We start from the raw sequence: 71,328 nt of genomic DNA on the forward strand, positions 1-71,328 counted from the left end.
GTCCTTTGTCCTCGATGAGTAACAACGGCAAACAGACATTTTGAGCTCAAGGAGGGGACAAGTGTGCGGCGTTGTTTGCAGACCACGTCGTCCCAAATGCGGCGGCAAAACCCGATGAGACAGGCACAGATTACGACCCGGTAATTGTCCAAAAGACGCTGCAGAGGGGTGCAACTAAAATCAGGGGGGTTGATTGTGTGACATAAAAAAAGCAGCATACCGCAATGTATAATTCTGCCCTCTGGCTTCTGCCAGTGTCTGGTACCCTGTTTATGAATATTTCCCAAGAACAATGGAGGCCCCTGCATTCACTCCCACTGTTACTGTGAAGTTTTTTTTTTTTTTTTAACAAAAGCATTTTTAATGTTCTTCGGCGCACTCAGAGCCTGATGCAGTGAGAATGTAGTTTAGTCGCACGGAAAAGATCAAAGAAAAAAAAACTTTTCCCCTGTTTATCACCAATAATGATTAAAACCAGTCAACTGACTCTGTGAAATAATAAGGCTTTGAAGGTTGGTAACAAAATATTCATATCGAGGGTGGCGTAACACACTCTGATCAGTCAAGTGTGTCGATCTGACATCAGGGTGCTGGATTTAGCCCAAGCTAAACCCCATGTAAGGACGTATTTTACCATTTCCTCCAAGCTTATTTCTGAACTAATGGACATGTGTGAACGAACGGCGCCAAACCTGTTTATTTCCCTCGCGTCGTCCGCGGGCGGGCAGGTTCTGACCCTCACGCTTATTAGGGCAGGGGGCAGATTTTAGCCTTTATAGCCTCAGCCGCCACACACAGCGTGCACTGGGTTAAGGTGAAATGACCTATCCCTCCTCCCCTTCCCTGAGGGCATACAGCACAGTGGCAGGGCTTGGATCTTAAATATGCAGCCTCGCTCAGCCTCAAAGGTAAGGGGAGAGAGAGTGGGGGGGGGGAGAAAAAAGAAGTCTGGTATCGAGTTGCAGGAAAATCTCGAAAATTAGTGAGACCAAAGTTTCAGCTCTTCCATGTTGGGGGCTGCGAACAATGGCGGCTTTCTGCCGGAGTGCAACTTCAAAGGTCTGCTGAATGACTGCTCTGAGTTATACTTTGTTGTAGATCACTGAGGAAATTCACAGATGTTGTTCTCATACGAGACACTATTATAGCAGTTCAAGTACCCAGTAGCCTCCAGCATCTCTCTCTCTCTCTCTCTTTCTCTCTGAGCAGAGACTAGTGCAAGACAGATGTGGAAACCTGTGCTCTTTCTCCCTCTCCCACAGTCCAGGGAATAGAATTTTTAAAGAAGTGGATGCCTTTCTCATTGGGTCTCTCCTCCTTAAAGCTGCCACTTCTCAATGCCGAATTAGTTAGAACCAATTAAGCCCAGCTCTGACCCATCAAAAATATAAAACCTTTGCAAAGCAGCTGATGTTTTTGCATGTAAATCATTCCCCTAAAATGAAACGAACAAACGATGTCTGTAGTCGGTTATCAGCAGCAGAATAATAGATGTAATCCCTGCCTTAAACCTGAGTTTTAATTGGTTTTTACTTTACAGTGTAGCATTTTCTTGAATTATTCTTGAATTATTGCTTTCTTCAGCAATATTTGAGTTTAGCCTTCATGCTTAATGGAATGACATAACATGTGACTAAAATGGAATCAGTGCACACTTATAAAGCGTAGGCATTGTAGGATCCCAGCCTGAACCACTGAGGTTTCAATGTATGTCTGATTTTTCTTTAAAATTGGCTGAGGTTGGCATTGTGTTGTCCACCCAAAAAAGTTCAGGGAGTAAAAAAATGAGACTCTGTATAGTATATTATCCTCTTTGAGATGCGTGAATTTTTTGTACTGCTAATATACACTGTTCAGGCCAGTTTTCTGAAACCCATCAAAAACTTTGAATATGACGTTTGACTGTCAAACTCAAGTGCTAGCTACAGCTACCAGCAGATATTTGTGAACACAATTTGGCATTGGTAACATGACGTTTATATGCTTGACTGGTTGGCATGGTAATATGTGTACTAAAAGTATTACAGCCATTAGCAATAGGTCTCCTTTTATTGATTCATAGTAAGGGCTTTGATGTTTTACATGCTGTACTTACCTGAACTTTTCACTTTTTTCACTTTTTTACAGAATGCCTTTTTTCAGCCCACATGGCCCAACCAAGAAAGAGGACACTCGCGCACACTTGCTTCCAACAGAGGAAGAACACTGATTTATTTTTTGAACAATTGTTTGATTCTGATCTGAATGAGAAGCTATTCTTTGACATGGGTTACACTGATGGTCTGGTTAGTCGTTATTTTTGTTTATAATAAAGAAGTGTAAGAAGTGTGGCATACTGTGACTTCATCTGTACAAAGTTGTAAAAAGATATTGTCCATAATTAATTCTGTGTAACAGTCCAAAAACAGAAATGTGTGTTTAAAGTGATGTGCTCCAAATAAATTAGGAAAGGGGTTTCCCACTGTAGTAAAAGAATATTATGTTACTTGGGTTTCCTTTTTGATAAGTCTAATGGAATGAAATGATTGCATCTACTTTCTGCTCCTGTATTTGTCATATTCTGTATGTTTTTACAGTCTGAGAAACTTCAACAAATTAGATGGAAAATGCAATGTGTTTGAATACTTCTACAGATGCTGTGTTCGAATAGTTGTGTTGTAAATGAGCCTTGAACATAAGTAAGCTTATTAGACTATGTTGATGATTTTTGGATTATAACTATTCAGCACTGGGTTTTACTCATTTTAACTATTCTTGCAATATTTGTATCAATGTTTGTTTTGTATCACACTCACAGAGTGAGTAAAACAAAGTTTGTTCATGGCTTGAATTGCTTGTGATGTTTACATGTTCTGTTAATCACACATTTTGTCATAACCAATGACTGAAGACTGACACATGCACCACTATAAATTAGCAAATGGAGTTTGCCTCATTTTACAGGTGTTTTGCAACAGGCCATTTTCCAGAAAATAAATAAACAGGCTGTGCTTTTCAAACATATCCCAGTCACAGACAGGGAATTCACTGGAAAAAGTCATGGAGTTCTTGATATGATTAGTTTGATGTTAATAGGCTGCCTGGATCTACCACACAGGTATTAACAAATCAGATCAAGATTCAGTGGTAAGTTCAGAAAAAGACTAATTGTGAGTGTAATTTTCTTTGAACATATTAAGTTTTTGTCAGGTGATTAAAACTGGATTTCTTGTGTAATTACTGAAAGGTCATGACATGGTACATAACCATTTAATATTATAAATTTGTCGGTGTGTTTCCCATTGATAGAAAGCGATAGCTACCCGACAAACTAGCTACTAAATTAGAGATTCCTTTGTTGGGAATGAATGCTATATAGGCAATATTAAGAATTTTCACATTCACTGAAATCGTTTCAGTCGATACTTACAAAGACGCATTTGTCTGCTGCCTACCCTGAAATCACCAGACAAATACTACAGAAGCTCCACATTCTTTACCACATTGGACATAGCACGTAATTGCACAGATCAAAGGTATTTTTTCTTTGTGTATGCCACTCCAAATGGGTTACTCCATGATTATGTTACCATAGAAATCTTCACATGAATATGTTGCAAATATATGGTCAAATATATAATCTATAATACATTTTATTATTTGCAATCTGTCTGGAGGCTGAAATGAAAAGAGGGTGTTTCTGAAATGAAAACAGAAAAAAAAATAATTTGTGAAGTTCAGTGCTACTGCCCCCATTCTTTCGGATCGCTTAGAGCCGGGGTTGCCGCGTGGCCCAGCAGGAATCCCCCTTCTCCCCATGACTCTGTGTGGAGCCGTGGGAGAGAACTTGGCACGCTAATCCCTTCAAAGGAACCGATCTAATTCAAAATCTACAGCTCCAAAGTCTTCAGAGGACAGCGATTGTTTCAACAGGAAAGCCAGATAAAGATCTCTATGTTGGTATTTAAGACTTCAGTCGCAATACAATTGAACTTAACTATAGTGAGACTTAAGTTACCCTTTCTTCAACTTTCATGTTTTCGTGCATTTTTCAGAAACACTGTTTTAGGGCGTAAATACCACTTTTGAACCAAATCTATTACATCTCATTTAGTTGGAGTTTGCATTCGGTCATTTTCGTCAGTAAAGTTTCAAAACAAACACCTCGGAAGCGCAGACGCGTGAATTTATGCGATTTGTCTTTCAATCTTAGCGTATTGCTGCCGTGTCTAAGTGCGTCGGGTCGTTGAGATTCGGTTGTCCAGCGAGAGGAGGGCAAGAGCGGCTTAAGGCGGAGCAGCGGGCGGAGGATTTGGAAATTGTTTCCACTTTCTTAAATATAGGAACTCCTCCCTCTCCAGGCTTTCGCGCTGGCACCACTCTTTAGGAAATATAACAGAGTCGTCAAACTATCGGGCAATTCCACACCTACTTCAGCGAAGTGTGATCTGTGATCGGTGCTAATACAGATAACGTATATCAGTCAAGAAAACGAGTCTTGATTGATGAAGTTGTTTTCTGTGCGTTGCGTTACCTTTAAGGTACAGGAGAATGATCTTTGATCTATGACAACTAAATAATTAGATCAAAAACATAAACCAGGAAAAAGAATCCAAACCGGACATAAAGTGGTTAATAAAAATTGGAAGGAGATTAAAAAAGCTTGCTCTTAAAGCTATATGATTTTCATTTTAAGACCTGATTTACAGCTGAATGGCTCTAATGGTGACTACAGAGCGGGGAAGTAAACAGTCTTTGGATCAAAGGCATCATTAAAGATTTAGCTCCCAACTCGGGCTCCCAACACTTAAGCGCGAGGAAAATGGAATGTCCATTTGCATACCCACTATGTCATATCATCAATCTAAGAAAGTGTGGACCCAATAAAAGAGTTGCATACGTGTTCTGTTTTCAGTATGATTATCATTTACACTGGGTTTTTAAATTACCATTCTGGCTCCATTCAAAAAAAGAGAATGTCGATCCTGCCCATTGCAAAAGGGCGAAGTTTGTGTTGACTCACTTTATTTTATCCCATCAACGAGCTACTCCCCATTGCTTGAAGTTATCAAGCAGCACCGTACTAGAAGATCTCGAGAGATAACAATGTCACATTGTCACATAAGGCTCTGCTACAAATCCTTAATTACAAAAAGGGGGATCAGATGACTAAAGCATCCAATGCCGGGGTCTCCAGGCGGCATGGGGGTCTTTGATCAAGAAAATCCAATTATTTGTGTATATACATTTCCCACATAGTGATTACTTCATTAATTGTCCCGCCTTTATCTCCTCCCTTCCCATCCCCCCTAATAATCAGTTCTTTTATCCAGACCAACAAACACACCATAGGAGCTTTGTGGATTCAAAGGATTTGCTTTCCCTTCTCAAAGAGCCGCTATTCTTTGATGATTGGGCAGCGGCAAACTTCAAAGTAATAAATCTTATTTCTGACTGGCTGGCGGCCCACCAAAGTCCTTATCAAATTCTAAGAAGTGATCCCTCACTCTTCAGATAGTCCAAGGATATCTCGGGGAGAAGGAGCGCAGAAGGGAGAGACTTTTTCTACATGAAGACACTTTTCGGTCCTTGTACGTTTCTCTGAATTTGTTTTAGTGATTTTAAAAAAAGAAAAAGTTGGCCATGGCAGCAGTGGCTGTACTGCGGAATGATACACTCCAGGCATTTCTCCAGGTTTGTACATTGCTTTTCCGAAGATTATTAGCTGGTTTTCTGTGATAAGTTCCCATCGAAATCGGAAACGTGAGTGCTTAGGTTCATTTTGAATTTAGCATTTTTTAAGGTGTTCTGTCAGTCTCTTGTGAGAATGTGTGCTCTCGCTCTGAGTAGCGAGATATAAACTGATACAGTGAAACTGAACAAACTAATACATACTGTAGATTTATAAATAAACTGGTAGTTTTATATGCTCTTAAAACGGACGTCATTCTACGATGCAGTTCTTTCGCAGCTCTGTGTAGGGAAGGACAATTACCAACTTTTATCCGAGCGCTCTAAAGCTCTGGCGTATGTTAAATTATGTCGCTAACTTTTATTATTTCGTCGTAGTTTTGTAGGGTTGCGTATTGAGGCATAAATTCCACAATGCCCTATTCATATGTAGAACGAGTAATCGCATATAGAGTAAAAATACGACATTTTCATTCCGCAGGATCGTACGCCAAACTCCTCACCGGAGACCAAGCATTCTCCTCTGGCGCTTCTGGCGGCCACCTGTAACCGGATTGGGCATCATCACGGATCAAGTCCATCTGATTTCCTACAGGTCCCATACGACGCGACCCTCGGCTCTCCTTCAAGAATTTTCCACCCTTGGAGTAACGAAGGAAACCCGCAAAGCGCCCTCGCGACCAATTCCACGTTGGGACTGTCCCCGAAATCTCAGCTGTCTGCACACATTCAGTCCTCCTTTGGTTCTCACCACGAGCTTCCCCTCACCCCGCCGGCGGACCCTACCTATCCGTACGACTTCTCGCCAGTGAAGATGTTACCTTGTTCCATGCAATCATTACAGTCTAGCTGCCCTCCCACGTACGTCCCTGCTGTTACATACGCAGCGCCGGCACCGATTGCACCTGCGATGCCAAGTTTCGTTCCCGGACACTCTGGCCTTATACATCAGCAGCCGAGACAGTTATCCCCGAATCCCGGGGAGGACATTCCGTGGTGGAGTCTTCAACAAGGAAACCCTGTCAGTCACCCTTCGTCACTCGCCCCCCATCGCTTCCCTTTGCAGAGGAGCTTGGTACTTGGGCATTCGGAATTTGCGCAATATCAAACTCAGATAGCCGCCCTCCTTCACACGAAATCCCCCCTCGCCACTGCCCGGAGGTGCCGGAGGTGCAGGTGCCCGAACTGCCAGTCCTCCAGCTCCAACGACGAGCCGGGGAAGAAGAAGCAGCACGTCTGCCACATTCCCGGGTGCGGGAAAGTTTACGGGAAAACTTCGCACCTCAAAGCGCACCTCCGGTGGCACTCAGGGGAGCGACCGTTTGTGTGTAACTGGCTGTTCTGTGGGAAAAGCTTCACCAGGTCCGACGAACTCCAGAGACACCTCAGGACACATACGGGAGAGAAGCGCTTTGTTTGTCCCGAGTGCTGCAAGAGATTCATGAGGAGTGATCACCTGGCCAAACATGTCAAAACACACCAGAACAAAAAGAGCAAACCGCACGAAAAGACTGTAGATCACGTGAAGAGAGAGGACATGAGACACGTTTAGTAAAAAGTAACCCTCAGTGTAATTATTCATATTCAAACGGACTTGTTAGTGCAATATAGTGTCCCTTCAACATAACACTGACGTACAAGTTGGAATATAATAAATATTATTTTTGGTAAACATTGTTTGATATTTCCCAACGATTGATTTAAATTTATCATTCAGATGGCTGTGCGTTATAGAAGGTTTTGCTTTTGTAAAGTGTAAATATAATTTCAGATGTCCATCTTCGTTCACGTGCTGGGAGCTTTCAGAACTTTCATGGCCCATCAGCTGGTGTTCCCTGTATATATGACGTCCAGTAAAACAAGTTATTGAACTTGTGTTTCAATCATTGTCTTCGGTGGAAGATTGAACTTTTTTGTAAATATTATTTAATAGCTTTTGTTGAATGAAAGTGTCCGAAATGTTTTCGCTCCGTGCGGGGTGTCTTAGCATGCTCTTGAAAAGAAATGCTTATGTTGAAATGATCCAAATACTGTGTGGAAAAAATAAAGAATTTATCCTTTTCTTCGTGAGGAACGGACTTATTGAGTTGCCTGTTGCAAAATGTTCTTTGAGAATAACTTCAAAGAATATGACATTAAAACGTAGGCTACTTTTGTGACATTTAATCTGTCGATGTGACGAAGCGACAGAGCTGTAATAGTAGCCTAGTCCAGTGACTAAATTCAGACCCAATTCAACAATTATCTTCAAACGATAGCAGGTCTTAACATCTCAAAACTGAAGTTAGGATGCATGTTTTGTTACTAAACTGGTTTTCCAGAATTCCCACTGAACTCACCAGTAGCCCACTAACGTTGTATTGAGAGAGGGATTGTAAAGAATAACAGGAAAAAGTTATGCTTTTCTGCAAATTATAATCGCATCGTGTGTATCTGCATGCAAGGACAATGCAAAGGTTTGCAATTTTGGAGATGCCATCAAAGATTCATTTTTCTCAATTAACCAATTAATTATATCACAACAGACTACACAGATAACACAAATATAGATATTTGACTACACTTACCAATTTCCAAGAGTTGAGTATTCCAAGAATGGTATTTGGCAAACCTACTTATACCTCCGTAAATCAGAACATAATTTATATTGCTATGGAATCATGGTGGAATATTTACCTGGCGGTTGGAGATCACGTCACGGCCGTTTTCACCTGTTGTTACAATATTTATATTTGTATTGTTTATTTTTTGTCATTGTCAAAATATAGAGTTGGCTCAATCGTACTCTTGTCAGATAAAACTGACTCACCGTCTTCGCGATTAATTGAAATTGAACAATCCAGGACCCTAACAAGTAATATACGTATAATACGATAGACTGGTTCGCATAGTGATACGGTACAGTTTTTAGTAAGATTTTAGTAGAATTAAAAAGATCAATAAATGTTCATAATAACTGTTGCGTTACTGTCAACAACCTGTATTAATTTCAATGCATTTAATCCATTCAAATACCAAACCAGATGGACAATGCAAGTCACAAAATATACAGAATGTACCCTTCGAGTGGTCATACTGCCACCTCTACCCCTCCTCTCACTACTAATACTTCTTATTTGTTCTCACTGTCAGCAACCAGGACACACACACATCAATGCACCGTCTTGATATAAAGGACTTATCCTAATAGGCCTCTAGAGGTATATAGATGTCAAATGTAATATATAATACCAATAATACACATACACGTTCATGTTTGTCGCCCAGTTTTTGAGTTCAGTTTCTAAAATCTGGCTGGCCTGTGTGCTAACAGTCTCTGGATTGTTGAAGACATTAAGAATATAATTAATCCTCTTGAAGGTCAGCCTAAGTGAGGTTACCAGGGAAAAAATATGACATTTCCAGGATTAACAGCCGGTTTCCTATGGGAATCCATCGTGTTCAAGGAAAAGAGGAAGCACAGCGAAGATATCACAAATATCATGAAACTAGAAATGGTATGGCCAGCACATTTGTACCTATTGATTAAGTCCAATGTGCCAGCCGTGTCGTGCAGACGAGGTGCGAAGGACTCAGAGGGTCACGGTTCGGGTGGCACAGTAGTTATTCAGACATTAACTACTATAGTGGAAATTCAGTCACCTAAAGAGTTACGGATTGTGAGAATACACACACACACACACACACGTGTATAAACGCTTCTGCCAAAAGGATTGTCCATAACTTTCAAAAGGGAATTTAAAACGCAGCATTTTGCCGTAATTATTAAACGTTAGTGTTATTCTGAGGTGAAACAACCCTCTTGGGAAAAATAAACGAAAACGCTGTAAGGAAACTTCCTATTAGTTATAAACTACAATAAGTTATCGCTTTGAGGGAGAATTGGATCAGATTCTGATACATTTTATAGCCGCCTCTGCTAAATTAATAAAAAGTGAAATTCAATTAATCTATATGACACACACAACTTCAATTGTTTATAAATGCTGCCTGTAAAAAATAACACAATTAATGCTTCAACAGTCCAGTAGGCTAGTTGACACCCGTGTTTAAATACTCGTTTCCCTCGCAACAGCGCCCCCCATTGTGAATTGATAACTGATAGTTCCATTATGAAAACGATGCATGCAGTATACCTTTAGCTCAGCGCAGAATCATAAAACTAACACAGTACAGGACCCCAGATTAAAAGGGACGTGTGAGTCTGAATTAACTCTTTGTAATAAACAGTCTCTGGCTAATATGATAACAACAAAGGCTTAACATGGCCAATCCTTCATTGCTATTTTTAATATTTTATTTTAATTTATACAGATCAGTCATTTCCATTTAAAGACTTGTGGTCTGGGTGTAGTATTACATCTGGATTAAGTGGGAACTGAGGCTATCCGTTAAGGATATCTTTTCTCAATCTTTCATGACTTACATAAGAATTAGGCTATTAAACCTTTCTATTCAGACCTCAGATCTTGGGAGCCCTGCATGTAAGCTTGAATTAAGCGGCCAAGTGAAACTACTGAGAATTGCATTAGGCCTATATATTTGAAAATTAATTTCATTTATCGTATTCAATTTAAATTAAGAGTTCATAAATTATTTCCAATTTATTTTTTCATTGTTTGTTTGCACGGAGCATCCAATATTTTTCATTCTACAAAATTATATAGCCTATTACTAAACTTAACTACTTTCCAAGGTAATGTGAAATGACTGATTCATTACAAAACTCTCTTTTGGATCGCAAACAGACTATTGCATAGGTAATGTTCGATTACTTATATGTTACGTGTTTGCACTAATCTGCATTATCTGATGATCGGGCGTTTCACCTTAAAGCGGTCAGGCAACCAGATAAACCCAAGGAGTATGAAAAATGTGAAATGTGAGGCGGGCACATTTAGTAAAAAATTTTGTTCTCTCCGGCGTCCTTTTATAACTGCACAGTGTGGTACACCGTTGCTATGGTGATGAAACTTCGCTACGGTGGCTTGCACGTTAGCTTGCTAGCGAAGGAGCGAGCCAGTTTATGATAATGTCCCTCATAAATAAACGGAAATTAACTTTACCCATTTATTAGGATATTTTTGTTTGTTTTCCGTGGTGTAGCTAAAGTTAACTAGCCAAACATTATTTAACGTTAGACAGCTTCGAAACGAGGTTGTTGAAGTAGCCTATCTTACAGGCAGTTGGCTAGTGTGCGCCGAACTATCTTACTTTTAATTTAATTTAGGAGCAAGTAACTGTCAGCTACTGGCTTCACCCAGCTCTAGAAAACGTTAGTTAGGGTGCCTGAAATTTTAAAACTTTGCTCTTAGCCAAATAACGTATATACTGGTTAGCCATCTGAGCTACTCCCAGTTAACTCGACAGTTGGTAACGTTGGCTATAGCTGATAACTAGCCGTTACCGAAGCATCCGAATATGAACAGGTGCGTTGCCAGCGGGCATTTAATATACGTTAGCCAATAAAGTGACAACAAACAAACGAAAATTAAGACAGCAGTTGATACACGCAAAATGATGAAGCTGACTGTTTGTTCTTGTGTTCAGATTGCAGTGCGTCGTGAAGTCCCTCAAATATCCTTCAAAGGTATGTTTACTGTTTCTTGTATTTTGATGTGTGTATTCCAGTTAGCAGACACATAGGCGCACGCTTATATTGCTAACGTTAGGTAACGTTACGAAAGAATAGTTAAGAAAATTAGCTGGCTCTACCCAGCCCCGGCTGTGAAACGGCAGCCCTAGACATCCAAGTGATAGTTCATTTTAAGTAGTTTGGCTAAACTAGCTACCTAGCGTGTTTGTAGCTAACGTTAGCTACTTTTAAAAGACATCTTCAGTACGACTATATGCCGGACAGGAGTAGCAATCAAACTAAATTTCAGTAATATTTTACTCAAATAATACATTATCATTCTTGATTTGGTTACACAGGATTCTGTCACATAATATGGTGTTGTATTACTGTGAGTTAAAAAGATATTTGAGTGCCCTTATGTATTTGTGGTCTTTGAGGTTTGTTAGGAATCGTTAACATCATTAACATAAATTTTTCACACGTCAAAATATGATCATAGACATTTGAAAAGCAAGCGACCTTCCACTTTTTAACTTGATCTGATATTCAGCAAACTTTTGTATCAGCGTATTTTATAGCTGGACCTCGCGTGGTTTGAGAGATACTGCCCGTGTTACCGTTAGGAGGTTTTTATAAAAACTGTTCCAAATATAGATGTTTGCAAATGCGCTGTACAGTTACTCTGATTGAATCCAAGGGGAATTTGGAACTTGGAAATGCAGCCGTAATGCAGAGGAGGTGATGCTTTACTGCGTCATTTTCCGACATATGGTAACTTCTCCGTGTTGTTGTGAAAGGTTTGCTTTAGTCTCAGGCTTGGCTTGCAGGTGCAACACTGAATGTGCTCATAAAACTGCGAGAAACAGCATAACACGTATTCGTAATGTCACTGATTTTGTTTATGTCAAAACAACCTCAATTGTGCCTTCTTTGTTAGGACATGGGACGGCTTGACATTGTTGGTCCAGAAGGTCAGTGATGGAGCCAGATATACTAAAACCGGTGTCCCTTTACTATGGAAGGATCATCAGACAAACAAATGTGAATTTTTACCAAACATCCTTCCGTGGTGGGAGCATTCACCTTGCCAAGTTTCAAGACAGTCTGAAAGGGTCATGCCAATATCATGTTGATTACACATGGATTGATTGTTTGTGTGTGTGTCTGTGCCTGTGTCTGTGTCTGCACATATATTTTGAGCAATGACCCTCCTTTCTGCATATTAATGTGCATTGATTATACCTGGTGAATTTAAAATGTTTGAAAGTACTTGAAAGCATATGATGTAAATATGACATGATATTACATTATTATGTAAGGTAAATATGAGATGAGGGGGAATATGAGGTAAGGGGAGGTCATATTCCCAGTGGGATCAGTTTAGCTTGATTAGGGATCTCAAGCTGTTATTGTTTCCATTGCATAAACATGGTAACGGTGAGTTTTATGTGAGATAAATCAGAATGAAAACTTTCTCTGGATATTTTTGCTGTTGTAGCACTGCCATAAGGGTAAGTGGTTTTATTTCCTTGGAAGGACTTTATACAATTGAATTGCTTTCAAAGCTTTTGGGTAGTTGCTCTGTTGCTCCTGATTTTTGTTTTCCTTTTTATGGACTTAGATATCACATTCCATTTGCCGTTTCCCATTCTGGGCACCGCTGCGCTAAAAATAAATAAGCTGATGAATTTATCTTCATTTTTGACTCCCAGCAGGAAGTTTGGGTTGTTGAAAGGGGGAAGAGACTCTGTGGCAGATGCATAGAATCCGTGTTTCTCATCAGTCAAGCAGCTGCTCCAGCGCTACTGCCGTTGTGCTGACCGTGCTGAGTCTCATAATCTCCTGCAAATCATTTTACAACTCTGCCGTCTCACTTCTGTTACAAAGACTCTGCGATTCCTGTCTGAGAAAGAAAAAAAAACTCCTAGGCAAAATCCAGCTCCTTCGAAACATACAGCTGGTCATTTACTTGTCCAGTGATTTATGTCACAGAGTTTTGTGGAGAGGGTCCCTAACACAGTTCTATGCAGTGGGGAAATCTCCCGCCATTGCTCTTTCTGGAATGGGAAAAGCGATGGAGGGGTGTGCAGCGGGAATGTTTTCAGATGATGAAGGTTCTGAGGATATATCACTGCCGGACAAGTAATGACGCTGTGCGTGGGAAACCACATCAGTACCCCTTGTCATTCATATCCATGTGAGAAATGACTATACTTAGATTCTGTAACATGTAAACATGCTGATGTCCTGCTATGCCACACATACGGAATTAATACGAGTTATCATTTTCAGATAAGTCATTTATTACACTGCCTTATTTATGTGCATAGTTGATGTGATTATTCAAGGTAAAGCACATATCTGACATTTGATATCTATTTATACAGCTGGATATTCACTGAAGCAATTTTGGTTGTGAAATTTGCTCAATGGCACAACTGCTGTTCCTGATAAAGGATTTGAACCTGGAATCTTCTGGTTGCTGCACCCAAACACACTCCTGGTGTTTCAGATTGTATCAGTAAACAAAGTCTCCTAGTAAATGAAACTTGCGATCAGATTAAACTGAAATGTTACATTGCTCGGTAAATACTGTGCTCCAACTGCATGTAGAATTGAGCTTTGTAAAAACCAAGAGGGTTTTAATATATTGGAAAGGGCCCATTGGTTATAGGGTTGAGATTGTGTGTCAGTTTTGTCTTCAGTCTTACAGCTGTGCTGTGCAAACCTATTAGATGTAGTCACCAAGTTTGTGCCAGTGTAGAATATCTCAAGTTAGTACTGACGTCATTGTTAAGTTTGTGTGTTTTTGTGTTTGAATCTTAGAGGCAGTCGGGATGGAGTCATCAGTCGTTCGGCCTCGGTGAGCAATCCAGGCTACTTCAGATATTTTTTGCCTTCATTGGTTGAGTGACATGTAATTGGGGAGAGAACTGATTGGCTTGATTGAGGCAACCCAAGAGTCCAAAATAGCCCCGGTTTTATAAAGTCTTCTGTGTTTTAAACAGAACAGGCTCCCATGTCCCGGTGACACATTGGGCAAAGGTAGGTTTGTTGAAGTACAGCTGAAAATCCCATTGTTGTTCCAGGGTTATTTTTACAGTGCTTTTTATTGGTCTTGGTTTATCTTAAGGAATTTGTTCCTGGGAAGATGGAAGTGCCCAGTGCTGACAGTAAGTTGGTGTTGGACTGATTCCCAAGCGTACGATTGTTGTTGTATTTCCTCCTTTTAATAAATATTCTCAGAACTTCAAGACGACAATGTGCTGACACAGTTGTTTCTGTTTATTCTTTGTTTTGCAGAGCCTTCACCGAATGAAAGCATCTCACGGTAAGCTCATTTCACCAGTATCAGTACAGCCTGATTCATTCAACAGAGAATCTAATTCCAGACTGCCTAGACCAGCCCAGAGAAGGACCACCCTAGTCTTTTACAACAGTGAGGTTTCCTTGCTTTTGTTCTATAAAAGCTCAGAATTATATAAAGGAAGGACTCGAGGGCTGGAGCTGTCCATCCCAGACTTAGGCCACAATCCCTGCGATAGATCGCCCTCAGACTATCAAAAAAAAAAAAAAAACGCTTTTTTCATTCAAGGGGATATGGAAATCTGATCGCTACCCGAGATAGTCTGTCTCTTGGGCCTTGCCGGATCCTTAGTACGGCATTCAGACGGAAATAAAAGGATATTCAGAAATTCAGATGGATTTTCATTCAGGAGATAAGCTTTAAATTTCGATGGCTGACAATGGTCACGTATAATCATCACAAAATAAGTAGGCCCACGTCTCGGAAAAAACGGCAGTGGAATTGCCAGTGAAAAAAATAAATAAAAAAAAGGAAGCGGGAGATTTGCGTAAGGAAGTGCTCACTATTTGAACTTTTAAATCCAGACCCCTGCGTTTTATTATCCCATTGTGATTAAAGAACTTCTAGGGATGCGTAGAAAGTAACCGTGGAAGCTACTAAATAGCAGACACTGGCTTTGTCAGCCGTTGATTGGCTTTAAACCCTTTCGGAAAGCTGTGGTTATTATATGCTCTACATCTGCAGAATTATGGAGGCTGTTGGTGGTGTAAGCATTGCTATAAATAACATGTGCCTCCCTCATACAGAAGTGTTTTACACATCAGGAGGGCTGCTCTCAGTGCGTTGTTGCTTAGAAAGCTGAGAGTGTCAAGCACTTCTTCCAGGGCAGTGTTTATGGTGCCATGTATCAGGTGTTTCAGCCAGGAAGGTCATAAAGTCTGAGCACCTCTTTGTTACCTTGTGTGATCTTGCCCCGAGAGGGGATTTCCTGTATTTGTTCGGGGGATTCGGTTTACGAGTTAAACGTTTCCTTTGTAGGCCCCTGAGCTCCAGATTCCGACCAAAGTCAGCTGGAGGACGAAGCCCCAGTCCTGCCAAATCCATTGATGTGAACACATCGAAAGTTTCTCCCAGCAGGTGCGGAAGGATCTACCAACACAAACGGGGCTTACCACATCTTTCGTTTGAATTATGAGAGGAATTCAGTTTGAATTATGAGAATATATGTTTTCATTATAGTACATTTAGCCATGCACAATCAGACAGTCTGTTCTATTTCTAAAGAGGGTGGGTGAGAGCTAGTTCAGTGCAGGGTACTCATAATTTGAAATGTTAAAATGAAGAGCGTCTGCAACACTCTTCAGGTCACCTACAGAATCCTGGAATATTTGAGTCTGCCTTCTGTAGATGTAGACGGTGTCTTCGTGTGGTGCGTAGCCCTCAGTGAGCCCTTGTGCTGTATCACCCTACACAGCGGTAGCAGAGGGCACCTACGATACACTGGCTCTGTTAGCTCTCCTCCGGCTTCTTTATGAGTGTCTCTCAAAGGGTTAAAGGGGGACAGTTCGCCGCAGAGTGATTGATTAGATGGAGCGATGCGCGCAGTGGCTGTATGGAAAATGGGGTGCAGCGGTGAGCCCACATCCCGTCTCTGAGGTCACGCGTCGCAGGCTGTTTTATGGGGTGTATCTGCCCGAAGAAGGGGAACCGCGGACGTCCAGCGTGCTTCAAACTCATCAATACTCCCCAATAAATTACATTTTATTGAATATCATTTCAGGGTCGGAGAACACGCGGGATCCCCCATTCCCAGCCGTAAGGCCTTAATGGCGGACATTAATATAAAACCAAAACATTCTCCACAGACTACAGGTACTAAAGATATTTTACTGTCCCATCAGGACACCAGGACCATTGAGAGTTTGACCTTTATCAAAGGTTACATATTTAGCGTTTTTATTTTCACTTATTTCCTTGTAGTCCCACTTCTGTGTCAACTGAGGCATTGTTCAGTGTAATGTGACGGTTTGTGAGCAGCATACCGTTTTCTATTAGAGGTTATGAAGGAATACAGAAAACAGATCTTAGTTTTAATACTGTGCTCAGAGCAACTACGGCTCAGCTTAAAGAAATATCTTATTTGCCTGCTTCAGTAAAGCTCTGGTTAAATTGAAAAGTGAAAAGTTACAACAGCACCACTCCATTGCAGCCGTTTTTCCTTCATGCTTGGCCTTTTCCCTCAGCTTCGAACGATGCGTGTCAAAAGACATCTCTTCATAAACAGACAAACCACGGTACCGCATCCAGCCCGTCTCCTCGGGAGTCTCGGGGTAATTTTCCAGCATCTTTCAGTACTTGTAAATCGTAATGGCCCACAGACAATACTGGAAGATGATGTTGAAATGCAGTATAGGTCTGGGGTGGCTGTAAAAGTGCTCTGTTTCAGGGGGGACAGGAGAGCGTGCGTGGGTGCAGCAGAGCTGGGCTGGGCCCTTGCGGCACCCCGGCTCTCAGGGTCTGCCCAGACGCCCCAAATCCTGTCAGCCAGTGAAAGAAGAGGAGGACAGCGATGAGGAAGTGCGCAGGGCCCCAATCGAGCTGTTTGCTGAGGTAAAGGACAGTCAGGACAGATTTTCTTTTTTTCTTCCCAAAGTGAAAGTAAAAATTAGGTCTGATGACTAATATGTAATTCTGTCTTGTAAAATTGCTGACTCTTATAGTACTGCTGAGACTCTTTGGTTTGCTGTTACAATTAGAATTACCCTGACATAGAGTGAAGGACCTCCTTGTTTTTCGCATACATTCTTGTGTGTAACATGTAGACAGATGAGACATCAGGCAAGGATTATATTCAAAAAAAGCCCTCCATATGGTCACAAATGTCTGCTTTCCAGCAACCTGTTTGTTCATGTATTTGACACTCATTGCACACTGCAGGATGTCTGGACCTTCCTGTTGTTTTGCACTGTTAAATTTGCTCACCCTTGATTGATCCTCAATTTCTCTAATTGATGTAAAGGATTATTTTGTGAATCTTGGCTTAGTTTTTTGCTGTAGTTGTGACTGAAGATTTGAAGAGAGTCAGATATTGAACATCCTTGTCATCATTGTGATGGTACAAGATTTTCAAACAAATTAACTTGCATTAAATGTGTGGCAGTTCTTGTTTCCTGTCATGATAAGCCATGATGATTATATTAAAAAAAGTCTTCTGTCTCTCTATGTTACAGTTCCTGAAGTCGGTAATGGATAAGAATTACGTCCTTGCAAAGAAACTCTGCCAAATGAGTGAGTCTTTATGTTGTAATTATTATTATATTTCAAAGCGGTATTCAGTGATAAGCAGTTATTTATCCTGCAGAGATGATTATATTTTTATTGTTAAACTCCATTTTTGCATGCATGTTTATTGACTGTGATGAAAAACGTTTGTTTGAGTATTTAGAAAAGTGTGTCGTTTTTGACTGGCCTGTTGTATTTCTGAAAGAGGCCATGCATTCAGCATTCATTTAAAGGCCTTCCATTCAATTACAAATAACCATCTTTGTTTTGTGATTGAAATAACTCATACAGTTAAAAGGGTGTAGACTGATATATCCCCAAGGGTTCCTTATAAGAGTGTTCCCTAAGCCCTCATTACCCCATGGGTACCTAAAATAAGAGTGGAATTAATGAATCGGTCATATTTAAGCTTTCCATGAAATGACGGTCGAGATATTTAATTGAACAGTTTGTTTACATGAATCGAACAAAGGCAGGCTCCTACTGTACCAACAATGCCTGCTCCACGTGGTGGCTTTGTCACTTTGACGTATCGGAGCCAGAGTTTTCAAGCCAAGCATGTTTATCTTGTCGTCTGCCAACGTGCCTTTTTATGGCATATTTATCAAACACACTTTCAGAATGTGCCTCTCATGTGCCGTGGGGCTGGAAAGAGATTAATTCCATTTCCTTTTTGATATTATATTTTCAGTTCTTATTTATGAGCCTGAGAACCCAGAGGCCAAACAATTCATTCCCCTCATTGAAGAGAAGTTGCTTTTAGGTAAGACTGAATGGCTATTTATTATCTTTCGAGTCGTATATCGAATCGTCTTCCCATCTTGGCTGCATTGTGGAATTGCTTTTAACTCTGCAACAGAATTGTCTTAATTTTTATTGTTTCATTCATTTTCTGCTTTCATTTTATAGAGCTTCTTGTGCTGTATTTTACACCCTGAAATGGAGTCATTTACATTTTTATGAGAAAATTAAAAGATTATGTTTTTGCATATTTTAATTGACTTTTAGGAAAAAATGTACATGGTACTTAACCATGCAAAATTTTTAATTGCTTTCTGAATTTCAGCAGTTAAGGGAAGATAAAAAGTAACTGTCTTAGGATAAGTGAGTGTTTCACCCTATTGTCATATGCAAAAAGGTGACTCAAAATTGAAAAGTTGTGAGTGGAGAACCAAGTTCAGTGGTGATCCAGAAAGGAAATATTGAAAAGATCTTTCAATGTCATTCTTCCATTACTTTTTAAATTACATCATTTAGATTACACCACTCAAATTAGAAGCTTTTACACGCATATTTACATGACTTACAACAAGTCTTTTCATTATACTATATTATTATCATATTGTTGTGCCTCATCCACAGCAACTTACATAGGTTGCAATTGTATCCATTTATACAGCTGGATATTTACTGAGGCGATTGTGGGTTACGTACCTTGCGAAAGGGTAAAACAGCAGCGCCCCAGTGGGGAATTGAACCAAGAACCTTTTGGTTACAAGCCCCTGTTCTTTACTGCCATGCCACACTGCTGCCCTTCACTGTACCACTGCACTTTGTTTTACTGAAACTTACAAACACAAGTTAGGTTAATTTCTGGCAATGTGCAAATGTGTGGTATTCCACTAGGGTGGGTTTTTTCCTGTTTAAGGTCATACAGTGTTTTGCAGAACACTGCTGTTGCCCATCAGATGTTGGTGGCATGCTTTGGAGGGATTAACCCTGAACGCATAGTGTAGCAGTGCGGCACGCGTCTGAGAATAACGCCGAGTCAGTCGGTCACACACGTTCCTCAGTGGCCCTCCCGCATGTGCACCCTGGCCTTCTCACCTTAGGACAAGAGGAAGGGGAGGGCGAGGAAGAGGATGAGAGCTCTGACGATTCTGAGGACAGCAGCGACTCCAGTCGCGGTGACAGCGGGGGGGAGTCCTCAGACAGCTCAGACAGCGCCTCGTCGTCCGAAGAAGACGAGGATGAAGAACGCAAAGGAGAAGAAAGGGAGAAAAAACACAAAGACTGCACTGCAACCCCTGTTTCACCCTGACTGATTCACAGGTTTACTCACCGGGAGTCATTCTCTTCGAAGCACTGTGTGAAGATGGACTACCAGCTCTTTAATTCATGCATTATACTATATATGTACTTACTGTTTGTTTATGTTTAACTGTGCATAACCTATGCGCACAGTTCTTACTACAGTTGTATATCTTGAAATGCATTTGGCTTTGTTACTGGCTTCATGAACTTGAATTAAACACAACAAAAGTGGAAAATTTTCAGGCTGACCCCTCTTTGTGGGGAAAAAAGTAGCTCTCTCTGTCAGTGTAAGATACAATTTGGCAGCACCCAAATTTGGCTCCTTTGATCTAATTTACTTGAATCGCAGCGTGAGTTGTAGTGGTTTAATGGTTTAGAGTTTAATTTCAAATACTTCAAGACTTCCTTCTTTCAAATTAATTTAAAGCATCAGTTAGATGTACATGATAATCAAACATTATTAAAAAAAAAGAAGTATCAGTAATTTATCTAAAAAAAAAAAAAGGAGCAGTTCTAGTTGGTCGTTAATCATACTTCATACTTCTGCCATGGGTTGCATGATAATATGTATTTTTCCCCTCTTAACAGATTTTTGAGTCCTCCCCTACAACCCAATAGGAGATTTTATAAAAGAGTGTATGGTGCAAAATGGCATTGTAATCTAATGGTGAGTAGCAATAACTTGTTCAATGTTCCAATGCCTAATGCCTCAGCCAGCATCTGTGCAGGCATTCTAGCACCGGGGAGCTGGGCCTCTAACGAATGCACATGTTCTGTTGCACCATACAAAGCCAATCCTGCACACACAGGATGGTAGATGAAAAAGGTGAAAGTTAAGAAACACCTTTTTTTCTGCCAGCCCTTTTCAGGTGTGTGATTCTGGACATCAGCAGGGATTACCTAGGATTCATATTGTTGTGATCCTGCAGAGGGTCTTTTATCTTTCACACGTTTCCTTCAAGGTAAGATGCAGTGCCATGATTTCCTGACCGAGGGGCCTGTAGTTGATCCAGGTGGGCAATCTTAGTTATTGATCTTAGTTATTAATCTATGAGTCATTGTAGTTCTCCAAAGAGAGTGATCACAAAGTTCATGAGCACTTTCCATTTCTATGCGTGTCTGGCTCATTCACAAGAATGCATTGAATTGAGAGACATTAGACAATATTCATACTTACTGCTGATACAACCCAGAAATGCAGGACTCCTCTCTGTATTGTTTCTTGTATATACTTTACTATGAGGAATTTCACTCCACTTTGGCTGTACTATATGTTGAAGAAACAGACTTGTTTTCTCAAGAACTTTATTAGCTGTTGAAAGAAATATTTTAACATTATGTGATGTATTTTTAAACTGAGGCACACAGAGAAACAATGTTGTTAGTACAGAATAATGAATTATGTGAATGCACTGTTTATACATTAATGCATGTTCTGATACAGTTTACACATGAAAGCATACACTCTGTGGTTTGTACATGAATGTATATAACAATTAATTGTATAGTTTATATATTGAGGCATACATCTGTCATTTTGTCATCAGTGAATACACTCTACAATAATTCATTTATTGTATAAAAGGCATGAACCCTATGGTTCATACAGTAAAACATACTCTATAAATTAAGATATGTGCTCCATAGTTTATACACTGATGTATGTTGCACTTCTGGGGAGCGCGGTAACTGAGGAGAATGCACTGACGAATGGTTCACAGGAATCGGCGAGTTGTGCTAGGTCAGGAGCAGAGGCCTTGGACGAATGAAAGGCGGAAAGGCCGCGGCAGCGGAAGGCGACAGAACTCAAACAGACAGCTATAAAAAGCACTTCACTTGTGCTCCGTACCTCCTGCCTGAGTTGATAAGTTAAAACGTATTTACTGTAATCCCCTGCCATTATCTGTCCTCTGTTTAAAGCAATCCTTCCCAGCATCCAGCCGTGTCATTCAGCTGGTCTTATGTCATTTCTTTTGTATCTCCACAGATTTCCTCCACTCCGGGTCTCAGTTCCTGTATTGCTCCCATAACTTTCATTACACATGCAGAGATAAGGCTTGTCCAGCTATTGTTACATGTGGCCCAATTCCACTCACTCCAGCTCTGAATTTTTCACTTATGTCAGTTATTTCATTTTTTTTTCCATCCTTATCTGTTTGGCGGTTTATCCTTCCCTCTCGCTGGTCTTATGCCTCCTGGTAAGCTTTTTTTTTGTCTCTGTGCCATGATTTTGGTGAGTGATCGGAACTTCATTTGCTCAGAAGTCTATTGTGTAAAACCTTTTTGTGGCTGGTGTTTGCAGACAAGCACCATCACCCACCCACCCCTCATACACACCTATACAGTACTGTACAGAAAGCCAAGCTTCATTTTTTGTAGTTTCCTCGTAAACATAACACAGATTGCATCATTGGTATTTTGATCTTCCAGTCACTACAAGCCATGTGTTGGCATACAGCTGTCTGAATTGCCCTTGCAAACTGTGGCTGGTGGTGATTCTGCCATGAAAACGAACACTGTTTGTGTTTATTTTCATTGTCAAACTGATTTTTGTGTTATTCTGATGTCATAAGGTTGTACATACCCCTCTACTGAGAGTGCTTGGAGCTAAAGCTTCGACGTCTATTTCTATGCTCTGTTTTGCAAAGCATTTTTTTTACCTTGTATGAAGCTATGTGGCTTTTATGAGGTATATGGATTGACTGTACTTTTCTCTGTAATGCCGTCATGACGCGCCATCTACCGGACACTTTGTGCTCTGATAAGATTTGCATTTCACTGCGCCGTTTCTTAGTTTTTTGAAACATATGAACATGTTTATGACGTGATGTGATATGGTTGCTGTAGGTCACACATATTGCGTGTCACATTCGTCATTAAACAGCTAATTTAACCACTATTTTTGAGACCAGGGTCTGAGTATTAAATGTAATGTCAAAGCGTTCATTAATCGAGGAAGTGAAATCTAGACAAGTAAGAATATTTTTCATATCCGACCGAAAATAATGACAGAGGTCATGTTTTCAGTTTTCTCCCCTTAAAATGTAGTTTTGAAACACAAATTTGTATTTCAGTACATATCTCCTTAGTTCAATGCAGACATTTAATTGAAAAAACATACGAAAGCTTCATACGTCACACATAAAACGAGTGGCAGTCAAATCGTCTTACTTACGTGGAACGAAAAATTAACACTCTCGCTGTGGCAGACTTGTCACGACTTAACCGTTTCGCAGGAACGCCTTGGAGGAGCTGTCCAAATGCTGAAATCCTTACAGACAGCGCCCCTGCCTGGATTTCCAGGGACTAACCTGAAACATTACACAATGCTCGAAACCAGCTTTTAGTATGGTCATTGGTTAAATGGCAAATATTCAATGTGTGCAGGGACATTTAAAATGGCACACAGCCTATATTATTTGAGATGTTAATTAGTTAACCTTTCATGTGCATGCGTGATATTTCTAATTACATTTTCTGGAAATAATTGAAAGAAATTTTAAAGAAGCTATTTTTAGTGTAGTTTTTGCTCTTATTATTTTCGACCTCTTCTTTTCAAACGTGAATTGCTGTTTCTCCTGTCTTATCTTAATTTTATTGCAGACGTAAGGCATACGGGGGAAAACTTCAACACCTATTGTAGACTGAGCATTACTTGACGCTTTTTACACGAATTTGATTTGATTTATTCTCTAGCGCCACCTTGTGGAAGTTAGTCCGCCTTAAACATCAATTTAATTTCTGATTTAAGGTTGCAAATTTCTCTAAAACGGTCGAAAACAATAAAGAGGTCATCTTTGAAATTTAGGGGGTGGTGAATGTCATTGCAGGTTCATTTTGATAGTGAAGAATATTTCGGAAAACAAAATTATAATGATAAAAATAATCCCGATAATAAGATAATTGGGTTTAATGGGCACGATCTTGTATTTCCCAGTAATATATCCAACGTAACAGCAACACAACATCAGCAGCTACAAACCCCCTCCCCCGAAGAGAAAAAAAAACCGAACGGTTGTTTTTGTTAAGTATGAAGTGGAATTGACTTCGTGAGGACGAGACACCTGATGACTCCTCTCTCCCCTCCTTTCGTCCTCATACGGAGTGTGCTGGGGACGTAATGTGTTGCTCACAGGGTCAAACTTCCAAAGTCCCTCTCCGTGATCGGGATTTTTAATCGAGGTATAAAGCCTCAAAGGCAATCTAACACCTGCAAAAAAGTCACGTTATCGCGGAAGAGCTACACGGCTTTCTCTGATTTTTTTGCAGACAAAGCGGATCTGTTCGATACTGGAAGAACCCCTTTCAGCACCGGAGGAGGTGTTGTGTGACTCATGCGTGCGTAGTAACGGATAAATAGGCGATTCATGCTTTAAAAAACAGCGAATCAAACATACTTCAACAGGAAGGTCACTGGATGGAATTTTTGCAGTCTATTGATATTCAGACCTCGTTTTCCTTGGAGCGTTATAAGTGCACTTAACGTTGCATGGCTATAGGCTGTAATTTGGTTGTTCTGAGATAGTTTCTTGGACTCTAAAACCTATACACCTGTGACTGGTCGCCAACACGGTAAGAAGCTGCCTCTTACATGAGCTGTTTGTCTTGTGAGGTGGTTGCCTGAGCGGTCTATACCCGATTATTCAGACTTATACTTAAATGTCAAGTGGGTTATTACAACAAAGAAGCGTCCTGAGATGCAAAAATGTTAAATATAATGCCTCCCTTTACGTTTATTAGACAGATATGGACTAATGAAATGGCAAAATTAGTTATTTCGATCCGATGTTATTTTCATAGCTAAAATGCTACGCAAACGCTGTTCGTTTATCATTAATTGGTCTTTGTCCTTTAATAAATATTGGACAAGATTCTTTCAAGTTTGCTGTAAGATATGGCATCGACTGATCGTTGCTTTGTGATAATTATTAACAGATCGTCCTCTTAATTGAGAAATCAATATGCTGTTTTTTTGGCAATCAATCAATTGTCTAAAGGTATTTGTGGACGTCTTTAATCAAGTACAGTAGTCCTTATTTGTTCTGAGCTGGAAATGGTTTAGAGTTGACCTTCGCAATATGGCAAATCAATACTTGCCTTTTCTTCTTTTTTGATGAACTATTGAGGATGATTTTTTTATTCGAATTTGTTTTTAAATAAGTGATCTATAGATGCGGTTTGTCAGTCACCCCCTACCGACACAATTAAGTTTGACTTCACGGTCTGCCGCACCGGCTCCGCTCGCGCACATCTGAGGGTGCAGATGTGACAAAACCAGCGCTTAAGCTTTCTTCTCCTAAAATAAACTTTTAACGACACCTTGGCTCTGTATTCGGGATGCTGGTTGAGGTAAAGGGTTTAAATGAATTATAAAGGATTAATAATTATTGCTGTTGTATTTGCACTGGTTGAATCCGTGTAATTAAGTGTGTATGATTGTAGAATGTATATGGGGCATACAAATCGTCCATACACCGTTCTGAGATTAATACGTGTGTCTATGGACGTTTGAAAATAGGTAGACCCAATGTGTAGGTTTGACTGTATCAGATTAGATATTGGGGTATTCTCCACGTTTTATTTATACTCGGTGTAACTGTTACCAATCGAGTATATAACTGAATGTAGTGTTTACATATTTAACTGTATGTGGAAATTATATTTGCCATAATCATGTGATTTATTAATTATTCCTGCAAATTCTGGCACAGACGCGCAACCCTCTCTCCTCTCCTAACAGTCAACTGTCACTGTTCATCTTGGGTAAAATAAGAGAGGTTTCGGAGAAAGTGACAGCGCGCGGTGGAGTGAGGACTTTTGTATCTCAGGACTGATGGCGGCGTCTGCACCTTCCTCCTCTGGCGGCGATCCGGATCCCAACTCGGCTAATTTACGACCACCATCCACAAGTAGGTCCATCACAGATAAATCGCTGTTTCGCTTGTGCTATTTACTCTCTGGGTAGCCTCATTAATCATCTCCATAAGATAAAAAACAGCGCAATTCGAAATGCCTCTTATCCAACAAATCACCGCGGCATTGCCTGCGCAGCGGACCTCCCGCGTCTGCTTGATAGACGAACCTGGTTGTGAAAATAGGTGATGTCCTTTAAAAACATATACTGAAAGCAATAATGAAAGAAAAATGGCTATAATACCATTGAATTGTCAGTGCCGATGAGGAAAACCCTTTTCAGAGGATAACCTTTCTTTAAAAAACTTATTTTACTATACAAGTCTATTTTCTGTTATTAATATAAGCATAATATAAGCATTGTTATGTGTTTTATTACAATATTAATAAATTACAAATTCGCTGCACCACATATTATTATTATTATTGTTATTATTATTATTATTATTATTATTATTATTAATTACTTACCCTCATTTCATTTGCTTTTAAGTAAGATGAGAAAATCCTAAAAATCAAATCTATTTTAGTATGGTTGGGTTTTTTTTTTTCTTAAAAGGTCCGAGCGAGTGGTTCCAAGTGTAATTACGTGAAAGTGGCGCTAATTGCAGTCGCCCTGAATTGGTCCTAATGGCTTTCATTTTGCGCTGACTTATTGTGAGGAAGCGAATACAGAGAGAGATTTAAACGGCCAACAGTCCTGCCTCGACAATTTGCACAATAAACTACAGGAGGAAAAGGAGGTTCAATGGCATAATTAACCGAACCAAAAGGCCGCTACAATTAAAAAAAAAAACATAGGCCAGCCAGAAAAAGGGTACCATTATGGACACACGAAATATCGGAACGCATGTAGTCCAATTAGACCCTTTCTAAGAACTTATTTTGGGGTCATATGAGTCATATATTCTGTGTGTTTTGTATTGCCAATAACCGACAATGTTGTATTTTTGTTATATTTATGCTGCGGATAATGTTCGCCTACAGCCTAAGCAATACAGTAAAGAAATCAGCATAAATGTTTATCTTTATTTATTGAAATGAGTCTTTTAATAAAGGCTAAATTAAACGATTTATAGAAGTGAGAAATAATTTAATAGACATTTCGGGGTTATATAGTAAGTAGGAAGCATTTTCATTTTCACTTTAAAATGTAGCGCTGTCACGCTTTTGGCTGTCATTACCACGCTGCCAGCCTTTATCTGGAGCTCAGTGACCGGACGCTGCTCGCGGTGTCAGCGCCCCTGCACACTGCTGTCAGCAACATCTCATCTCGCGCTCTCCCGGGTCCGCACTCACACACAATTCAGGACCGCCACAACAGTGCCGCGTACAGAAATAATACAGTCGTGTTATTAGCACACGATGAAATCACGAAGATTATGCCATTTACATGCAAATACGTGCTACTTTCGTATGCATAAGGTACAATTTCATTTCGTTGTGGGCTAAATTATAATAACATCATATTAATAAATACCGAGGCTGCGTCTTCCACCGTGCCAGTAAATGTGCTACATTGTGCGAAAAAAAGACACCCATGGTTCAAATTCTGAAATTAATATCAAAATGCGCTTACGATGTGTCTGTATCCATTTGTAAAACGGCTTGCTTGTCTTCAGTCGAACATTTTTTTTTTTGCCTCCATGCTCATTGCTCTGTCTCCGAATGTGAATTCTGCGGCTTTCGTGTTTTATATTCTCGTATAGCATCCTCCACATTGCCGTATACCTTATATATCGCATCTGGCTCTATTTACCCCCCAAAACCTTGTGAATTTACATAGTTAATATGTCCAGTGAACGCAGCGCGCCTGTGTGCCGCCCTGAGAGATCACTGCTGCAGTGGATAATGGCTGGGCTAATGGTCCTACACCCGCAATAGTCGGGCTATAGGAAGGAAATCTGTAACGTCCTGATGTGTTTTTTGGATCAACTCTGTCTCAAGCTGGCCGACGGCTAGTCATGCAAGTCCGATATAGTCAAATACTATTTTTCACCCAATTAATTCCTGAACTCTCTTCCGACCCCATTTCATGCCTGTTTGTTTTAAGCTGCCACTTTGCCGGATGTGTGCCAACGTTTATTAGACATTCAAGTCTCAGATGGCCTTTATTGATTGCCTGATGTGACCGGAACATTTCAAATGTTCACGAATAATAATGAACCCCACACACACTCGGCAACAAAAGTCTAAATCTGCAAGTCGCTGCATTGCAAGTGAATTGTCTGCTTCAGTTTGCTTCAATACATTGCCCATAGCACGCTTTTGAGTGATATTATCCAGCCAAAAAAATAAAAAAAAGTATATGCAAATGTCACATTAGATTATTCAATAGTTTTCCTAAACGTTTTGTTTTAGCCTATGACTCATGGTGTGGAGTTGCACATGGATGTACAAGAAAGCTCGGAATGAAGATCTGTGGTAAGTTTTTAGATCATAATGCCCTCAGACCATATTCATTCCACGGGTATCTTCATAGTGACTCCATGGAAGAAGTGACGGAGAAAAGAAACGAATCCGATCTTTCAGCCCATCATTCCGCCCCATCTTTAAGTGTCAGACTTTCTTCGAAAACTACCCCCATTTGTTTGATTTTTTTTTCTTTTTTTAATTTTTTATCTTTTCTTCCAAAATTTGGTTGCATTGCAGTGCATTATGCACTTGATAACTGTGAAAGAGAGATCTTACTGTCGTTGTCTGTTTCCTTTCCTCAAAGGTCACTGAGCAATCATTTAGCCCACAGGCCTTGTTATAAGTCAGCGTTTCTGCACCGTCCCTTGTGTAACGTCTGATATGGCGCTCAATTTCTGGTGCTAACATTTATGTTTTGAACAACTATGAATTCAGTCTAAAGATTCCTGCCTCTACTGCTACAATATACCCAGAACATTGTATCATTGACTGGACATGAATACCACCAGTAATGTTCTTGTTATTTTCGCGCTCTGGGAACAATTCTCGCTTCAAGATGGACATGGTTCTATTTTTAGTGTGGTAATGCAGCGCAGGCCGTCAAATTTGAAAATGTGTTTCAAGATTACTTCATTCCACTCATAGTGCTGTGTAACAACCGTACAAGTCTCACACTCGTCTTTGTATTTTGTATACCAGGGATGTGTGGGCTGTGGTGAAAATGGTTACATTTTTACATTTTGCAGTTCATATTTGCTCGATGGACGCTGCTGCTGGCAATCCTCCAGTTCTCTTTACGCAAGACTGCATTTTTCGCCCTGTTTACACAAAGACGGGGATGTTGGAGGAGGCGGCGGCGGTGCTAAGGATTGCGATGCCCGCTCTGCATACTGTCGGTTATTCGGCGTTTTTTTTTTTCAGGGAGTCAGAATTAAAAAATAAAGAATTTAGTCAAATGTCAGCAAAGCTCATTCTCCCCCTATGTCAATAGGGGGACAAATTGAAATGTCTGTGTTAGTCTGGGTTTTAATCTCTCTCTTCAACACTCCCGCAATCTGTGTAAATAATCTTGGAAGCATGGAACTGTTTTAGTATATGCGAGCAGTGTGCGTTCTGGGCAGTATTATCCTCAAATGAAAGTTGTTCTGGAGGCCTGGTTATGTGTTCATTCTTCTTGCAATTTATTTCAGAGGAGACCGTAAACAATTCAGATCTCACAGCATTTCAGTTGTCCTCTGGGGTATAATGAAAAAAAATTACTGTGTCCGCATGTAAAATTAGTCATGTGTGCCCTACATACAATTTTAAAAAGCTTGCATGACGTGTTTAACGCAAGAACTGTTGCTTCGTGTCAGCAGTGACGTCATTAAGACGTTTGCTTTCTGGCATTATAGCCTAATCTTGGATGTTACTGCAAAATCCTACACATGCGGGCGTATAATGAGCTAAAGCATATTATTGCATAAGGTCGCCCTGTATGTGTTTTTTTTTTTTTTTTTTGATTGAGCTTCCTGGATTTTCACAAGTTGTAACATTTTTTTGGCTTCTTCTGAAATCACTATATTGCGACTTGATCCCACACCCGTCAGGTTTGCTTGATAGCCCTTGATGTTCTCAGCTATACAAATAAGAATAATGCGCCCTCCGCTGGCAGAAAAATGGAACTATTTTAATAACGTTAACGTTAGTGATTTGAAGACATTTTATTTGTGCTGAAAACAATGCTGTCATTATCAAAATTGAGTGTTGTAATTTTTGTATTTATGTTTTTGTCACTTATGACAAGTAGTATACAACACACATTAGAAACAATTAGCATACAACGCCTAAATGTAAATGTTAAATGTAGACCCACACGGTATCCCGAGACTAACATTTTTTTATTACATACAATTATATATGTCTAGTTTGGAGAAAAACTATAATAAACTTGTTTCTTAAAGCAGGAAAGGCTGGGCATTTGTAAAATGTTATTTATAACATCGACCCTTTCTGACGCTATTGTTATATGCTATTAATAGGAAGCAATCGCTAGCTCTGAACCAGCGTGATAGGAAAGACATTTAATTTATGGGCTATAACAATCCCACAGGCCAATGTGCAATCGCTTTGTGCTTCGGGTTCAACGGACATAGCGTGGGATCAAACAGAAAAATCCATATTGTTAGCAGTAATAAAATAACGCTTTGTGGTATATCATGGATTTGCAGCTTGGAGTCATCAGCTCTTATTGGCCAGAAAACGCTTCTACTGGATAAAAATGATTAACGAGAATCTTATTAAATAGCGATTCGTCAGGGTCCTGTTTTTCTGAGATAGCAGCGCCGGTCTATCGAGCATATTGCACTGAACGAGGGGAGAGGAAGTGTATTATCTGATAGACTTTTGGGATTTAAGTCTATTGTGACATAGACGCGTTGCTTACACCGTCCATTGACCAAATTATTATCCCAGCCGGAAATAGTTGGTAAATAATCAAATTAATCCCATTTGTCACATGGTCATATTTATTAACGGATGAATTTTGTTTTAAAAACCTTCATAAGCGGGCTACTAATAGACAAATTTATCATTGATCGTGTGTTTTTACAATAAATATAGAAAGTCACAAAGTGCCTTAGCAAAAGGAATATATTCAGATGAAAATCTCGGCGTTGATCTTTCCAATATTCGTTAAAGCACTGACGTAGGTCTCCAGATGGCTAGAATTTGTGAAAATGTATCGTGTTGACGCTTTTAATACTCTGAATAAATATAATTTAAGAGGCAGCTAAATTCTAAATACATATGTGTTATTAAACTGAACTTTCCTCGGTCCCTTACACAGGCCTATTTGGTTGAAATGGCAAAAAAACTGGTGTTGTCGTCCTAATCTTTTGAAGTAAATGACAGGGATTTAGTGACCCATTCAAACCCTTACTTTGATTTTCTTACCCGAATAGCTACGACAACGCTTGGCTGCACTATTTTCATGTATCCATTCTCTGACCCGAAATTATCGGGGACGCTTGCGAACGCGCTCGCGACTTGAGTGACCCAGGTTAATTGCTTCATTTCTGGTCGAGCTATTTTTCTTTCACTTTCTTAGCAATACGCTTCAAATTGTTCCAATCTTACTGAATTAACAGCCCCCTTAGTTTCATTAATATCACATGTGGATATTGTAGATATTCGAGTACAATTGTTCCGAAAGAATTAGCCAATTAACAAGAAAATAATCCAACCCGAACCTTTATGGTTTATGCAAAACGACGAATCTGGTTTTGTTTTGTCTACCGATTTCCCATACTGGTGTTGGTTCGAAAACAGCCATAAAGCAGCTTGGTTATTGTTCACTTGGTAAAAGTTTAGTAAGGGCTGATTTTTTCTGTGCCGTGTTAAAGCGGGACTGTAAAATAAAATATCCATCATACATCATTACTTTTCGCTCAGTCTATAAAGACTGGCTCCAGGCTCTAGTGGCGTTGAATCGTTATGTACAGTGTCCCCTCCAAAGCCTGCTCAGTGAAGTGGAATCTGTCCGAGGGACTTAATAGGAATTTACCCCGACACTAAATGACGACTATTTGTTTTTGCATGGCTGGCTTTTGGTGCTGATGTCACAGGGCTCAACCTCCCACTGGCTATTCGCCTCCCATAAATACACTTCTCTTGGGCGACATTAGGACAACCTCAAAACTATATAACGATACCGCCTGTTCAGATTACAAGGGGGGCGAAACATGTGTCGAGTGTAAACATTTGATAAATATTTGTAATTAAAAGAAACACAACCATGCTGGGGAGTGGTAACCGTCCGTCTCACCCTTCTTCTGCCCCGTGTAACAACCTAGGGTTCTTACAGAAGAATAACAGCCTAGAGGAGAAAAGCAGGATTGTCAGTTCCTTCAAGGAACGCCAATCTCCCAAGAACCTCCTGTCTTGCGAAAACAGCGACAGAGACTCGCGGTTCAGGCGCACCGAGACCGACTTTTCAAATCTCTATGCCAGAGGTGAGTGAGCGAAATTCTGTCCTTGACTTGTTTCCTATTATTTAATTATGTGAATGTGTCTATATGTATGACCAAGAAAAGCAAGGTGTGTGTGTTTTTTTTCCTACTGTTGCACACTGTTCTACTGTAAAAGTCTGGAACGAGGCGCGTGGACTCGGTGCGGGTCACCAGCCTTCTCAGGGGGATCCGTTGGGTCTCCCCACATGATTATGTAAGATCATCAAACGCACGGGCTACGCACGGTGGCCGTGGAAAAACAACGGGGGTGCAAGGAGTCTGTTTTGTAATGCTGCCAACTTTGGAGAAAAAAAACTTAACTGCAAGTCAGGTGGCTTGACGAAATAGTTATTTTAGCCATGAATCGTCACATGTTGTTTCCTTTTATGGAGTTTTGCTGTCCACTGTTGACTGTTTCCAGTATATGCAATGATATATTTTATGACATGAAGTAACATGGAGGATATGATGGAAAAACACGCTTTAATCCCTACGCGTAATATTTTCAATATTTTATAATATTTTTTTAAAATGACAAATTTCAGTTGGGTTCTGTGTTGCTACAGGTAGCATTTGCGTTAGATCTGTTATTTGTTTACTTTTTTCCATATATCTGCGGAATCACATGAAATTTCATTTTAAAAGAAAAACAAATTAAATGCAACAATTCTGTTTTTATTTCGTATATAAAAATGCACGCCACAGTTATTGAAGTATGAAAGAAACCAAACAAAATGAAGTTATGCTTGATACAGTAATGGAATTGAAAACGAAATGACAACGAAATGCTACTCATATTGGATGATGAGACACTCACACGCCGAAGGGCAAATAGCGAGAGCTGCTAAGAAAGAGCACCCACCTGACAAATCTTCACGTGTTCTGATACTCCTGTATGGGTTCAGATTGTCTTCCTTAGATCTCACATCAGATCAGTTAAAGACAACATTTATTAATAAATAGAAACTGCCAATTATTTACAGTCATTAGTGTTTTTTATTTGCGAACTGAAATTGGAGTTTTGTTTTACAAGAGACACGATACGATTTCTGTTAATTAAAAGGTACTTCAACATACGTAGGTGGAATTTACAGGTTTCTGTGAACCAGTGTAAAAGGTTGAATTGTAAACATTCAACACACGTGTGTGAGTTTAAGCCTTATTTAGAAATACGTAAAACCTGTGCACTGGGGTCACGCTGTAGCCCACACTCCAACGCCAAAGCTATTTGTAAACCATGGTTTCATTAATCTCCCGGTTTTCTGAGACAATCTGAAGACAACATTACAAATGGTGCCACGTAGGAGGGAAACATCTTTCTTACGCGTGTGTATTTTTCAATTATAGATTTATTACCTGCCAAAAATGGGGAGGAGTCGACGATGCAGTTCTTGCTGGAGGTTGTTGACATTCTCACGAACTATGTCCGGAAGACCTTTGATAGATCTACGAAAGTCCTGGACTTCCACCACCCGCACCAGCTTCTGGAAGGCATGGAGGGCTTTAACCTGGAGCTCTCAGACCAGCCTGAGTCTCTGGAGCAGATCCTGGTGGACTGCCGAGACACCCTGAAATACGGCGTGAGAACAGGTACGCCAGACACACACGCGGCCCGCTGATAAACGAGCGTCCCCTCCAATGATTTCTCTCGTCAGCGTTCATTCCTGCCACGGTATCTCATCATTCGCGGGAGAGGACTATACATCTATGAAGCATTAACAATGATATGAATTACAACGCGTCTATTAATCCTGATATTATTAACGACGGGTCAGATTATAAATCTGAGCCCATCTGAGGCGCCGAGGCGACGCTGTGATTTTTAAAAAAAATTATTTTAAGCGAAAATTCTGTTTATTTAAATTCGAAGTGAGGGAAATGACCCATGCCGGCTGAAGGGAAATACAACAACAGGCTAGGGAAAACATCCTCTGAAAATAGCCCCTAATCAATATCTTTAATCAGCACTATTTTTTATGCATGGGGACTAATTAACCCTGCGTGGGAATTGTTTCGCCCATTCTCGCCCATTCTCTAAGGAATACTGACAGGCTGTGATACGTAATCTTAGATACATGCTCCCGAGAAAGGTCGTGTATTAAAATCATTCTAAGAAAACTGTGATCATTGAAAGACTCAGATTTTTCAATGTTCAAACTCTTTAAGGCCAAAAAATGTAGCCGTTGTGTAATCACTTCTTAAAATTCGCATTGGGAATAGACATACATTTTATTGTCTGATAGTCAAGTCAATAATAACAGAAAATCAAGATGACTGAAATTGGTCATAAGTACCACACGCACACCATAGGAGTCCCTTACATGGCCGATTATTCATTTTGGCACCCTGCTACCAAATCCTTCAGAGAAAACCCCCAGATGTCTTTAAAATAAGACATGAGCTAAAGCTATTTTTGCACCCTTTAATTTAATGTAATTTTGATGGCCACTATTTTTTCCCACCCCATTTAGCCTCCGGGTTTTTAAAAAGGGATCTTTGACCGGTTTGGAGCGGTGCGAACTGATTGGTCAGGTCGCTACCTTTATGTCTTATATGCAAACTGTACAAAATTAACAATGAAAAATAGATATGGGGGATTTTATTTAATGACTGTAGTGAAAAGAAGCGAACATTGGCTTGCGATTTGATTCTGGTTCATGTTAAATGTCTGCGTGCAAACTGGAGCTGTCCATGGTGCTGACATATTCCCCAGCGCACTGCCGCCAAATAGGCGATGTCCGCAGCTCTTTTTCAAATGTAATTTTACGATAGAAGGACGGAATGATTGTGATTTCATGATCACGAAAAAGTGGCGGACTTCAATTTCAATCGTTTATATCCTATGCATAGGCCAGTTAAACGCACAGCTGCCGCATCCAAAATGTCCTCATGTGCAGACGAGGTAGGCCTATAACCAGCGTTATAAATCAAAGCATTAAACTACTGAAGGCTGGCAGTACATTCCCGCTTATTTTTATACATTCAAGAGAAAGTGTTGGGGATACGGGTTAAACCAGGTCAGATAAATAACGAGTGTCTTGTATTTTCCCCTTTGAAAATTAAATACAGCAGTCTTTGCCTCCCAGATTATGTATTGGTGGTCATAAAGGAGCTTCATCTTTAACGAGGAATAAGAATTAACCTGGATGGTTACGTTACAATAAAACACAATCTCTTATATTGTAGAATGGCTTAAGAAGACATATTCTCCCAAAACTCTAACCAAAGCACAAAATTAGCCCAGAAACTGTAGATGTACTTAAATTAGGCATTCACACAATTATTTTAATGAGGCATATGGGTACATCACTAAACAATGACAGGTGTTTGAACTGGGAATAATTGATGAGTTTGGAATGCCTTTACAGTGTGTAATTCATATGTGTGTCCTTGAGACACAATTATACATGCAGGTGAGGGGAGGTGAGGTTTACATATGAAGCTAAAGGATGTGCTCTCTTTTCAGGTCACCCCAGGTTTTTCAATCAGCTGTCCACGGGACTTGATATAATTGGGTTAGCTGGAGAGTGGCTCACCTCCACCGCCAACACTAACATGTGAGTTACTTCCTGTTTTTATTTGTTCTTTAAGCATCATTTTCCAGCTACAGACTATTTTTTTGCTCTGCAAACAGAATTATGAGTCACAACAGGAGCTTCCAGGAAGTGACGTTTTTTAAGAAAAGCATCGGTAATGTAGCTGGGCTGCTCTGTGGTCTCATCTCCTGTCTTTTAATGAAGGAAAAAAAAAGCCTTAGCGGTCTGAAAAGAGACAAACGATGATGTGCTGGGATCCCTATATGAGTGCAATTACACGTCTGCCATAAGCTTTGTAAGCACTACAAATGCTTCTATTATTGTTACCCCTGTCGATGGCAAAACAGAAAATAGGCTGTCGTCCATCTTTTCAGACAATGTAATTGCCCAATGTAAGGATACCTATCATTTGCTTTTCTTAAAATGAGTGTAGTCGTGGGGTGGGGGGAAGGGGGGGCAGGTTGCCATTTTTGTATCCAGAGGTGTTATCTAATCATCAGTGGTTTGTTTCTACATACTGTACCTACTGAATGTGACCTTGTGTGGGGACTCTGTTGAAGTCATGCTGTGGCATCAGCAGGTCACTGCAGTTTGAAGCGGTTATATAAATTGTTTTGTCTGAATCTTGGTGCTGTGGGGTGGGGGGTGAGATCTGTTGGAACCTGGTATTATGGCTGTTTTGAGCAATGTTGTGATTGCGAATACAAGAGGCCTGCAGGCAAGTTAGATTGCATATTGATCTGCATGTGCAGTTACACAAGGCTTAGCTGCGTTGTCTTTCGGTGAGTGTTTTATTTCCATGCGGTTTGATTGGTGAAGTCCACCCGCAGAAAAATAAAACCACTAGAGACAAAGAGGGAAGCAGCCATATCACACCCCCGCCCCCCCCCCCCCCCCCCCCCCCCCGTGCCCCCCTGCCCTGAGACCCCTTTCTGTAGGGCTTCGATTAGCCATAGAACAAAACAGATAATGATTCCATATTGCTTTTGCCTCAGAAAAAAAAGATGAGCCCGGAAGAGACTGAATGCTAATGAGAGGAGTGGCCGGTAGGCTTGTCCTAGATACAGGTTAACGCTCCATTGACCGCGGCTCATTGAGAGCTGGTATTCGCTGGCTGCCAGCTGCAGCCACGCGGTCACACAATCGGTCCCCCGCGGCAGTGAAAGAACTGGTCAGGGGTGTATCAGACGACCATGTTGACCTTGTGCGTTATCATGCAAGCCCCCCGTCCCCCTTCATCCAACCCCATTGTGCTCTGGATCACTATTTGGGTCACAGGTACGTGCTTTTGGAGCACTGGGAATGTGTGACACAAGGGTTAATTTCCGCAAACGTGAAAAAAAAAAAATCCCTCAGTTGCATTTTACAGCTGATTGCCGATTTTTGCAAGGGTCTGTTACCTGAAATCCACCATTCCTTCACCTCACAGAACAGTGCTGCATTAGTGTCATCTGCACCTACGAAATGGCTGAACTGGCACAGAAATGGCACAGAACTGCAGCTGCATCTGAATCCACATTGTGCATTTGGTAAAATTTCAGACACGGTCATCATTTGCATGCTATCAGTTGATAAGGGCCAGTGGCAGCAGCAAAATGTAGCCACTCCTCGCAGTGATATTTAAAGCAGCCTGATGTAGGTCATGTGTTCCTTGTGATTTTTAACTGAAGTGGAAAAAAGCGAGTGCTAAACCTGGGATTGACCTTCCACGGTCACGGATTCAATTACACCTTTCATGTGGCTAGCACCCCGATTGCAGCGGTGGCTGGTGCAGAACACAACGCTAACCTGATTTAGCGGCTTTTTTTGTGACTGTTGTCGGCTGATTTATCCTAATTTCTCCTGCTGTTTTGAAGAGCGTTTATCTACCCGGCACCCTGGCTCTCTCCTGGACTAGTGTGAATGCGAAGGCCTCCTGTTGAGAAGACGGAGTGCCAGTCTGCCTGCTACATGGCAGCGATAGGTGTGTTGTATTAGCAGGCTTACCGTGCGCTTGTTATTTGCAATGACCAATTAGGAAATCATCATTTATAATCACTCCTGACACTTATTGACTGGCACCTAATGTGCTAATAAAATTGTCCTCAGGGGTTATCATCAGGATAATTTCACATGAATAATTGCATCACAATTTTTTTTTTTCCTTTTTGGCAACGTCGTTCAGTGGCCCTTAATTGTTTTTGCCATCTCCACTGTGTGCGGTCTGTCACGGTCCAGTCTGGGGCCCGGTCAAGGAACCGAATGCAGAGGTCTGTTGTGTAACCGGGCCTGTAAGGCATGGGGCATGCTGTCGTTAGTGGAATAGGTTTGTCTGAGTGAATGCAATGGAGGAAAGATTGTGAAAGGACCTAGCCAGAGGTGCACTGTGCTGGACAAAGCCAGAGAAGGCTGGGCAGGCGGTTAAAATACACTAACCGGGGGGGGGTGGGGGATGGGGGGGGGGGGGGGGGGGGGTCGGTTTGCAATGCTGCTCTTTCACAATGAACCGGTAATAAGGGTGGACTTTGTTACTGTAGTCATTCTGAATAATGATAAAAAAAGGGAATAAAAATAATTACATTTTGAATGCGCCCATTTTTCACAAGGCGCGGATGTTTCAGATTCAATAATACACCCGTATTCTGCAGTGCCGTGTGAGAGCTTCAAAATGGAACATCATGAAGCGTTGCTGTCAAAATGAAAGCCCCCTGGTTTGGAGCTTTCCGCTCCATTGACTCTGCCTTGCTGGTAGCTCTGCTCTCCTCTGGTCCCATCCCAGCAAATATAATTCAGCCTAAATGAGCTCTTATCTCCTCAAACCATAAGCCTGAGTTTTTTTTTTTTTCTTTTTTTGTTCTTGCTGTTTCCGGGCCAATAAAACTGCTCTGTTTATTTTGACAGATACAAATCAAGGAACGGTGGCATTTAATTAAAAATCTTGCCAACTGATAGAATTATCTGAATATGGTACACCTCTTTCTCATTTGGAGGCAATATTTAATTACTGAACTTTAAAGCCCTCCGTAATGAATGTGTTGCCAATCAAACTGTGCTTTATGTCCAGGAGGTTATTTAAAATTATAATTAGCCCTGAAGCTGGGTGTGTAGTTCATAAAGATATGCTCACAATTCTACGGGATGAGGATGTTTCCTTAGATTTTCTTACTTTGTTTTCTAGAGTGATGTTACACAGTTTATTGTGCAGATTCCCTGAAAGCTGAGGAGTAAAAAAAAAAATCCCATCTTGTCTCATCCTCTCCAATGATTCTCTCCAATGACACCCAGAGCGAGGACGCAGTAATTGCTTCAAGGAGGGTGGCCCATTTTTGTACAGTTATTTTCAGACAGTGAAACCAAGAGGTTAATAAAAGTGTTAATGGAATGTGTAAAAATAGACAGCCGGAGCCGTTGAGAGAATCCCCCTGTCGGAGGGACAGTGCCACGCTCATCATGTGGCATATATCTCCACCGTTCGTCTTGTTTATGTGCTGCCAAGCTCACTTTTCCCGTGGCATATTCCTAATGGATTTCACTTCCAGGCCTGGTGGAATCCATCGGCCTACTGTTTTAACTGCAACAAATAGCATCCCTAACACAACCCGACAGGACTCGCATTGAACAGTGGCTGCGTTGAAAGGACCCTGATTGGAACAGTAATGTTTTCAGGCCCGAAAAAGGATTTTTTTGCTGTTTTTTGCAGCAAACACAATAAATGCATCTCCAATAAGAATTTCTCGTGAGCAGCTTTCTTGATTTTCCTGTGTGTCGCGGCTGCTAACAGAGGCAATGTAGCATGACGAATGAGGCTCTGGTGTCTGCCTTGATGTAGGATTCTGACGGTTGAATAAACCGCTCTCGCTCCAGCAGCAGAAAAATGCAAATGAGAGTGACAGCCCGGGCCAAAAAAAAAACACCACCTGTGATTCTGTTTTTATTTGCATGGCGGTTGCTGATTGGCTACAAGTAATGTGGGGGTGGTGCTCTGTCTTGCAGGTTCACCTATGAGATTGCCCCGGTCTTCGTGCTCATGGAGCAGCTGACACTCAAGAAGATGAGGGAGATTATTGGCTGGCCAGGCGGAGATGGGGATGGAATATTCTCACCAGGTGAGTTCTGCAACAGGTATAACTCATAACAGGTTTATGGAGGCATAGGAGGTATTTAAAATAGATGCCAATTCTGGCTTTAAAAAAACAAATATATCCCTCTCAAAATTTCTGTTGGTAGAAAAAAAGCCTGACATTTTACCACATTTTGTGTTCAGAAAATATGCATGTGTATTGAGCATGTTCACACATATTGAAAAATATCTGCATACATTCCAAATATTCTTGCAAAGGCTTAAAAAGCCTTCTGAAATCTCAGAGGGAACTGTACACCGTTCCCTGACAGGAGCACCTTGCGCTGGTCTCACTGGCTCGGTGTGTGTGACACGGTGTTTTCCTGAAAGATCGTTTCCCCTCTCTCCTCAGGAGGAGCAATCTCCAACATGTACAGCGTCATGGTGGCACGCTACAAGTACTTCCCAGAGGTCAAGACCAAAGGCATGTCTGCTGCCCCCAAGCTGGTTCTCTTCACGTCAGAACACGTGCGTATCTCCCCCCTCCTGATAAACGCCCCCATCGATCCGCTCTCTGGTGGCCCCTTCCAGTGTCTCTGTCATCCCCCTGCAGCATTCATGAATAAGGCCTCTTTCATTACATTACATTACATTATTGGCATTTAGCAGATGCTCTTATCCTCACTGCCCCTCTCCATTTATTTGTGGACGCAAATCAGGTTTGATTCGGTTTTTTCTGCTGCAATGACAGCAAATATCCAATCCTGGTATGAATAGCCATTAGCTGTATGCTAATGTCATTTATTCTTTTTTTCGTTACAGAGCCACTACTCAATAAAGAAAGCTGGAGCGGCTCTGGGCTTCGGAACGGAGAACGTGATCTTGCTGAACTGCGATGAGAGGTATGTAAGTGCTCCTGCCCTATGTGCCTCTGTTCTGACGGGTTTGAATCCAACACGGAGAGCAGTGTTCACACGGGTGTGTGTCCTTCCTGTTTCAGAGGGAGAGTCATTCCTGCTGACCTGGAGGCCAAGGTCCTTGATGCCAAACAAAAGGTGAGTATCTGATTACTGTGTCTCAGAACCCATATCACTTCTATGAGGAAACAGCAGTGGAGGCGGCGTTTAGAATACAGTAGCATTACTCATAGACCAGCAGTATGGAGCAGTGGCCAGAGCCCTGAATTGCTGTTATAGTTTCTCCTTGTGAGGATAAGTGAAATTACATTATGTTATTGTCATTTAGTAGACCCTCTTATCCAGAGTGACTTACATACAGTAGGTTTTACCCATCCACAGTTTTATCCATTCATACAGCTGGATATTTGCTGACAAAATTGTGGGTTAAGTACTTTGCCCAAGGGTACCACAGCAGTGTCCCAGCAGGGAATCGAACCAAATTTTTGGCTACAAGCCCTGCTCCTTGCCACTACACCACACTTCTGTCCAAACCCAATCTGTATGACTATGATTAATTTTGTTACATCACACTGTTTAGGCACGCTGGTCAATGCGGCCATGCGGGCGTAACTAATGGAGTGTAATGCTCTGTGCATTTTGCAGGGGTACGTCCCACTGTTCGTGAACGCCACCGCCGGCTCCACGGTGTACGGGGCCTTCGACCCCATCAACGACATCGCCGACATCTGCGAGAAATACAACATGTGGCTCCACGTGGATGTAAGCATTCTCCGCAGTACTGAAGCGGATCAGACCCCGTCTGACCCGGAGTGTGTCCTGTGCTTTTTACGTGTATAGCCTGTTCTAATCTGACGGCACTTTGGGTTTGTGTTTAACCAGGGCGCCTGGGGAGGCGGGTTGCTGATGTCCAGGAAGCACCGTCACAAGCTGAGCGGCATTGAGAGGTAGAGAGTGCTGACACTGATGTTAGCAGTGACAGAGGGGCCCGCGTCGGAGGCCTGCCGGTTCGGCGGTTATGGTGTTGCGTAACCATGTTGTGCTGTTTTGCTGTCGCAGGGCCAACTCTGTCACCTGGAATCCCCACAAGATGATGGGCGTGCCCCTGCAGTGCTCTGCCATCCTGGTCAGAGAGAAGGTGAGGGCTTCAGACTGCAACTTGTACATGTACACACACGCACATACACACACACACACACACATACACACAGACACACACGTACACACACACTCATGCATACACACATATATATACACACACATGCACACTCACACACACACACACAGACACATACATATACACATGTACATGCACGCATTCACACATGCACACATGCGTACAGACATACACACACACACGCGCGCACACACACAGACACATACATATACACACATGCATGCACGCATTCACACACACACACACACACACACACACACACACACATACACAGACACAGATACATGCACGGTTGCTTTCACACACTCATTATCTCCTTAACGCACTGCGGCACTGCACCAACTTTCTCATGTGTTTCTCTGTCTCCTCTTGCTAACGCTGTGAGTTACCTCTGCAGGGACTCCTCCAGGGCTGCAATCAGATGTGTGCCGGCTACCTCTTCCAGCCGGACAAACAGTACGACGTCACCTACGACACCGGCGACAAGGCCATCCAGTGCGGCAGACACGTGGACATCTTCAAATTCTGGCTCATGTGGAAAGCAAAGGTGAGGTTAGGCATATCTCATCTCACAAGACCCCAAGATACCCTCTCAAAGGATAAAATATAGCAGGTGATCCAAAGACAGCCACTGGAGAGATAGAGCAGTGGCACTGAGACACACGATTGACACACAGCACAATATAATGCAACCTTTTATGACATTTGTAAAAGAAACGTTGGTTTAATTTCATAATGTGTGTAACATGGACCTGGAGCTGAATAACTCCTCCCCTGGTGGGAATTATATTTCTGAATTACACAAGGCCATGGTCTCTCCAGTAATTTCTAGAAGCATTCAATTATGGAGTCAATAGTTCTGAAATTTTTTAATTTCTTATGTTGACATTATGCCTCCTTTTTCTACAGGGGACAATCGGTTTTGAGCAGCACATCAACAAGTGCTTGGACCTCTCGGAGTACCTCTACACCAAAATAAAGAACCGCGAGGGGTACGAGATGGTGTTCGAGGGAGAGGTGAGCTTCTTTTTGGCTATTTTTTTCATCCTCCTGCTCTGTTCTGCTCCCAAAGATAACAAACATGACCAATGGATTATCTTCATAAAGCGTCAGCGCCGAGAGATATCTAATGAATATAAAGCAGATCCCATTAACTTTGGCGCCCAGCACACTGTATCATTAATAACTGAGACGCTGGGCAGCTTAATGCAGTGAGCCAGATCTGAAGGTTTGCCAGGTCTGTGGGGCTGTCTGTGCGGTTTGGTGTCAGTGAAGGGGGGGCGGGGGTGGGGGGGGAAGTCTGGGAGGATTTATGACCTGACAGAGGCTCATATCTCTGTTTTCCTGTTACTGTGGTGCTGGGCTACCTCCCTCACTCAGACCCTCTTCCACGCGGAGATAACACTGTGCTGCCTTCACCACACTTTGCCCCCTACGGACTGGACATTGAGCATCCAGCGAAGAAATCAGCGTAGCTCAGAGACACAAACATTTCAGCCTCAGGGGTGTTTTCAGTTTGGGTTTGGAATTGAGCATATGTGATTTAAAGTGCCTCCCTTTCGGGACACAAAAAAAATTCCCAACCTTAATGGTCTGTGTGAATTGTGACAATGCATGTTAATGTGTGCGCGATGGACATCATCTAGAAAAAAAGAGGCCACTGATATCACCGTGCCCGTTCTCCCTACAGCCCCAGCACACCAATGTCTGCTTCTGGTACATTCCACCAAGCCTGCGCGGCATGCCTGACGGCGAGGAGCGTCGAGAGAGGTTGCACAAGGTACGAGCTGTCAGCCGGTTTATGAGGAATTATTACTTCGTCCCCTTCTCAACATTACATTACGTTACATCACATTACATTACTGTCATCTAGCAGACGCTCTTATACAGAGCGACTTGCTTAAATAGGTTACAGTTTTTGCATGTTTTCCATTTATACAGCTGCATATTTACTGAGGGAATGGTGGGTTAAGTGCCTTTCCCAAGGGTACAGCAGCAATGCCTCAAAGGGGAATTGAACCAGCAACCTCTCAGTTATGAGCCCTGACCCCTCATCCACATACTGCTACTACCACCCCTAACCCTAACCCTAACCACATACTGCCACTACTGTCCCCAACATGACAGGATATAGGCCTGCTTTCATTTCATACAGTCCGAGCACAGCCAAGAGTCTACTGACCGAACCCCATCGTTATCATTAAACAGGTGGCTCCCAAAATCAAAGCGATGATGATGGAGTCGGGGTCCACCATGGTGGGCTACCAGCCTCAGGGAGAGAAGGTCAACTTCTTCCGGATGGTCATCTCCAACCCCGCCGCCACCAGGTCAGACATTGACTTCTTGACCGATGAGATCGAGAGGCTGGGGCAGGACTTGTAAGAGGGCGCCGCCCTGGTGGAGGACGCCTTTTCTTCTTTCCTCCTTTCCTTCTTTTCCTTTTTTTTTTTTGCAACCAGCTCTGACATGGCCTGCTCTGAAAGGACCTAGAGCCAGGTTTCATGCTCCTTGTCGTATCCCAAGCAATCCCACCGTAGGATTCTGAAACTTTAGCCTGTAGGTCTTTTTAGGCGCGGGTGACATCCGACAAGCGTTCCGTCTCACGTGTGTTCCAGTCCATCCTGTCTCTTAGCGGTGACTGTTCCTCCATTAGATGTAACTACTGTATTTAAGAATCCGCGGAAAGTGTAAAATGGCGTGCATTCGGCTCGCTCGGTTTGATGAGCGACTCTTTGCATCTGTGATGTGTGAGCGCGGGTAGGGTGAGGTAGCACAAGGAGCCCTGATATGACACTATGTGTAAAGTGTTGTGGAAAGTGTGTGCTGTGGTCCACCCCCCCCCCCCCCCCCCCCCCCCCCCAGAGGCCTGGCTGAGAATAACACGCCAGGCCTCCTCTAATCCGCACCATACTTTCTCATCAACTGTATTATATTGAATATCGGTGCTTTTTGGTGTACATGTAATTACCGAGCCAGATGCGCCACCTTATATCCTAGCTGTTCTTCCCCTTTGGTGTAAAGTAGAGGGGAACATGTGTCACACAGTCATTGTAACAGGTACTGTATTCTATTGCTGTGTTTTTAGAGATAATGAATTTTGTGTAGATTGTGTATAGTATTGTTACATTGCCTTTGTGAAAAAAAAAACAGATAAATGTCATAGTTTTACAGTAAGAGATGTTTAAATAATTATAATAACAATTATATATAGGTATATAATTAAAAATTGCTTTATTTATATTGATAAATTACCAGTGTTTAAGAGTTGTCAAGTATTTTCTTCCATTTTAATGTATCTTTATTTATATATAAAAACACTATGTGATCAAACTGAGTTTTAAATAATGTGAAAGGTATTTTAGTGTATTTGTGAGCCAAAGAAAGAGAGAACTTGTCACATTCAAAACTCTATATACTACTCTGCTGCCCTTAAAAGAGCAAATAAACATTTACTGACATTTAGTGAATATTTACAAAAATTATAATCAGATATTTATGAAAGAAATGTTATTTAACACCCTTAAACCTTAGTGCAATCTGTATGTTGTGTAACTGTGATATGTTCCTGTGTATCACTTTGACTGAATGTTCTTGAGTCATCAAAGTAGCTGACACGTGGGATGGCGGACTCAAACTCAGGCGGCAGCATTGCCGCCGGAAATTTATTTAGCGAGAAGCACAATGGCAAAACTAGCCTGTGGAATCTCTTTTCCTCAGGAGACGGGAGAATGGTGTTTACTGTACGCGTTTGAAAAAGAAAAAAAAAGATTTTTAACAGAACTATGCTTTATTATTTTGACTATGTAACTTTATTAATAGGGCCATTCAATCAACCGTATCACGCGCATTAAAAATAAACGAACAAAATTGAATGCCGCAGTTCATTTCGACGCAACTTGCACAACCCTTTTCAGATGCTTTTTCCAGTCTGAATCGACACAAGGGGTAGAATGATCACATCTTTGATGTTTTCAGGACCAAAATATTAAACGTCGCGACACCACGACTCCAGTGATACCGTTGATTGAATGCAATCCTACCTGTGTGGGATCACAGGCACTTTAACATGCAATCATGCCATGTACAAAAACATTACTGTCATATTTACAGTGCTAATAAAAAGTCTATTTAAAACATTCCACAGCTTTTCTGTCATGTTTCTGTCACATTTCTGTTGTCAGCTCCATTAACTAGTCCAAACTACTCCATTATCTACATTGGAAGCACTGCGCGAATTATCATTTGCAACTAATATACTCTCCGTGAATGTGGAATTATCTGCAAAGCTGCAGTTCTTGAGACAGTTGTGTCTGCATTTTTGTTGACTGTTTTACTGGATCTATGACGGAATTCAATCATGCAAGCAATGTTGAATGAGTGTGACAGGAAGGTCAAACTGATGAAAATGAGAGTTATTTGTCGTAGTGTTTTTTAAAAGGTCACAGAATTAGGCTAATGCTCCGCACGTTTGCCATGGGTTGTCTTTCGGATGACCATTTACAATGGGAGCATCAAGAGTAGGAGACATACAAATGTTTCTTTAAAAATGCTCTGTCCATGTGCTGCACCAAATGTAGCTGTATGGAGTTGCCCAAGCTTTGTAACTAAGGACAATAGTGTCTGTGTAACTGCACACATGTGGGTGGAATAGACACGCATACACACACACACACACACACACTCATCCTCACACAGAAACACAACACAGCACATATAATCCAGGATCATGGCAAAGAAAGGAGGGGGAGCGGTGGGCTGGGATTTGTATGGTCCGTGTTAAACAGAGGGCCCCTGTGTGACACGCTGCGCTTTACAGCGAAGGCTGCTGGTCAAGGGGCAGTTTGGGAGTGATTTATTCCTGCCGGCCAGGGGACCATCCTCATCCACATACCGCTACTCCCCACTCCCCAGCCCCCCCCAAGGGCCCTCTTCAGTGGGAGAACCAGGTCAGAGGGGGAAGGTGGGGGTGGTGGGGGGGGGGGGGGGGTTGAGCAGAAATCTCCTGCTTGTCATATCTGCAACTCCCATAGCCCATGCCGCAGCCACCATCAATAAAACATCGCGTGGAGCGATTCCTGCGTGGCATTGCAATACTGTGCAACGCAATGCAATACATTGGAGCCTTGGGCATTTACAGTGCTGGCTTAGGAGTGGAGTTGGAGGTGCAGGCGGTCCAAAGTGTCTCCTGCGGGCTCATCCCTGCCTCAGTTCTCCATAATGAAATTACTGACCAAAGGATTTACATCAGAAGGTCAGAGCTCAGAGCCAGCAGTCACCCCACTTTGGAGAGAACGGCCCATAATTTAACTCTGGGCATTTGTCTGTCTGATGGGCAGAGCTTTCAGACCACAGCAAGGCAAGATGCCAGTGGTGCATTTTTGCAGTGTATTCTACCTGTGGACCCATATCCTCAGGTACAATATCTCCAAGAACACGAGGAATCATGGGATACCAACGACGAGTCCTGCAGGTGTCTTTTACCGGATAAGAGTACGGCGCTTAATCTAGGATGTCCCTGTGACAAAAACAGAGTGTCAGAATAATCCCAAAGTATAAGCGATAGCAAAAAAATATTCAATTTCTGTTTGCCTGCATGGAAGCCTCTCTTCCTCTGAATCCTTCGGGACCCTTCACTCCAGACTGCCAATTCTCCACACCTGTCTGGCCGTCACTTCCCATCCCTCAACTTAATCACCCAGGAAAAGAGCTTTATTGGCCGATCATCTCACAGCTGAGCATTTCACAGACCCCCTCTCTTCGCATGCGGAGCTCCTCTCATTACTCACTCTTTTTAAGATGTTTATAATAAAATCTACTGGACTATGCTCTGCTCTGGTCTTTAACCGCCTTCCACGAGAAGCCAATTTCAAGGCTTTGCCTGCGTGCGTTTCATTGGGACAGTAAAATGGCTGAAAATGACTGCTGAATGTTTCAGTGGTTGCTGATTGTTCCTCTGCCGAATCTGCATCATTCCCGTGATACTAAACTGAGACTTCACCCTTCCTCTCCTTCACATTTGCGGTAACAGAACTGCAATTTTGAGCCCTATTGCTCTCAGCATTGTAAGATATTTCTACAAAAACACCAGATCAAATAGAGAATTAAAACTTTTTTTTTATTTGATGACAGACTCTAGGGCATTATAAGATGGAAATCTCAAATGTTATAACTGGGTAACAGTGTTATTTGCAGCATTAAACTGAGACTTCACCCTTCCTCTCCTTCACATTTGCGGTAACAGAACTGCAATTTTGAGCCCTATTGCTCTCAGCATTGTAAGATATTTCTACAAAAACACCAGATCAAATAGAGAATTAAAACATTTTTTTTTATTTGATGGCAGACTCTAGGGCATTATAAGATGGAAATCTCAAATGTTATAACTGGGTAACAGTGTTATTTGCAGCATTATCCACGCATTTGCCCAACATGCACACTGCCCAAACCAAACAATACCCACAGTCAAATCCTTCCAGGGCTCTGTTTGGAAGGTATTGTGTTTATGAAGAAAGCAATTGGTTATTCGCATCGAGCTAATGGTGATAATATTGTCTAAGCTAAATTGAATTTATGCATAATTACAGAGTTAATTTGGAAGCAGGTGTTTCAGGCCCATGGAAGTAATTGGAAGATAATGAAAATGAAGGAGCCCACGGCTGATCCAGCTTCCTTATCAGCCAATAATGTAGCTGCAGCACAGGTACCGATCCTGTTACCCGGAGAAATGATTCCCTGCATTAAGTCATTTCTCTTGCCTATCCCGCAAAGACAAGCATCAATGGCTATCCACTCCAACACAGCCCTATCTTAATTATTGTTATTTTTATTATAGTTATCGCAGGTTTTGTGTATGAATGATGCATTGTTAAGTTCATGTTTCCTGTCTTTGTAATTTTTTTATAAGCAGAGCTTCAGGTTATGTTGCATTTCGAACTTTAATATCAGTATAAAATTGTTTGATTAATTGCCGTAAAAAAATATCCGGGAGTCAGACGAAGGCATTTTTGAAATGGGCCTCCGATAAGGAGCGTAAAAATTCAAATCTAATTGTGTTTCACGTTGCTCCATCACCTCAACCAACAATCAGATACCCCATCAATTCCAATTACAAGCATTGTTAAACATTGAATAAGTCCAAAGCAGGCCTTTAGAAATAATAGGCTTGGCTGACTCCCCCTCTCCTCTCCCCCCCTGTCTCTAGGGGCGGATTGGCGCTGAACACCAGACTGTGAAATACCTGCAGTCTGACGCTGGGATAGGCTGGCTGCCCTCTGCTTCACACGGTTCACATATGCACTCTCTCTGCCTCTGCGCGCAGGAGCCGGGAGGCCTGGACAGCCTCTCACCTTCCCTTGTATTCCACAATGAGTGCATGTCAATTTAGTTTACAGTATATTTATGTATGCATATGCGCATATAGCTTTTCCTGTTTTTGTTTTTCACCCAAAACCAGATAATGGCACCATCCAGAGCACTATCAAATTTGTAAAAAAAAGGAAAAACTGTAGACATAAAGTGTGTGTGTGTGTGTGTGTGTGTGTGTGTGTGTATATATATATATATATATATATATATATATATATATATATATATGTACCAAGCCTATTATTTCTAAAGGCCTGAATATACATATAATGTATGTATATAGTTTATCTTGTTTTGTTTTTTTTTTTTTTTTTACCCAAAACCAGATTATGGAATGATCAAGAACACTATCAAATTTGCAGGTGTTATTATTTTACAGCGTCCATTTTCTCCCAGCTTTAGTCGCACTATGGTGCTGCCTCACAGCGCAGCTTTCTCTCCTGCTGCAGAGATTAAAAGAGGGTAAAACCCAGAGAAAAAGACTTTTTTTGCTGCAGCATAAATGAGTAGCTTTAGAGAGCCTCTCTATTCGGCAGGCCCATCACAGTGGTGCCTGCAGAACAGCTGGGTAATTGGACTTCAAACACTTTGAATTTCTCATACAAAGAGCAACGTGAGTGGAATAACGATTCCATCAACTGTTCTGTGAACAAGAGAATAAAAAAAAAGAAAAAAAAAACAGCCAGAAGAATTACTTGGCATTCCAGGATTCTTCAATGTGTTTGGGTCTGAAATGCAATTTGTGTGTGTATACATATTTATTTGCGTGTGTGTTTGTGTGGAAGAGAGTCCTGTTTTTTTCTAAGAAGAGTGGTATTGTGTGCAAGTACTTGTGTGTGTGTATGTGTCTGTCTCTGTGTTTTAGTCAATGCAATGCGTGTCTGTGTGAAAGTGTCTGATTTGTACAATTTATAAGGTGCAACATGTTTATATTTCAGGTTGAGTGTTTGTCTCTGAGATGCAGTGTGTATGTCTGAGATACAGTGTGTTTGTATCTGTGTTTGTGTCTGAGATGCAGTGTGTTTATATCTGGGGATCAGTGTGTGTTTATGTCTGAGGTTCAGTGTGCTTTCTGTTTGCATCCCTTTATTTATGACCTCACCCCGCCACCACTCTGCATTGAGTTCATGCCTACTGTATATCTCTGAATTTCTTCATAGTACTTCTTGACAGTACTTGACAGTACGAGCCAATCCCCTGCCCGAGGGATATGTTGCAGAATCAGTGTAGTGGTAAATATTGACGTCCGCTTGCCTAATGAAACGGTGAAGAACATATTGATGGGGACTTGTCTCCAGCTCCCTCCCTGTCTTTCATTCACACACACACACACACACACACACACACACACAAACATATTCGCAGACATGCTGAAATAAAGAGACTCCTCGTGAGAGTGCATAAAATCCGTTAGTTGAGCCACGGTATAGAGTGAAGCTGGGCCCATTGACTGTCATCTGTCCGCAGCTGCTTTGGGCCTGTTTCAGTGATGTGTTTCATGTTATTCAGGAATGTTGACGTGATGGAGCATGTGCACAAAGCGTTCACCAAGGTCAATTGAAAGTCAGACCCATGGTTCATCTGCGCCATACAGAACAATACAGGCACATAGGAAGTAACAGTATCGATATTTTTTATCCGAAGCCTTTGACCTACAGTTGGCTGTGGCTAAAGGTCTCTTATGTAATCTGGAACAATTATGTTTTTTATTGAACACCAGTTTAAACTGGTTTCTGTGTTTCTGTCTTCTCAAAGATAATACCACATAAGGCAGGGATCTTCCCTTACCTTTCCATGGGAGCAAGATTTTTTTATTGTACAGAAAAATTATACTTTTAGCACATCCTATTGTGCTATGCATATTGTGAAAATATGCATAGGTATTACATCATGGTCAGAAGAAGGTATCATTGTCCCATTTGATTTTAAAAAAAGTAATCAGTGGTAAATACTCATTAATTACAGGTACAGGTAACTGCTTATAAAGAAACAATCAATAATGACAACAGGTAAGTGTTTGATAAAGAATTACACAATAATGACAAAACTAATATTTCATGTTCACAGTCAGTAACAATTATAAACTACACTAACAGGACTAACAGCACATATTAATAATAAAAAAATCAGTTGATGATATTTGCTCAATATCATAGACATATAGAATGAAGTTATGCTGGAGGTCCAAGTAGTCACAGTTATTATTGCATATTATTGCAGCCCATATTTGGTCCTTGGCTACTAGCTGAATAGCTCTGACATATAGGCCAACCACTCTAAAAATCCACTATTTCAGGGTCTCTGTCCAGGGTCGTCATATCCACTGGAATAGAAATATATTTCCTATTTGAAACCATTACATTACACCACATCTGACTACATTAGCTGACCACTCACTCACTATGCGCTTTGATCCGGTTAAAAATTGCATTTGGAGTACTGCATATCAAAGATGAAATGGGAAAAGTCACATGTTCGCTACGGGGGTAGTCATGGCCATGATATTCACCATCAGTCTGAATGCCCTTTAACTCCTAGGACAATGTTAACTGTCCATTACTGACTCCTCTTCTTATTGACTATATGGTTTATGCTCTGCGCAAGGCCTGGTTTGTCTTGGCAGAGACAGATTTTACAAGGGAGAGATTAATTGTGCCTCGACAGTGACTTGCTCATCTCACGGTATAGTGGCTGAACCCCTAATGGGGCTCTTGTTAAAGTTGAAAGGCTGCTATTAGTGCCATTCTTGGACAGTTTCTTAAAGCAATTAGCATTTGCCGAGTGCAATTACACTGCAGCGAGACTCCTGCATGCTGATCACAATCATTTACTTAAAGCAAGAACAAGATTGGTTGCGGCAATGTGACAGTACTACAGCACTAAAGATTTTTCAGACAAGACGCTGAGCTCCAAGAGTGGTGGGGATGTCACCGCCTTAAAGATGCATAGCAGCACATGTCAGTGGCACTGAGCTGATCTGTATAAAAGGCACAGTGCAGCTCTGTCAAAATGTGTGTGTGTGTGTGTGTGTGTGTGTGTGTGTGTGCGCGCGTGTGTGTGTGTATGTTTCCATAAACAGTGTGCATGTTTGCATTAAATGAGTTCGCAAAGGACTCGAGCGTACGATGGATCCCATAGATTTACTGCGTGTTGTTTGTAACTTTGGGTTCTTGCGTAATTCACGGTTACGTTCACTGTGGCACAAACTTTACACATCGTTGAAATCAATGTGCCCTTTTTTGCTGCAAGGGGCAAAACAGGGATTTACAGGACCGTGTAAAAGGTAAGAACTTAAGCATATTCAAGCATATTTGTCACAATTTCTATCTTGCAGAATGTGCTGGGTATGTGAACGTGAATTTTACTCAAAAATTCCTACTGGAAAAATATAAGCAAGAATTTATTTATTTTTTCAGGGTTTCCCCCTTTCTGCAACCCTGTTAGGAATTTCCAGTTGTACATTATCACCGCAACAACCTGTTCACTTGGGAGAGAGGAATGAAATCCTCTGATACACTCACACACAGCAAACAGCTATTTTCTGCACTGCACATCACACAGAAGGCTATAGCGCAGTGGTAAAATATTGGAGCATAGACACTACTCCTCTGATGTCATCAGCGCAACTCACAGACGCCTGACAAATCATAGGCCCCCTGAGAGCAGTCAGACGAGGGAACCCTCTATCTACTTTTATTCCTGGTGGAATGACGCTCAGTGGTTCCGCAGCTGTCCTGGTCACTGTCTACAAATAACCCAGCTGGCTGCAAACCTGTCACGCAGAGCTCAGTCTGCACTCATAGTGATCGCCTTACTGCCGTAGCCACTCAAAACCCCAGCAGGAATTACTTTTTTCTCGTTTGTCTATCAATTACGGCTGTCTTTGCCCACACTCCATATGTCTGTTTGTCCAAGAAAATGCAAATCGGGGTTGCAAGGTTAGTTACATTTTATGCGAAACTGATCTTAAATGAATGCACAGGCATTCAAAATCTTAGGCCATTCTTAATGGTGGCTGAGAGGTGTGAAATTAAAGGAAACTATGGTTCCAATCATAATGTTATAAGTATAACAATATAATAATTATGAAACAATGTAACCATGGGTCTGCAGCATAAATGACTGACATCATTTTAAACGGGGTCAGAGTAGCTCCTTTTCTCTGCTTTATCATCCTCCCCTGTCTCTCTGAGGTCCTGGGCCTCAGTCCACAGTCACACTTCACTCTGGCTTCTCCATCTCCCAGGGGGGTAATGACCTGTCGCCGTGGATACATTCAATGAGCGTCATTAAAACATAAATCAGCTGCAGAATAGAGTCTATTCTTCTCTGCCCTGTTACGGCCGCTATTATTTACGTCAGAATATATTTGGGAGATTTTCATTAGCTCCCCAAACTTGAGCGGGTGCCCAAACTGCGGCCGGAGGAAGAGGAGATAATCGATTTGAGAGCGGAGCGGCGGCGACCACTTTTCTCTTCATCACAAGCAGCTGCTGGATAGCGCTTCAGGCTAAGTGTGTGTGTGTGTGTATGTGTCTGTGTGTGCGTGCATGCGTGTGTGTGTGTGTATCTGCGTGTGTGTGTGAATGTATGAGTGTGTGTGTGTGTGTGTGTGTGTGTGTGTGTGTGTGTGTGTGTGTGTGTGTTTGTGCGTGTGTGTGTGTGTGCGTGCGTGTGTGTGTGTATGTGTGTGTGTGTGTGTATCTGCATGTGTGTGAATGTATGAGTGTGTGTGTGCGTGTGTGTATGTGCGTGTGTGCTTGTGTGTGTGTGTGTGTGTGTGTGTGTGTGTGTGTGTGCCTCCTCCTGTCTGAGCTGTCAGTATAGCGCAGCGTAGCTAACCTGTTCTGTCACCACTGCAGACAAGGCCTCTGGCCTCCTTCTTCCACCCCTGTGCAGCACAGTCACGAACCAGCCCTGAGGCAGTCGCATGAAATACACATCAGCTAGCAGGAAATATGAAAGGCCCATTCCGGCTCATGCATAGCACAGGAAATGACAGTTTCCAGCCAATGAGAGGAAAACGCTGTCAATGTCTCGCTGGCCTCTGGTGATACAAGCTCATGCCGCTGTTCTGGGTTCATAAATAGTGTCACACAATGATATTGATGACACAGACGCTCAAATTCATTCAACATCACTGTGCTGAAAGTCCAAATAGTAAGGGAAAAGTCTTTTACACTTGGCTCCTACAGACTGATGTGATGGATGGAGATAAATGAAAAACCACAGATTTTCCCTGGCATGTTTTGTCTTTCAAATAAAGCTGGCAACATCTTATGTCACATGACAAAGGAGTTTGCTGTATTTACCTAGCTGTCACCACCTGAATTATCTGAAAAACCTAATCCATCTGAGATTTATGTTAAGGCGCATGCAGAAAATATTATACCTTTTTATTGTTTATTTGTGCTCTGTATATTCTTGCACTTGGTTTAAGGACATGTGACTGCATGTTTGGGGGTACCCTGAAACAAAGCTCTACAGCTAGCTGAAGAGCTCTGGACCTTCAGAGCTGTAGAGTGTCAGACACTCTGCACCTTTCAACAGAACACCAGACACAAGCTTCTCGTCACCAGGGGCACTGTGCACGTCATGCACTCTTCTCATTGGCTGCTGGGAAAACGATCAACACGCTTTTCAAAATTTGCACACATGCATACATATGTACGCACACACACTTACACACACACACACACACACAATTTGTAAGGAATATAAAGATAGCACAGAAACCGATCTGAAAATAAAACTGCAGCCAAGCAGCTGGCAGCTAATTCAGTGAGTGGCTGTGACGGCTAACTACTGGGAATCGACATCACGTTATTAAAGCAAAGGGAGTATTACAGCACTTACTCCAGCGCTGCGCTCCGTCGCATCTGTTAGCGAACCTGATCACTGTACAGCAATAGTGCTGGATCTACCCCAGTGTATCCCAGCATGCTTTGCATATAAAATGTCACTTTCCAGGGAGGGCGGGCCTGCTGTCAGCTGTCGTGTGTTAATGTGTATTTTGTACTCACGTCCTTTGTGTTACGAATTCATCAACGCTCAGCATTGCTCCTGATGGTTTTGATTGATCTGAGCCAGGCACCTCAGCTGATCAATTGCATTTATTTTTTGGGCTGTTAGAAGTTTAAGTAGCAATGATTCCTTCTTTTATTGTGACGAATGTCCAAAAATAGGAGAACATTTCTACCAGAATGTGCAATTCCTCACTGCTAATTTCTTCCAAATGACAGATGGGGAAGAACTCTTGATACTGCTCGGGGGAGGAATAATGACAGCGTTGGCTGCAGAGTGTATTTTGCCCTGAGACACTGAGCAGCAAAAAACACATCAAGCAGGAATGTCTTCATATCTATGTGAATACTTAATTATTGAACACTAAATTATTACAAATATAACAAAATATAAATTATAATGCTTTATTTCATGTGCAGCTTGCACTTATCCAAATGTCTTGCTTATGCGGGACAACTTGCTCAGATAATGATTTACGTGTTATTCACTGATACAGCTGGATATTTACAGAAGCAGCTGTGGTTAGGTACCTTGCTTTCGTGTACACAAATTCAATGTCCCGTTTCCGGCTTCACATCTAGCACCTTAATCTTAATCTCACTCTCTCTGTTGTGAATGCCAGAGTGAATTGCGTACATATCCATATCTATAAGCGCATAACTCAGCCAATACAGTTTTTATTTTCATGTATTTGCAGGGCAAATTACTACAGGGGTAAATGGATGTAAATCTGTCACGGCTACACACAGAAAGAGTGATGATTGCTGGGAGTTTAATTGTTAGCATGCCTGTGGTGACACATAGAGCAGATTTACAGCAGAGCAGGTGAGAACAAAATTTATTTCGGCTGTCACTGTAACTTACAGTGGCTCCGATGAGGACGGTCCAATTTTACATGCAAGTGTTGCTGTTTTTCAATACAAATACATTGGCTGTATCCAAATTTACTTCTTATTCCTTCAGAAGTAATAATCTGTAGAATGCAATATATTTCTCCCAGAATGCACTGCAAAATGTGGTACTGTACACTATCTAGAATGTGCGTATTCTGCAATGCAAAACTGTTTCTGTGTTGCAAAACTGGATTTCTTTCTGGTAAGGTTTTTGTTTTTGCTTTACATTTGCTAACACGGTGGCCAAAATGAGGTTACTTATCGACAGAACTAGTCAACATAGTACATCAATCAAAATAAGATATCAAGTATTTTCTAGTGATTTTGGTTGATCACTGACCGTATCAAACTGTGATTTTCGAGACATTTGTTGATTGGATCCAGGCCTGTGTCAGTCTCACTCTCACAGCAGCGGATCTGAATCTGCCAGGCACTGTACTGCAAGTCAGTACTCTTGCAGTGGTGCGCCAGTGAGGCCTTCACCAGACACTTAATTTGCAGGTCAGCCTATACTTCACTTGCTGTCCTGTTACTACTTTGTATTCCATATAGTCACATGCACTCGGTAATTCATAAAGTGTCATATATGGCACTGAAAATGGCACCACATACCAACCAGAGGCTAAGCTTGACTGACTTATCTATTACTTTAAGTCAAACAACCAATGCGTGACAATTACCAAACCAACCATTAGCATACTAACTGTGCACCGAAAATGACCTCAGGCAATGAGAGAGGGAGGAAGAGGCGACCTGCAATAAGAATAAGAGCGAGACGTGCCTCCTGCACAGGTTCAGACAATGGACCAATCGGCGGTTGGTGGGAGCATCAGTCGCATGGAGATAACTTTCAGTTATGAATCGTAATGTCTCATCAGGACTGCGTTTTTATTCAGGTGCTGCACTTGCACTTGGATACTTTATCTCTGGCAACAGCATCGCTGTTTCTTACCCCTGTCATACATATAGCATACAAACCATGCGATGGAATGAGCAGAATAGTTCAGCACAGCTAAGGAGCCTTCCTCAGCCTTAGCAAAACTGATGTTCTCTGAGTATTTTTTTTAAATGATAATGAATACGAAAACTGCATACATTGATTCTCCCTTTCACGAAGATAAATGAAAAACATTTGCAAAAACCATCTCTTAGAAAGGAACTGGCCATGAAGGTTTTTAGATCCCCAAAGACCCTTGGGTCTACATCTTCGGACAGTGGGGTCTACTGTGGAAATGTTTTTTTTTTTTGGAGGAGGTCAGGGGGTGAAATGTGTGTGTTTTTGGTGGGGGAGTGAGTTATGAGTTGAATGTCCAACTGTAATAATGACACTACAGACACTGAAAGGTGTGGATGAATGTCACACACCACAATGTCAGGCAGGGTATTATACAATACAATGTCTTATCTCATGATATTCATATGAATGCTGATGTTGACTTTCAACTGTCCTTCATTATTTTCCTCTATTCATGTACCGATGCTATAGAGAGGACAAAGAACGAATCCTCGGACACAGGCTGGGGCTGGTACGTTGGTTTCAGGTTATGAATTTCATGAGAACAAACATGATTTTAAAATGTCCTGCAAAAGAACATGGCTATATGATTATAGCAGAAATCACGTGACACTAGTGTCTGATCTCAAGAACACAGACTGAAAATGTAGGCCTGCCTGCTAATTACAGAATGACCTTAAATTTGTCGTTTAGGTGCAGCGGGACTTCAGTTCATGGTCATGAGTAATGACAGGAAGATAATCCAGGTCACGAAATCAGAAAGAGACCGGGGGGCAAAATGGATCTCTAACAACGTGCTGGACCACGGAACAGCCATCACCCTGCTCTCCCTGAAAGCATCCTCCACAGAACAAAGCCATTTTCACCGCCACGCTAAAAGGCATCAAAGGATAATGATCAATTATATGCAGCCTGAAAGATACATCCATTTCAAGTGGTGCATCTGTGCCGCGCAATCTGTGTGCCTTGGAGTCCGTACACTGGGGAGATTTTTATCCCAGTTTGAGAAATTGGTCTGCTCATAATGGAACAAACCTGGTGAGAGGAGAATATAGAGCAGAGGAGCTTCATATACTGTAGATATTCCTGTATCAGATCAGCCTGGGCGCAGCCAACCTTTCCCTGGTGAGTGTCTTCTTATGTCACTTTTTTATGACATCATCCAGCAAGACTGCACTGTAACAGGAGACCCAGAGAGTCAGTGACAGAAGATGTCATTTGAACTAGTGCAGAACAAGTGCAGACACAATATGAGTTACTATGATAACATAGTGTTGTATGGTACGACTTTGTGAATAGAGAGAAAGAGGCCCTATGTTTGAGGTTATTTTAGAGTGAGATGGAATAGCGGATAAGATCACCCAAGTCATGATAGCTCACAGATATCAGATATGCGTACCAAATGAAAACAACACATCTAACATATATATTTGCACAATGCTTGGTTAGCTAGTTGGATGAAAAGTGTAAAGTGTGTAAGTGTATGATTTTGCATGTAAAAACAACTGGTGAAACTAACACACCTAACTGTATTGACATAAATATTTTGGCTAAAGTGAACACAAGCTGTTGAAATATGAATGTTATTTGCCTCACCTCCATTAAAAAGTACTATTACTGTGATTAATATTAGTACTTTAGAACAGAGAGGAGGCTCTAAAGTCCTCCTGCAAATTGCAAATGGTAATAGATTAAGCTGTGTTCGAAAATTAAAACTACCAATTACATAAATGTGGTTATAATTCATGTATATACTGTAACAATCATTTACAAAAAAAAGACAGTCCACATGTACATTTTTTCTTAAAATTAGGACATCATTTTTAAACGACCTCTGGTCCTGTGGCTGGTTCTGACATGTGCCCTTAATATAACAGGCCTGTGAGTCACTGATAAGCACTCTTATCTCTTTAATAAGCTGTGCCAGACAAAAAAGAGGGTGTAACAAATCTGATATGCTGACATTTATGCATAAGATCAGACAAAAGTGGGGGGCATTGAAACTATTCACTGTGTCTGTGTTTTATGAGGGAATTCAATCATTCTGTAAGGACGTGTCAGTTACTGTAAAAATACACACCCATTTATTGAACAGTGCAGGGTGTAAGGGCCAAAATCCTCCAAGGGCAGAGGTGTTCAGAGAGCTACAGAAGTGTTTTGCCTGGAGCATCTGTATCTATATGCAGCACATATCATTGTTTCCCAAACCACTTAAATCCATCTGTATTGTAACACTTCTCATGAAGTGTTCTGCATAAGATCTTCACTTAGCTTTAAGCAGTGTGTAACACCTTTGTAACTATATAAACATTCATAAATATTTCTTATAACCAACACAGACATGAATATATTCACATATATTTTATGTAATGCTAATGAAGACGTTATCAGATGCCAAGAATTTTTTGACAGAATTTTTACTTTTGAAAATACGGTAAAAAAAAAGTCCGTCATCCACTAGAACATTTCAGCCATGCTCCCCCTGGAGGCCCCAGCAACTGGTGCTGAGGTTCCACCACATCAACCCCCTATCCCTAGCACCTGAGAAGTCCACCTGCAGCTAACATTAATCCTGCTGTGACACTTTCAATAACACCAGATAGCAACTGCAATTCGCTCCGATAGCAGCGCAGGTACAGTTGTAGAATAGTGCCGCGCTCATTTCCTCTCCTTCTCCTGAATGTCAGACAGCCGCACACGGAGGGTATCCGCATGAACCTCAGAGGAGCCGGAGGTCCGGATCAGAATGATGGATGACACCAGATGGACTTATGCTGACGATATCCTGGCCACTACCTGAAGGAGACAGACAATTTCCTGATTGATTAATTGAGACACGGCTCCCAACAGTTTTTCTTCATAGTACAACTGACGGAACCCTGTATCTCTACAAAATAAATTCAATTACCATTCACGAATCTATCGCTCCAACGCAGAGATAGTGATCTTACCTTATTTCCTCGGGGTCTGATAACATTGTCCTCACTCTCCCAGATCACCCCTGACACTCATCCCCCATACCAAGTAGACTGTTTTAATATGATTCAATTTATTTTACCTTGACAGAGTGCTGTGCTTCAGATGATGGACATCTCATAAATGAAAACATTCATGGCCCAAGCAGCTTTGTTGCATTTTTACTCTCTCTTGTTTGGGTCTCCGCAGCGGACACAGGGAGTCCTGATGGATCTCCATCCGTGAAACACATAAGTCACAGACTTTAAAAAAATGTCAGATCGTCCATCATTCTCACCCTTGTAAACTATGCAATGTGTATTTTCTCCTCCAATCAAAAATGAAATCTCAAAGGGGGCAGGAAATGCAGGATTCTCTGTCTATCAAAATGACATGGTGGCTTTTTCACACATGGTACTTCAGATCGAGAGTGGCAGATAGAATGATGACAGGTTACCATACACATTTTCAGTGTGCAGTAATCATAAACACAATCCTGTAGTCACTTCTGAGTGATAAATGTTTTCTCAAGAAAGAAGAAAAAAACAATTTATCAGTCATCAGCATGAATGACCTACACAAGCCACTAATATGTTTTCAGATATTGAAACAACATTTTTTTTCTGATCATGCAGTTATTTGCTTTTCCACCCTTGTTCTCGGTCTTCTATCTTAAGAGAACCTTTCCATAAACTCCAAATAAAAATGTGTATTACAAGTATGTGCGTGTATTGTTAGATACATGTTTTGGTTCACATGTGAAAGTGTTGCAGTCTTTGTAAACTTTTAACGCACACTGTTCTTTTCAGCACGGGATATTGGAACATACGAATAGAAAGCACCAGCAGTGGTTAGTGCGTTACAGACAGACGAGATGAATTACTATGTTAAATACGTTTACCCATCCAGCTTTTACCAAATGAGTTCTGAAATGTTGCATCAATCGTTCCAGTCAAAATCCAGTGCATATAAATAAGGACCAGGAAGTGTTGGGTGTAAACGCTGCCCTAGCTAGGAGTAATTATTTAATACATTTGTGTGCTACTTTCCAGTACAAATTATCGTATGCAAAAAGTGAACGCCACGTTAAATCTAGTGTCAAATACAATTAAACTGAGTTACAAAAGTGCACTGTGTTAACTGACTGCTTATTTTTAGGTTTCTGATGAATATATTTAAACAGTTGGGTAATGTCAGAAAAGGTTCAGATATATACAGTGGAATAAATATATAATCGAAATATAATCGAAAATAAGTCGTTGGTAAATTGGTGCACCCAGCTCTGCTCTGGATTGTTTGGGTAGGGGCCCACATGCGCACCCCACAGCCTTAAGGGAAAACTGCAAAATCCCAGCATCCCTTCTTCCTGGAGCCGAGTGCCACGTAATAGCTTTGTCGCTTACGGACTCGCTGGCAGGCTCTGGAGCTGCTGTACCTTTGCCGGAACTGGAGGACTCCATCCCGGGGCACAAACATCCAAGAATCGGGGAGATATGGGGGGATCGCAAAGTGTTGAGATTCCCGGAGGAGGGTCCGAGGGTTACCACGTCCTCAGAGTATGCAGTTTTATCTGTAATAATGTTGCCATGTTACCCTAAATGTTTGTAGCCACAGTGATGCTAAGTTTTCAGGGGGTGCTCTCCAAAGCACTGTCTCTCCGCAGGACCAACAAACCGAGGCCAAGGATCTCATTGCGGCCTACTGAAGATGCTATAGTCTGTATATAGCTAGAGCTATGTACGAGCTAGCTCTGCAGTGTTAATTCTTAGTTCATTTGACTTTTGCAAAATGCGCTGTTCGATCTGGAAACCGAACGAGAGTACCGCCACGAAAACCATTTTCACTTTAGTGCATTGTCAGTGGTAAGCGAATCGTTAAGTAGCTAGCTAACATTAGCTACCTGGTTGAATTTCTAGTGCATGGCTATAGCTTGATATAGCTACAAAATACTGCATTGAATGATTGCTAGCTAGCTCTTTTCATGACAATCCCTCATCTCTAACGCGGACAACGTCCACTTACAGCTAGAAGCTTGAATGTTAGCTAGCTAGCATGGGTGATTTCTCATCTTTGTTATGTCGATTACGATAGTTTGCTAGCAAGCTTAACATTTAGTCAACTTGGCGAGGATAGGGGTATTATCAGGCTGTGTGTGTGCTTAGGTAGCAAGATAACTGGCTTGCAAATCGCGTTAAACAGTCTCTGAAGTTACTGACGTTATAGTTAGTCCAGCCTGACTACGTCAGCGAGCTTGTGTCAGTCCTGGTTAGTCAGCCAGGTAGGTAATGGCACAGTGAATGGAAATACCTGTGCAACCAGTCTCTCCTAGCTCAGATTAACCGTACATTGGGTGCGGTATGCATTCTGCATTGTAATCGCTTGTTTTTGTTTGTAAATCAGTGCCCTGGTTAGTTAGGGTGTGCAATTTCTACTGTACACATGAATAAGTAAGACGTCCGATGCACACGTATTGTCGTTTGCTGTCCTGTATTTATTTGATGGCACGGAGAAGCGTTAGGTTAGAATCACACTGTTAAGTCGAAAAACTGAATGTTACTGGAGTAGGCATAGCTAGCTGTCTCACATAACCTGTTTTCCTCTTCTCAAACCGGGCCACTGTCTTTCAGGTGCAAGAGAATTCTCCAGGTCACCGGGCAGGACTGGAACCGTTCTTTGACTTCATCGTATCCATAAATAACACTAGACTGGTAGGTTTGTGTATGGTAAATAATTGAGCTTTTTGTGTCAGGAAGAAAAAAAAACAGCAGTCAGTGAGACTCCATTTCAAATATTGTAGAGGCCACTGGCCCTAATGAACCATGACATGGAAGATGCTGCTCATGTTATAGAGAGCACTTTTGAGACAATGTGTAATTGTCCTTTGTACAGTATATGCATTTTCAGTGAATTTGCAGTGGTTGGGCCTAACAGTGTGTTGTAGTGGTAAGATGCAGGGCTTGTAACCGGAGGTTTGTTGGTTTGATTCCTGTGAGAGTGACTGCCGTTGTTGTACCCTTGGGCAAGAATTGCATCAGTAAGTATCCAGCTGTATGAATGGAAACATGTAACAGTTGTATGACATTCAAGTGTCTTCTAGGCAAAATGTGATGTAATCATGTCATTGGAAGTTCCCATGAGGACACAAACAGTGTTTTATCTGTTGTTAATTTTAAACATATGTCCTCGGTGGCACTGTGCTTGGCAAATTTGTCTAGGATCTGTCTGGCCCCGGTATGCAGAGTACATAGTCACTGTGAAAGAGGGGAATATTTTACTGAGGAAAAAAACGTTCAGGACAAAACTTCAAAAGGATCGCGTTCTTTAGTCAGTCGAAATGTTTGTTGTTGTTGCACTATTTTCATCTTCAGTTATCTCAACCTGCGCCGAAAACCTCTGACTCAGCAGCGAGAGGTGTTGATGCTCTGCTCGTTCCTCTTTCGTCGGATTTCATTTTATTTTGTAATTTGTTTTTGGTTGTTTGTCAGAACAAAGACAATGACACTCTGAAGGACCTGCTGAAGGCCAACGTGGAGAAGCCGGTGAAGATGCTGGTGTACAGCAGCAAGACGCTGGAGCTGAGGGAGACCACGGTTACGCCCAGCAACATGTGGGGCGGCCAGGGGCTGCTGGGAGTCAGCATCCGCTTCTGCAGCTTCGAGGGAGCCAACGAGAACGTGTGGCATGTGCTGGTGAGCGCCGTGGCAACCGCACGGAGGAGGGGGGCAAAGGAGGGCAGGACTACGGAGCACTCGGGGGGGGGGGGGTCCCTCAGTCTGGAGGAGCACCGGGGATCCCTCTTTCCAGAACATTTGGGCTTTGTGTTAAACATTGGCCAGAGGTACAGCTGCATACATATAACTGAAGCATCACTGTTACTTCAGTTATGTGTATACAGCTATACCTTTGACCGATGTTTAACACACAGCCACAGTCTTCCCGAGTGAGTCAGTAAGCTTAAAGCAGTCAAAACCAGCAGATGACTGGTACTCACCTTTTCTAACCTCACCTGTTTGTGTTACCAGTGTTACTGCTTGACATAAAGCTTCGGTGAGATCTGTGGTTAAATCTCTTGATATTAATTTCATGCTCCAGTACATTATAAGCCTGGATGTTTATGATCAAAGATTTGGATAAGGAAATGTTGACATTATCAGTGAGTTTAACCGAGGCAAACACGACATGGACATCATGTGTGCAGCTGAAAATGCATCAGAAAATTTCTTTGATTAATCCCGAGACTGTTGATAATACAACTATCAAAAACAAATCCATTCAAATCCTAAATCAAAACTGAACACCCCCTTAAGACACTTTAACATGCAGCGGACCCTGGGGTCACTGGGTCAGGAAAGCAGGCAGTTTGAATGAGTGCTGGCATGGGCGCAAGATTAGTGACACGGCCGACTTAGCGGATAGCAGCACCATCCATTTCGCTCACTGCTCAGGAGGGCTGGACGTGGGCCGGGGAAAGCCCGAAACAGGAAGATGGCGCTGCAGCTAACGGCCAACACAAACAGCCTTCACGTGCTCACAGCAGCGTGTGAGGAACAGGATAGATCTCTGCTGCTTCCAGCTTGCTGCCGCTAACCCACCTCCGACCAGACCCTAGGGTTTCACGTCCGGTATCATTCTTTTTTCCTGTCTGTCTCTCGTCACCCTAGGAGGTGGAGCCTAATTCCCCTGCGGCTCTGGCTGGCATGAGGCCGCACACGGACTACATCATCGGAGCGGACACTGTCATGAACGAGGTGCGCCGGTGCCTCCTTTTCAACTGTGACCGGAACACTCTTTACAGTAACTTTGAGATTATTGTAAAACAAACTTTAATGCTACATGTTCAGCAGAAACTTTGTTTACATGGGAAAGGACTTTTATTCTATAGTCCTGAAACATTTCAGGGTATTTGGGTGTAGTTGGGTACTGTACAGTAAGGTACATGGCGATACGATATTTATTTTATAGTCCATACATTGGTGCATTGGCAGCTAGTGCCTACTGAAGTTGTGGAGGGTCATGAGTCAGATACTTATGTATGTATGCATATATCTTTGACACATGAAAATTGCAAAATTTTAGAACAATAGAGATCTGGGTGAATTATATGTAATTTGTCCTCAGAAGGACTGTAACGGCCAGATAATTGTAACAGTTATTAACATTGGAACGATGTATGTTTTTAAAAAGCATACAGTTCGTATACAAAAAAAAAAAAAACATTTCGTATACTAATTAACATTGTCATAAGCGTGCAAAATTTTCTTTTGGAGCCAGTGAAAACTAAATGGCAAATGGTGTAGCAGCTCCTACAGTACCAATTACCCAAGGATAAAAGCCAGATCATCAAAGGCCCTCGCAGGCACTCACCAATCCATTTAAAGAAAATGGCCGACTTCTTACCTGCCTTCTGTTAGCTCCAAATAGCACCACTTGTATATATCCTGATTGGCCTCCACTTTGAAGGATTTTGATGTTATCTTGAGTTTTGAGTTTAATGTTCTTCTCAATGATATATTTTGAAGTTTTATAACCATATGATTGAAAAAGTTCATATGTCATTAAAACACTATTATAAACATATCTGAGAATGTTATATGTATATTTAAAATGGCTGGCTAAATAACTGTGTACAAAATAGTTATTTACAACAGATTGATATCCCTGATGAATAACAAGAGTTTGCATGCTGTTCACAGGCACACTAATTTCTACAGTCCTATCAACCCCAGAGAAGGGAAGAAATACTCATGGCTTAGTGTGAGTATTAGCTCTGATTATTTTTCCGATGTCCTCTGTCTCCCTGCAGTCGGAGGATCTGTTCTCGCTCATCGAGACGCATGAAGGAAAGGGTCTGAAGCTGTATGTGTACAACACCGACACGGACAACTGCCGAGAGGTGGTGATCACACCCAACAGCGCGTGGGGTGGAGAGGGCAGGTACAGTAACCACACGGCACACCAGTCTGCCTGGTAGCGGCACATGGCAGAGATTCGGCATTTGGCTGGAGCATAATGCCCTCTCTCTCTCCCTCCCCCCGTCTTTCCCCCTTTATCTCCCCCTTTCTGTCACCCCTCACCCACCTCTCTCTCTCTCTCTCTCTCTCTCTCTCTCTCTCTCTCTCTCTCCCTCCCCCTTTCCCCTCCCCCCGTTCCTCTCTCTCTTTCCCCCGTCTTTCCCTGCTACTCTCCTTTCTCTCCCCCTTTGTCACCCCACTCTCACCCCTCACCCCCCCCTCTCTCTCTCTCCCTCTCCCCCTTTCTCCCTCCCTCTTTCCCCCCGTCTTTCCCTGTTACTCTCCTTTCTCTCCCCCTCTCTGTCACCCCCCCCCCCCCCCTGCAGTCTGGGCTGTGGGATCGGCTATGGCTACCTGCACAGAATACCCACCCGGCCGTTTGAGGAGGGGAAGAAGATCAGCTTCCCCGGGCAGGTTCCCAGTGAGCCGACGAGCCCGCTGAAGGACGGTTTCACGGAGGTGAGGCATCCGCAGGGAGCCCGACCCCTTGTCCCCTCACTGTGTAGGGTCACACCAAGGTGTGCATGCGGTGAACCTGGCAGGTGGAATCAATTTTGGAAGTTGACTTTTCTAGCCAAAAGGCAACTGTGTACGTTCCTTAGACCTTTAAGTCTGGGTTTCTTTAACATTTGTCTTTAAATTTGACTAACAAATATATCTACGTGTTCCTTTTTTTCAATAAACACAAAGTTGATTTGATTATAGTGACTGATGAACTCGCTGAATTGTGGTTGTGAAGAATATAAGTAACACTGGTATTCTGTTGTTTCTTCTGGTGTAGATTGAGTCCAGCTCTCATTGTCAGTAAATAAAGAGAATGTTGTGTTGAGGCAACTTCCCAGTTACAGATTGATCACCCAAACAGTGATTTAGCAAAACGCAGTAGATCTGAATGAACTGGCCAGAGAGGGTACCCGGGATAAGTAACAAACGAATCAGCTCAGATGAAACTGGCCATTCTTCATCCGTTCAGATTTAGTTGTGTTTCTCTGCGAGCGTCTTGTCGGATCAGTGGAGTTGAAAAGCAATTAAACGCTATCGGCAGTGATTCCATTGCACTCTCCCACTTGCCGGTGTTTTCCCCCTGCTGAAAAACAAAATGTCATTGAGCTGCCATTTTCACTCAGTGCGGAGGACAATTATGCAAGCCTAATTATACATTCAAACAGGGTCCCGGCGCAGGAATCCATGACTCCGGAGTAAGGCGTTGATTATAATTATTAATTGCTTGGTTAAATGCACTTGACCTTTACCATTCATCAAAGCGGCGCGTCCGTGTCTCAGGTGCAGCTCTCCGCCGTCACTCCCCCACCTGTTCTGCCTTCTGCTCCCTCCGGGCTGGAGGAGGGGCTGTCCGGCCTGTCAATCAGCTCGGCCCCGCCCACCGTCCCCAGCGTTCTGCACACAGGTAAGCACCCCCGGCGTCTGACCTTGTGCTTATCGATCCGGGCGCTCTAATTAGCCACCACTCATCCCCCCCCACCCCTGCGCACCCGGTGGGCGGGGGAGGGTCTGGGACCGCGTCTGTCTGTAATCTGTGCCCCCCTCCCTGTCAGCCCCCAGTGCTCTGAGGGACTAGGGGGGGGGGTTTACACTACATCATATTACATTATTGTAATTCAGTAGATGCTCTTATCCACAGTTTTACATGTTATCCGTTTATACAGCTGGATATTTACTGGGGCGACTGTGGGTTAAGTATCTTAGCGCAAAGGTACTGCAGTGCCCCAGCAGGGAGTCAGTCTGGTAGTCTTTGGGTTACGAGCCCTGTGCCTTACCAGTCCACCACACTGCCGCCCCTTTTTTTTGACGGGTGTTCCTCTGTGTCTCCTGTGACAGGTGTCCCGACCGTGCCGCTGCTGCCCACCCCAGTCACCCCCGCCATGAGCACAGTGCCTCCCATCAACCCCGCCACCACGCTACCAGGTTGGGCCAAGCCGTTCCCTCACAGCCCTCTGTTTGGGAAGGGAAGGGGTGGGCGTTCCATGTGACTGACCTTACATTACATTACATTTAACAGGTGCATTTATCCAAAGCAACTTTAAGCACAAAAGAACAGAAGTGTATCTGCTTAAGTTGAATGAGGAACAGGGTCAGACCAGGTAACAACACTCGCAGACCGGTGACTGAGATCTTAACATGATTGAAGCCCTGCCACAAGTTAAATTGTGCAACCTCACTAGACGAGGGAAGCCAAGTACATTACCATACGTCACTAGATCACAGAATCTAGTCACTAGAACACATCACGATACTACGTGTAAAATAAACAGCAAATAAAACAAGTAATACAAGCAGCAGGTGTTACGGGGTGGGGATTGAGGTGGAACCAAGATGGAATCTGAAGAGGTAGGTCTTCAGCCTGTGTCGGAAGATGGCCAGTGATCCCGCTGTCCTGAACCCCCCGTGGAGGTTCATTCCATCACCGAGGAACCGGTACAGACGGGGATCGTGTCTGAGGTCTCGGATGTTTATTCAGATTGGGGTTCGGTTTTAGCCGCTGTCTGATTGTTCCTTTATTTCTGCTCTGGTCAGGCCTGCTGCCTTTATCAGGAGGCCTACCCCCCCTGCCCACCTTACCAAACCTGAACATCCCTTTGCCGGACTTAAGCGCTGTCTCATTATCTGGCATTGGGGGGCTACCCCCATCTACAACAGGTAGGCCAACACCTGATGGTTAATCCACCATAGCTTTGAGCTCACTTTTAACTGTGGTTACTCAAATTAGGCAGTCTCTTGAAGCTGAAGCTTTTCTTTTATTACTTACTTTTTCCCTTATTTACCTTTTTGCTTTATTTTATGTTTATATGTTATATGTTTTCACATTTATTAAGAAACACCTTAAATATGTAAACATAAAAAGGGGCCTCCCAGCAGGAACAGGTGTTATGTATGTATTAGTGGTGGAGGGTGTGTGCAGCTGATCCTGTGAACGCTTCCTTTGTGCTGCAGGTCTCCCCACGCTGGCACCCCTACCTCCTCTGAACCTGCCCGGGATCTCCCCTTTGCCCCTACCCACAATGCCTCTGGGCCCCGGCGTGACTCTGCCTGCGCCTGTCGCCCCCGTTGCCCCTGCTGTTCCTCCCGCAGCCCCCGCCGAGCAGACCCCCGCCCTCATCCTGGACGCCACGGCCGCCCCCGACCTCCCCGCCTCCCCCGCTGCCACCGACGACGCCGCTCTGACCGAGGCCCTGGCGGAGGCGGCCGTCACCACGGAAGCCCACCCGGCGGAGCCGACGGACGCAGCACAGGTGTCCCCCGCCGCCTCGTAACGACAGGGCGGGCTCCTGCCGGGCCGCCCCTCCTCCTCCCCCTCTGCGGTGTATTTATTTAGCCACAGGAATGAACCCCCAAAGTCCCCCCACACGACTGTACGGAACGCGGCCCGTCCCAGAGGAGGTTCAGAGCGGATGCGGGAATCCATCGGGACGAAGGACAGTCGGGCGCCGGAGAGAGAGCGCGAGAGAGAGCAGAGAGAACGTGCTGGAGTGTGTGGAGGGATCGTCTACAGTCCGTACCTGTACAGCCACAGTGTCCTTTTATGCATCACCTGTTTCATTCAATTTGACCTCTTAGTATAGACCCTGAAATGTACCCCCCTCGACCCACTGTTCTGCAATATTAATTTGATTTAAATGATCTGTGATGCCATTTTTCTTTTCGATGGATGATTGTTTTTTTGTTTTTTTTTCTTTTTATCTTTTCTGTATTTTGGCACACATCTTTATCGAACATGGTGCAAATATATCCACGTCTCCGTATACAGTATGTTTGAGTGAGCTCTTGCCCTTTGCTTCCTTTTGCTGTGTAGTGAAAGCGAATTTGCAGCGCAAAGGTGTGTAGAGGCTGAAAGTGGAACGGGTGCTGTATGGCTGGTAACCAGAAGGTGGCGCTGCAGACCACCTGCTGAGAAAATATCCCTCTTCACATACGAAAGCAATAAACTCATGGAATTTTAAACTGCTGGTATAAAGTTGGTATAGTTCTTTAGTCACGGCTTTTCCTCGTAAAGGAACATGTTTATGTTAGTTAATGTACAGGAAGTGGGTAGCCTCACAACTGAAGTGACTGCATGAAATTTTGTCTAGACAATATCCTTATGTCCACAAGGGGGTGTTATAGCTATATATTTAAAATAGATTGTACTCTTGTAAATTCGAGAGCAGCAGGTGTACAATTCTTGTTTTTTATTATGATGAAATCTTGTTTATGATCAGCTTTTAGAGAAAACTGCATAAGTTGATATGAAAATAATTGTATCGAAGACGATGGTAAATTCATATTTAAATGTAAAAAGGCAGAAATGGATTCCTGGAGATTCCCAATTTGATCCATCAGGGATGTGAAAGCAAGTAGTAATTAGCCATAAATTTCTCACAGTCCTTTTTGAAAGGACTTTACGCTGCCACGTGTCCGCAGTAAACAAAAAGTCTGAAAGTAAGATGTCATTAATCCGCAGCACTTTCACATTGTCACATATACATGGTACACAAAAGAGTAAGGCAAAAGGGAAAGTTGGGAGAAATAATCACTATGGATGATTGTGCAGGCGTGCTAGGTCTGCTTCTGTTTGTTTCATTGTCCTTAAGTTCATACCCGGTTATGTTGGATATTGCCCACTTTGTGGCTAACGAAAGTTGTCATTTGATCTTTGCAAAGGTTGTAAAAATTATTTGTAAAGCTAAGACGTGTTAGCCTATCTAAGACTGCCATTGTCAAAGTGGCATACCTTTACCTCGTAGTTCCGCAGTGCATTGACGCACCTCTCGGCGGTGCCAGTGATTTGAGCAGAGCAGGTGTAAGGTTACTGTTTGGTGAAAACAGGAAAACCCGCTGACCCAACTTCAACAACGTGACCGCTCTAAAATATGGCCGACGAGAAGAGTCTTCACTCCGCGATTGTAAAGTAATTCCCCTTCGTCCACCTGGACGTAAGAGAAACCCAAACAACGAGAAAAGTTCGGAAAATGAGTGATCATGGGCGCCGTCCAAGGAGAAATTCACCGGAGCCAGATTCACCGAACAGCCGTACAGGTAAAAGAAAAGTCTTTTCAAAACACCATGAAGGCATTGGTGCCGCTCTGTAGTAAACTCGCACACAAACTACTGTAATGTTGCCTCGTTGCCCATGTACAGTAACTACTGTAAAATTTGATCAAAGCCTGCCAGCTTAGCCTGCTGATTTATGTATATTTGTTTGATGTGTGA

The 71,328-nt window shown here is 42.2% G+C and overlaps 5 protein-coding genes and 1 long non-coding RNA gene across 9 annotated transcripts in view; all 6 read left to right on the plus strand.

Moving 5' to 3' along the window:
* Positions 1-2,240, plus strand: part of myo3b (myosin IIIB) — a 104,026-nt gene extending 101,786 nt beyond the window's left edge. Inside the window, exon 37 of the mRNA XM_036545153.1 lies at positions 2,128-2,240. The gene's annotated coding sequence lies outside the window, so the exon portion shown is untranslated. The remainder of the gene's footprint in view (positions 1-2,127) is intronic.
* A 3,242-nt stretch (positions 2,241-5,482) lies between these two features.
* Positions 5,483-7,513, plus strand: LOC118789331 (transcription factor Sp5-like). Its single transcript, XM_036545703.1, has 2 exons — positions 5,483-5,673; positions 6,152-7,513. Exons 1-2 carry the CDS (start codon positions 5,623-5,625, stop codon positions 7,220-7,222), a joined length of 1,122 nt encoding a protein of 373 aa, XP_036401596.1. The 5' UTR covers positions 5,483-5,622; the 3' UTR covers positions 7,223-7,513.
* Positions 7,514-17,023: 9,510 nt separating this feature from the next.
* Positions 17,024-18,601, plus strand: LOC118788707. Its single transcript, XR_005005427.1, has 3 exons — positions 17,024-17,165; positions 17,786-17,843; positions 18,529-18,601. It is a non-coding gene; the product is annotated as an uncharacterized LOC118788707 (long non-coding RNA).
* A 5,134-nt stretch (positions 18,602-23,735) lies between these two features.
* LOC118788786 (glutamate decarboxylase 1) lies at positions 23,736-44,706 on the plus strand. 3 transcript variants are annotated; one of them, XM_036544852.1, is made up of 17 exons: positions 23,737-24,443; positions 25,612-25,780; positions 28,146-28,208; positions 32,033-32,191; positions 33,536-33,778; positions 35,655-35,745; positions 39,697-39,809; positions 40,176-40,291; positions 40,586-40,665; positions 40,764-40,818; positions 41,326-41,442; positions 41,563-41,627; positions 41,740-41,818; positions 42,255-42,404; positions 42,767-42,874; positions 43,548-43,637; positions 44,066-44,706. In XM_036544852.1, the coding sequence occupies exons 2-17, from the start codon at positions 25,705-25,707 to the stop codon at positions 44,237-44,239; spliced, it is 1,779 nt and encodes a 592-aa protein (XP_036400745.1). In that variant the 5' UTR covers positions 23,737-24,443; positions 25,612-25,704; the 3' UTR covers positions 44,240-44,706. The 3 variants fall into 3 exon arrangements, with proteins under 3 accessions (XP_036400747.1, XP_036400745.1, XP_036400746.1); XM_036544853.1 differs by lacking the exon at positions 23,737-24,443 and adding an exon at positions 24,877-25,220; XM_036544854.1 differs by lacking the exon at positions 28,146-28,208 and having other exon boundaries at positions 23,736-24,443.
* Positions 44,707-61,490: 16,784 nt separating this feature from the next.
* On the plus strand, positions 61,491-70,219 carry gorasp2 (golgi reassembly stacking protein 2). 2 transcript variants are annotated; one of them, XM_036545187.1, is made up of 10 exons: positions 61,491-61,665; positions 62,737-62,817; positions 63,595-63,798; positions 64,771-64,857; positions 65,913-66,043; positions 66,447-66,579; positions 67,405-67,528; positions 67,960-68,046; positions 68,656-68,778; positions 69,073-70,219. In XM_036545187.1, the coding sequence occupies exons 1-10, from the start codon at positions 61,603-61,605 to the stop codon at positions 69,390-69,392; spliced, it is 1,353 nt and encodes a 450-aa protein (XP_036401080.1). In that variant the 5' UTR covers positions 61,491-61,602; the 3' UTR covers positions 69,393-70,219. The 2 variants fall into 2 exon arrangements, with proteins under 2 accessions (XP_036401080.1, XP_036401081.1); XM_036545188.1 differs by lacking the exon at positions 61,491-61,665 and adding an exon at positions 61,915-61,971.
* A 613-nt stretch (positions 70,220-70,832) lies between these two features.
* The window catches only part of LOC118788741 (CAP-Gly domain-containing linker protein 2-like), a 7,908-nt gene continuing 7,412 nt past the window's right edge, over positions 70,833-71,328 (plus strand). The window contains exon 1 of the mRNA XM_036544775.1: positions 70,833-71,154. Coding sequence (XP_036400668.1) covers positions 71,088-71,154 — 67 coding nt within the window. The 5' untranslated portion in view covers positions 70,833-71,087. The remainder of the gene's footprint in view (positions 71,155-71,328) is intronic.

Source organism: Megalops cyprinoides, chromosome 14, assembly GCF_013368585.1.
Source record: "Megalops cyprinoides isolate fMegCyp1 chromosome 14, fMegCyp1.pri, whole genome shotgun sequence".
NCBI lineage: Eukaryota > Metazoa > Chordata > Actinopteri > Elopiformes > Megalopidae > Megalops > Megalops cyprinoides.

Coding starts and splice junctions, on each gene's coding strand:
- LOC118789331 (XM_036545703.1), top strand. CDS start 5,623: ATGGCAGCAGTGGCTGTACTGCGGAATGATACACTCCAGGCATTTCTC. Junction 5,674..6,151: donor CACTCCAGGCATTTCTCCAG/GTTTGTACATTG, acceptor TTCATTCCGCAG/GATCGTACGCCAAACTCCTC.
- LOC118788786 (XM_036544852.1), top strand. CDS start 25,705: ATGGCGGCGTCTGCACCTTCCTCCTCTGGCGGCGATCCGGATCCCAAC. Junction 35,746..39,696: donor TCCACCGCCAACACTAACAT/GTGAGTTACTTC, acceptor TCTGTCTTGCAG/GTTCACCTATGAGATTGCCC. Junction 40,292..40,585: donor TTCTCTTCACGTCAGAACAC/GTGCGTATCTCC, acceptor TTTTCGTTACAG/AGCCACTACTCAATAAAGAA.
- gorasp2 (XM_036545187.1), top strand. CDS start 61,603: ATGGGGGGATCGCAAAGTGTTGAGATTCCCGGAGGAGGGTCCGAGGGT. Junction 61,666..62,736: donor AGGGTTACCACGTCCTCAGA/GTATGCAGTTTT, acceptor ACTGTCTTTCAG/GTGCAAGAGAATTCTCCAGG. Junction 66,580..67,404: donor TGAAGGACGGTTTCACGGAG/GTGAGGCATCCG, acceptor TCCGTGTCTCAG/GTGCAGCTCTCCGCCGTCAC.